At 38.6% G+C, this 72,089-nt stretch overlaps 2 protein-coding genes across 3 annotated transcripts; one reads left to right on the top strand and one right to left on the bottom strand.

Moving 5' to 3' along the window:
- Positions 1-25,116: 25,116 nt before the first annotated feature.
- Positions 25,117-28,171, bottom strand: LOC111914925 (ras-related protein RABE1a). Of its 2 annotated transcripts, XM_042901330.2 has the most exons (10): positions 28,097-28,171; positions 27,821-27,957; positions 27,221-27,293; positions 27,034-27,134; positions 26,751-26,816; positions 26,522-26,619; positions 26,350-26,412; positions 25,640-25,732; positions 25,452-25,559; positions 25,117-25,261 (listed from the first exon to the last, which is right to left on the bottom strand). In XM_042901330.2, exons 2-9 carry the CDS (start codon positions 27,891-27,893, stop codon positions 25,479-25,481), a joined length of 648 nt encoding a protein of 215 aa, XP_042757264.1. In that variant the 5' UTR covers positions 27,894-27,957; positions 28,097-28,171; the 3' UTR covers positions 25,117-25,261; positions 25,452-25,478. The 2 variants fall into 2 exon arrangements, with proteins under 2 accessions (XP_042757264.1, XP_023766403.1); XM_023910635.3 differs by having other exon boundaries at positions 25,117-25,559.
- A 25,144-nt stretch (positions 28,172-53,315) lies between these two features.
- On the top strand, positions 53,316-55,987 carry LOC111914924 (soluble inorganic pyrophosphatase 1). The gene is made up of 9 exons (XM_023910634.3): positions 53,316-53,474; positions 54,278-54,419; positions 54,500-54,528; positions 54,622-54,687; positions 54,769-54,876; positions 54,962-55,027; positions 55,109-55,229; positions 55,479-55,560; positions 55,716-55,987. The coding sequence occupies exons 2-9, from the start codon at positions 54,287-54,289 to the stop codon at positions 55,756-55,758; spliced, it is 648 nt and encodes a 215-aa protein (XP_023766402.1). The 5' UTR covers positions 53,316-53,474; positions 54,278-54,286; the 3' UTR covers positions 55,759-55,987.
- Positions 55,988-72,089: the final 16,102 nt, after the last annotated feature.

The following is a 72,089-nucleotide window of genomic DNA, read 5'->3' on the forward strand; positions in this document are numbered from 1 at the left end:
TTTACTCTGATAATAAGTTATGTTTAAAATTAATACTATGAAATTATGTTATGACTTATGATATGGTTTTAGTAATGTTTTAAAAGAAATTTTTAGTCGTGAAAATTGGGCCGTTATAGATATCCTGACCTAAGATCGATCTTCGAGAAATAACTCGAACCTTGCAACTGATCAAATGGATCATCAATCCTTGGCAACAGGTACTTGTTCTTTATTGTTGTCTTGTTCAGCTCTCTGTAATCAATGCACATTCTCATACTCCCATCTTTCTTCTTTACGAATAACACCGGAGCTCCCTAGGGCGATGAACTAGGTCTAATGAAACCATTGTCCAATAACTCCTGAAGTTGTGTCATAAGCTCATTCATCTCCGTTGGTGCTAATCGGTATGGTGCTTTTGCTATTGGTGTTGTTCCTGGTAACAAGTCTATTCTAAACTCTACTTGTCTATCAGGGGGTAATCTGGGAAGATCTTCGGGAAAGACTTCCGGAAAGTCACAAACCACTGGTATCTCCTGCACTTCCTTCTTTTCCTTCTTAGCATCGATCACAAATGCTAGATATGATGTACATCCCTTCGCCAAACACTTTCTGGCTTTCATTGTGGAGATGATTCCAGAACTCACTCTGCGTTTGTCCCTATACACCATAAATGAATCTTTTCCGGGTGGGTTCACCCTTACTATCTTCTTCGTGCAAAGAATATCAGCATCGTTGTAGCACCTGGTTCCTGGTACGTAAATCTCACTTAAGTATTATCTGTTTTTTATCCTTGGACTCGGCGAGTTATAGGTCCGACTCGCCGAGTAGGGACGGGACCCGGGACATGTTTAAGTTGACGACTCGGCGAGTCCAAATCCTGTACTCGGCGAGTCACCGCTGTTGGATGAAACCCTAAGTTTCAGGAGTTTGCACCCTATTTAAACCTCATGTCCACCCCAAACCAGCCCCCATTCACCTCAGAGCTCCCAACCCTCGTTCCAAAGCTTATTTCCTTGAGAGTTTGAAGCATTCTTGTGTATTCTTGAAGGATTTGAGAAGGAAGTGGAGTAGATCAAGAGGAAGGGAAGGAAGCCAAGCATCTTAGTGTCCTCTCAGTGATTTCTTTGAGGTATAACCCGTTTTCCCTCTGTTTTTATGCTTATTGCTCCATTAAGTCTTTCTTGAGCCCTTCCCCAAGCTTGTATGTGCAATATAAGTCGTAATAAGTTGTTTGGCCTTTAGATCTAGGCAAGATTGAGCTCCAGGAGCTTAGATCCGTTACCTTTATGGACCCATGTTGCTTGTTCACCCTAGATCTACCCTTTTGAGGCATTTTGAGCCCTAAATCCCTCATTGGTGAGTATCTACACGTAAAGTTGGAAACTTTACGTGTCATTCATGTTCTAGGAACCCAAATCTATGAATGGCATAGACTGGAATCGAGCAAAATCGCGTATATAGTGATTGCATGGCGACGACTCGGCGAGTCTGCTCACGAGTCTCCGAGTTGTCCCCTTTTCGTTGTGTCGAGTGCGAGTAGTGAGTCACGGGGTGTGACTCAGTGAGTTGGAAGCCAAACTCATCCATGGAGGAACTCGGCGAGTCCATGCCCTGACCCGGTGAGTTCAAGGCAATCTCCTTAGATCAAGAACAGACTTGGCGAGTTGTTCATACAACTCGGCGAGTCACAACATAAAGTGTTCTTCGGATGAAGATGAACTCGGCGAGTTGTTCATACAAATCGGCGAGTAGGATGAAGGACTTGAACCTCAGTTTAGAAGAAGAACTCGTCGAGTCAATGCCTAACTCGACGAGTAAGGACGGGATCCAGGACAATCGATTGGATAGGGACTCGGCGAGTTGGAGAGCCAACTCGGCGAGTCGGGTCAACTGAAAGTTGACTCTGACTTTGACTTATGACATGATCAGGGGTAAAATGGTCATTTTAACCAAAGGTCAGTTAGCAGTGATTGATTGAGTATGTTGTGGGAGTTGCAGCCGGAGGATTTCCGGAGCAGCAGCAGCAGCAGTAGACAGTCAGTTCCCGATCAGATCAGCAGCTACTTCGAGGTGAGTTACCTTCCAGTAGCGGTGGGTCTACGGCCACAATGCCGGCCCACCAGTAGGGTTCGTATGATAGATGATTGTCTTTGTGATATCATCTAGGATTGCTACTACCTGATATGTTATGTGCTAGCATGATATGTTGTATGTGAAAGTAGTAGAGTTCGGTTGTTAGGACCGAAGGGTAGTCAGACACCCCAGATACGTCTGACAGTATGTGATGATGTGTTGCATGCCGGCTTGTTATGTTTATGCGATAGAGGTAGTAGGAGGGGACCAGTCCCTGGGTTCGGTTGTTAGGACCGAAGGGTAGTCAGCACCCCAGAATGGCTCGACATGGGTAGGTCGGCGCCCCAGAATGTCTTGACACGGGTAGGGCGGCACCCCAGAATGGCTACACAGGTAGCCGGCACCCTAGAATGGCCGTACCGGGTAGACAGGCACCCCAGAATAGCCTGGCAGTATGTATGTTATGTGTTTGTATGGTATGTGGTACGATGGGGGAAATCACTAAGCTTTGTGCTTACGTTTTTCAGTTTTGGTTTCAGGTACCTCCTCAGCTAGGGGAAAGGATCTGGCGCGGTAGTAGCATGTCACACACACACTCTCTTGTTTCTGCAGTTATGAGCTTATTCTAGGATTGATACTCTAATGTTTTGATTGTTTACATGTTGTGGATTTCAAATTAGGTTTTCGATGTGAAATGGTTTAACTAAACAATGTTTTAATTGTTAATGTTTTCTATGTAATGTTTTATAAATGAAATATTTGGGCGTGAAATTTTGGGTCGTTACAAGTTGGTATCAGAGCCCTGGTTTGAGGGATTTGGACACACCTTCGGGGGGTGTCTGGACTCAAATCGAGGGATTAAAAGATTTTCTAAAAGAAAATGTTTTCTAAAATTGAGAAAAGAGTTCTGAGAAAGAACAAAGTGTGTGATGTGCGCGACCGGCCGAGCTCAAGTAAGTATTCCCCAAAGTACCCATACAAATTTATGTTATGTTTAACAGCTTTTGTATAACAGCATGCTAGACTAGGACTAAGGATCTAGGAGTGATGCCTTACGTGCCTGCTTTATGTGTTTCAGTTGTATGAGAGTTGCATGCTAGAATCGAGTAGACAACAGTAGGATAGCCTGTTAGGTTATGCCTGATGGTATGAGTATTAGCTCTGTATGCTAGATCAGTTTCTCTCCATAAGAGCCGATTTGCTTGGGATTCTTCCCTTAGTTCGAATGTTTCTTGCTTTGTGCTTTATGGGACTCTGAGTGGTGGGAGTTAGCCATTAGGTGAATACGTCACGTCACATGTGATCAGGGTTGAATAATCTTAGAGTGTTGGATTTGACCCTATTGCGCAACTCTCGTTTGAGTCTAACCGTTGTAGGGATGAGCCTGGTACTCGAAGGATTATCCGAGCCTCACCACATGTGATGGTATTCAGGTAATGGTTAATTGGCACTACTAAGAGGCCTACAATAGCTGAGGACCTGGTAGGGTGGAGCCTGAGATTTCCCTAGGGCAAGCCTAGGATGAGTATAGCAGTGATCAGCCGTAGTGGAAGGGATCTGGTGGAGTCGAGGCAGTCCTTGAAGAAGGTACGGATAGATGTGGAAGGTAGTATGGGCCCGTACTACTGAAAAGCAGAGGATCCGTACCCGAACCAAGGAAGGCCAAGATAAGACCAGGGAACTTGTAAGTAGTTGCGATCCCTCAGGAAGTATCAGTATCATTTGTTATGTATTGCATAATGGTGGTACTTTGATCGAGGCCGATAGATGGCGGTTCAGGAGAGGGGTCAGGTTCAGGATCAGGTTCCGAGCAGGTAGATGAGGGACTACGTGAGTTCATCGTGTCAGAGATCACCAGGGGTATCCTTGAGTCGACTCCCATTATCTTCGGGTCGATCAAGGAAGGGATCATCGAGTTGATGGAGGATCGCCTCAGGGCGTTCAGGAGCGACATGGCATCTGGCCAGTCGGGATCTCGCACATTGTCCTTTAAGGGCTTCAGGGGCAGTGGTGCGCCAGATTTCCACGGGGTGAAAGACCCCATTGCCGCCAGACGATGGATTGCAGACATCGAGTTTGCGCAGTTGACTAGCTTCTGCCCCGAGGGGTCGAAGGTGAGGTATGCAGCAGGGTGTTTGCGGGACCGAGCTCGAGATTGGTGGGAGTCAGTGGGAGACTCGTTGGGAGCCTCAGCTATCGAGGCCATGACTTGGTCAGATTTTGTGACCAGATTCAGGGCAGATTTTGCATCGGCTGTCGAGCTTCAGCGGCTGGCCAGGGAGTTTTTAGACATGAGGCAGATGACTGAGACTGTGGCGGAGATCATCGCCAAGTTCCGGGAGAGGGCTTTGTTGGTGCCCCAGTATGCTGGTGACGAGGATATGAGGAGGACCCGTTATCATGATATGCTACGAGCTAACATCCGGGAGCATGTTAGCTTTTCAGCTTGCCCTACCTTGGACTCTATGATTGCTAGGGCGAGGGAGAGGGAGATAGATTTGGAGCATATCCAGAAACGGAAGTCAGAGGAGGGACAGATAGGAGGGGCTTCGGGGAAGAAGCCCAAGGGATCAGATGGTAGGCCGAAAGGCCCGTCAGGACCGAGCCGCTGCAGGAAATGCGGCACGCCGCACGAGGGGGCGTGCAGGTTGGAATCATTAGGCTGCTACAAGTGCGGCATGTTTGGGCACTTTAGCAGGGATTGCACTGCTTCGACAGCAGTTATTCAGACATCGGAGTTGCTGTGTTTCCACTGCAACCAGAGGGGCCACAAGAAGGCCAATTGCCCCCAGTTGACAGTTTCAGCGCCAGTGAAGGCGCCAGCTCCAGCGACCCTGCAGATCACAGATGACCGGCAGGGCAAGGCAGAGGCTCCGGTGGTGAGGAGCCGGGCATTTCAGTTGACTACCGAGGAGGCACGCGTCGCACCCAATGTGGTGACGGGTATGATTCTTTCCCTCTATTTTTATTTTATGATGTTATAATATTGATATGTGCTCGGTATATATATATATATATATATATATATATATATATATATATATATATATATATATATATATGTTTTAGGATCGTTCCATGTGAACGGTATCCCAGTTCAGGTGTTATGCGACTCTGGTGCATCCCGATCATTTGTGTCCCTTGCGCTTAGCAAGAAGTTTCCTGAGTCTTCGGGTATGTTGGATTGCCCTTTGGAGGTAGAGATTGCTGATGATCGATCGGTGCGAGCATCGATGGTGTTTCGGGATTACGTATTGCGCCTGTTTGAGGATCGCTACTTAGTAGACCTGGTTCCCATTCCGCTGCGTGGGAACAAGGTGATTATAGGCATGGATTGGTTGAGCCCTAATGGGGTGGTGGTAGATTGCGCGCAGCAGCTAGTGCGGGTTAGGACCCCAGGCGGGGGAAAGTTAGTGATTCATGGTGAGAGGCCACAGTTTGGACCCGCAGTATGTTCAGCAGCGAGGGCGAGACGCTACCTTCAGCAGGGATGCGCAGGATATGTCGCGTACGTGATGGATACCCGGGAGGCGGGTAAGGCGACAGTGAGCGAGGTTCCGGTGGTGCGAGATTTCGCAGATGTCTTCCCAGAGGAGCTTCCTGGGATACCTCCGGAGCAACAGGTGGAGTTCAGGATCGACCTCGTTCCTGGTGCGGCTCCGATAGCCAAGGAACCGTATCGGTTGGCTCCTCCCGAGATGCAGGAGTTGTCTACGCAGATGCAGGAGCTGCTAGACAAGGGATTCATTCGTCCGAGTAGTTCACCCTGGGGAGCCCCGATCCTGTTTGTGAAGAAGAAGGATGGGTCGCACCGGATGTGCATAGACTATCTGGAGCTGAATAAGGTAACGGTGAAGAACCGTTACCCACTCCCGAGGATTGATGATCTCTTTGACCAACTTCAGGGAGCGTCTTGATTTTCCAAGATCGATTTGCGTTCGGGATACCATCAGATGAGGGTCAGGGAGGAGGATACGCAGAAGACCGCGTTTCGGACGCGTTATGGCCACTATGAGTTTGTGGTGATGTCGTTTGGGCTCTCCAATGCTCCTGCCGCGTTCATGGACCTCATGAACCGCGTATGCAGACCGATGCTGGATCGGTCTGTGATAGTCTTTATTGATGACATCTTGGTTTATTCCAAGACTCAGGAGGAGCATGAGGAGCATCTGATAGAGGTGTTGGAGACCCTGAGGAGGGAGAGCTTGTATGCCAAGTTCTCCAAGTGTGAGTTTTGGTTTCACGAGGTGCAATTTTTCGGACACCTTGTCAACCATAACGGGATTCTGGTCGATCCGGCCAAGGTCGAGGTCGTGATGAGATGGGAGGTTCCGAAGTCTCCATCTGAGATTCGGAGTTTCCTGGGATTAGCAGGCTAGTATCGGAGATTTATTTAGGATTTCTCCAAGATAGCCGTACCCCTAACGCGGCTGACGAAGAAAGTCGTGGTCTTTCGGTGGGGACCCGAGCAGCAGGCTGCATTTGAGACACTGAGACAGAGATTGTGCGAGGCGCCGATCTTAGCCCTGCCAGAGGGCGTAGAGGATTTTGTGGTTTATTGTGACGTGTCCATTTCAGGGTTGGGCGCGGTATTGATGCAGAGGGGGCATGTCATTGCCTACGCCTCGAGGCAGCTCAAGCCTCACGAGGCGAACTACCCGACACATGATTTGGAGTTAGGGGCGGTGGTTTTTGCCCTCAAGATTTGGCGACATTACCTCTACGGGGTTCGATGTACCATCTACACGGACCACAAGAGTTTGAGGTACCTCATGGATCAGCCGAATCTGAACATGAGGTAGCGTTGGTGGTTGGACGTGGTAAAGGATTATGATTGTGAGATTCTCTACCACCCGGGGAAGGCCAACGTGGTGGCTGATGCACTTAGCCGCAAGGCAGCGCTGATCAGGGATATTTGCATGAGGATGATCGTAGTGACTCCCCTGTTGGAGCGAATTCGGGAGGCTCAACAGGAGGCTATCAAGGAGGAGCATTGGAAGAGCGAGCGTGTGGTGGGTCAGGTTTCCTCCTTTGATTATGATAGCCGAGGACTATTGACACTACATCGTAGGGTGTGGGTGCCATATCACGGAGGCGTGCGCCAGATTTTGATGGAGGAGGCGCACAAGTCCCGGTTCTCTATTCATCTCGGGGCGACGAAGATGTATAGGGACCTTCATCTAGATTATTGGTGGCCCTGCATGAAACGGGATGTGGCATGGTACGTTGAGCGGTGCTTGACCTGCAGGAAGGTCAAGGCCGAACATCAAAGACCGCATGGCAAGATGCAGCCGTTGGACATTCCACTGTGGAAATGGGAAGATATCACGAGGGATTTTATCACGAAGCTTCCCAGGACCGCACGTGGAGTGGATTCGATTTGGGTCATCGTGGATCGATTGACCAAGAGTGCTCACTTTATCCCGATCCAGGAGAGAATATTGGTCGAGAAATTGGCCGACATCTATATCAGGGAGATCGTGGCGCGGCACGGGGTGCCAGTATCGGTTATCTCGGACAGGGATGTGCGTTTTACTTCCAGATTTTGGAAGAGATTTCATGACGAGTTGGGCACTCGTTTGCATTTTAGCACTGCCTTTCACCCGCAGACGGATGGTCAGAGCGAGCGGACCATCCAGACCTTGGAAGATATGTTGCGAGCGTGCGTGTTAGACTTCGGTGGTAGCTGGGATACCTATCTTCCCTTGGCTGAGTTCTCGTACAACAACAGCTACCACGCGAGTATCGACCGCCCTCCTTTCGAGATGTTGTACGGACGGAGGTGCATGACCCCGATATGCTGGGGTGAAGTTGGCCAGAGAGTCATGGGGAGCACCGAAGTGGTGCTCAAGACGACCGAGAGGATCCAGCAGGTTCGGAGCAGGCTTCAGACTGCTCAGAGTCGACAGAAGAGTTACGCCGACAAGCGTCGATCCGACTTGGAGTTCCAAGTCGGGGATATGGTTCTCCTGAAGGTGTCGCCTTGGAAAGGCGTCATTCGATTCAGGAAGCGGGGCAAGTTGGGCCCGAGATTCATCGGACCGTTCAGGGTTGTAGCCCGGGTGGGCAAGGTGGCGTATAGGCTGGATCTGCCAGCCGAGCTCAGCCAGATCCACAACACTTTCCATGTTTCTCAGCTGCGGAAGTGTCTAGTGGACGATTCAGCGGTAGTGTCATTAGAGGATATACAGGTTGATGACAGCCTGAATTACATTGAGCGCCCAGTCGCAATCCTCGACAGGAAGTCGAAGGATTTGAGGAACAAGAAGGTGGAGCTAGTGAAGGTGCAATGGCAGCACCGCAAGGGTTCGGAGTGGACTTCGGAGCCGATGGAGGAGATGATGGAGCATTATCCTGAGCTGTTCCAGGATCGAGCAGCAGACTTCGAGGACGAAGTCCAAAATAAGTGAGGGAGATTTCTAGCACCTGTTTCCTGGTACGTAAATCTCACTTGAATATTATCTATTTTTTAGCCTTGGACTCGGCGAGTCATAGGTCCGACTCGCCGAGTAGGGACGGGACCCGGGACATGTTTAAGTTGGAGACTCGGCGAGTCCATATCCTGTACTCGGCGAGTCACCGCTGTTGGATGAAACCCTAAGTTTCAGGAGTTTGCACCCTATTTAAACCTCATGTCCGCCCCAAACCAGCCCCCATTCACCTCAGAGCTCCCAACCCTCGTTCCAAAGCTTATTTCCTTGAGAGTTTGAAGCATTCTTGTGTATTCTTGAAGGATTTGAGAAGGAAGTGGAGTAGATCAAGAGGAAGGGAAGGAAGCCAAGCATCTTAGTGTCCTCTCAGTGATTTCTTTGAGGTATAACCCGTTTTCCCTCTGTTTTTATGCTTATTGCTCCATTAAGTCTTTCTTGAGCCCTTCCCCAAGCTTGTATGTGCAATATAAGTCGTAATAAGTTGTTTGGCCTTTAGATCTAGGCAAGATTGAGCTCCAGGAGCTTAGATCCGTTACCTTTATGGACCCATGTTGCTTGTTCACCCTAGATCTACCCTTTTGAGGCATTTTGAGCCCTAAATCCCTCATTGGTGAGTATCTACACGTAAAGTTGGAAACTTTACGTGTCATTCATGTTCTAGGAACCCAAATCTATGAATGGCATAGACTGGAATCGAGCAAAATCGCGTATATAGTGATTGCATGGCGACGACTCGGCGAGTCTGCTCACGAGTCTCCGAGTTGTCCCCTTTTCGTTGTGTCGAGTGCGAGTAGTGAGTCACGGGGTGTGACTCAGTGAGTTGGAAGCCAAACTCATCCATGGAAGAACTCGGCGAGTCCATGCCCTGACCCGGCGAGTTCAAGGCAATCTCCTTAGATCAAGAACAGACTCGGCGAGTTGTTCATACAACTCGGCGAGTCACAGCATAAAGTGTTCTTCGGATGAAGATGAACTCGGTGAGTTGTTCATACAACTCGGCGAGTAGGATGAAGGACTTGAACCTCAGTTTAGAAGAAGAACTCGTCGAGTCAACACCTAACTCGACGAGTAGGGACGGGATCCAGGACGATCGATTGGATAGGGACTCGGCGAGTCGGGTCAACTGAAAGTTGACTCTGACTTTGACTTATGACATGATCAGGGGTAAAATGGTCATTTTACCCAAAGGTCAGTTAGCAGTGATTGATTGAGTATGTTGTGGGAGTTGCAGCCGGAGGATTTCCGGAGCAGCAGCAGCAGCAGTAGACAGTCAGTTCCCGATCAGATCAGCAGCTACTTCGAGGTGAGTTACCTTCCAGTAGCGGTGGGTCTACGGCCACAATGCCGGCCCACCAGTAGGGTTCGTATGATAGATGATTGTCTTTGTGATATCATCTAGGATTGCTACTACCTGATATGTTATGTGCTAGCATGATATGTTGTATGTGAAAGTAGTAGAGTTCGGTTGTTAGGACCGAAGGGTAGTCAGACACCCCAGATACGTCTGACAGTATGTGATGATGTGTTGCATGCTGGCTTGTTATGTTTATGCGATAGAAGTAGTAGGAGGGGACCAGTCCCCGGGTTCGGTTGTTAGGACCGAAGGGTAGTCAGCACCTCAGAATGGCTCGACATGGGTAGGTCAGCGCCCCAGAATGGCTCGACACGGGTAGGACGGCACCCCAGAATGGCCGCACGGGTAGCCGACACCCCAGAATGGTCGTACCGGGTAGACAGGCACCCCAGAATAGCCTGGCAGTATGTATGTTATGTGTTTGTATGGTATGTGGTACGATGGGGGAACTCACTAAGCTTTGTGCTTACGTTTTTCAGTTTTGGTTTCAGGTACCTCCTCAGCTAGGGGAAAGGAGCCGGCGCGGTAGCAGCATGTTACACACACACTCTCTTGTTTCCGCAGTTATGAGCTTATTCTGGGATTGATACTCTGATGTTTTGATTGTTTACATGTTGTGGATTTCAAATTAGGTTTTCGATGTGAAATGGTTTAACTAAACAATGTTTTAATTGTTAATGTTTTCTATGTAATGTTTTATAAATGAAATTTTTGGATGTGAAATTTTGGGTCATTACAATCATTGGCGCTAAGCCAATCCATTCCCAAAACGATGTCAAAACCGTTTAACTCTATGGGTAATAGCTCCTACTGGAATTCGTTTCTGTTTAAGTCAATGACGATGTTCCTAATACGATCACTAAAAGGTACGAACTTGCCACTAGCAACCTCGACTATTAAAGCATTATCTTGTCTATTGATAGGCAAAGCTAGTTTTCTACCAAATTAATGCGAAATAAAGGAGTAGTTGGCTCCAGAATCAAACAGAATTTGGGCAGGCAATTTGTTTACGAGAAAAGTACCTGAAACGACATCCACTTCCTCCTTTGTAGCTTCAAGTGTCATTTGGAAGGCTCTGAATTTTGGCTTTGGTGGGAGACTGGGCCTTGCTTCCCTTTTCTTCTTTGGGCAGTCCATCGAGATGTGCCCCTCCTCACCACACCCATAACAGACTTTCTTATTGAGGGTGCATTCATTGGCATAGTGCCCATCCTTTCCACATTTAAAACATGTGACCTCTTCGCCACATTTCCCATGGTGCTTCTTCTTACATTTGTCACACCATTCAGATTCTCCTCCTCCTCCTCTCGAACCACACTTCGAGAATTTACTTTTCTTGTTGGACCTCGAAGATCCTTTGAACTTCCTTTTGTCACCGACATCTATCCTCTCCAGACCATTCTCCCTGATTTGTGCAAACTTATTGACCTTAGAGAGTTCAGTTGGAACTAAGTATGGAATAAGCTTCATCTTTTTTGTGAAACTAGCAGCATATTCAGTAACGCTCATTTTTCCTTTCTTCAAATTATGAAACTTGTTATTGATTTCTAGAAGATCCTGCTCAGAGCAATATTGCAATTTCAATTGTACCACAAAGTCTTCCCAGACATCTTGCTAGCTTCTCCCTTGGGCATCGAATCAGCTAGTAACTTCCACCAGATCAACACACCAGATTTTAACAGAGGAATTGCAAGTGCGGTCTTCTGTTTGTTGTTGCACTCACAACTTTCAAACATTGTCTCCATTTTGGAGATCCAATTTATAACTTCCACCAGTGTCAGACTTCCGGATAGACAAGGTGGTTTGGATGCCATGAAATCTTTGTATTTGCATCCACGTCCATCACCTCCTTCATCCTAGTTGTTTCGTCTAACTATCAGTGGGTTGGCTTGACCAACAGTCCCACTGTAGTTCCCTCCTTCTGATTGCTCTTCATTCAATTCGGGTTATTCAACAGGTGTCGTAGTTTCTTCCCTATTCTGATGTAGTAATCGCCTTGTCTCCTCCATTTGGCGATCCAACATCATCTGCATCATTGCTTGTACCCCAGCCATCGTCATTGGCTCAGGCGCAGCTCCTACAACTGGTACTTGGTCAAGTACTGAGGGTTGATTCATATTCCCATTTGCATTCCCAGCTCCACTGCGGGTTCTTACGATTCTTGATCTATACACCAAATAAGGTGAATTTAGATCTTTATTCACTATAGACTCCGAAATGTTTACATGTTAGTTCTAATATCGTATTCATACAGGGGGATGGAGTACACCAGTGAACATCAAGTCTACAACACCTACAAGTTGCGAGCCTGCTAGTGTTCCACATGAATGTCTAGAAAAGTCTGTGGTCGTCATCCATACTCCGCTAGATGACTGGAATAACAACAACATCGAGGCCTCTCATCATTTTAACACACATCAACTATTTCATATACCCATGTTTTACCCAACATATTTGCAGATAAAAATATATATACAATTTAAAACTTGTATAAAACATCCATTCAACATCCATCTCAAATAAACAAAAAATATATATACACACAGCACGTATTTTATAGAAAATACTTCATATTTATGTGTAAGATGAAAGTGACTATACACACACTTGCTTTAATGATAATCGGGCAGCACTTCGTTTCTTAAAATGATCGTTTCTGATAAAACCGGGGGCTTTTATGAAAAACCAGGCTCTGCGAGGTTGGAGCTTCAAAACCGAAAAGATAAATTTTTTTCCGGGTCTTCGGGCACTTCGGGGCGTGTTTCGGGTGATGGAAATGATACCGGGGCTTCGGGGGAAGTCAAAAAGATAAAAATATTGATAAAAGGGTGAAAAATGGCAAAAACCCAAAGTTACTCGGGAAGGCTCGCATCCTTCTATTTATAGGGGTAGGCTTCGGATCCAAGGGCTGAGAAGCGAACACACGGCAGCAGATGCGAAGGCCACGCGGCTGCTACGAGGCTCGGAGGTGGCTCGTGCGAGACTCGGACATGCGGAGGGGCACGCGTCGGACATCTATTGGACTGAAGCTCAGACTCAGAAGAAAGCGACACGCATCTCTCCTCAGACGCGCCACGACTCGGATGACGCAGCTGCTTCGAACACGCGGCCAGTAGCGAGGCGAGGGTGACGTGGCATATTCCAGACCATGCGAAATTTCTCGGATTTTGTGTCTCAAACTTCTAAAATCCATAACTTTCGCATACAAGCTCCATTTTTGACGTTCTTTATATGCATGCGTAGGTGAAATTATGCTCTACAACTTTCGTTTAGACTCGATTGGCTAATTTTGACTTTATTTTTAATATTATTATTTTTAACACACCGAGACAGGAAAATCCGTTAAAAATTCATAACTTCTTCATCTGACGTCCATTTTCATCTGTCTTTTTACCATTGTACTACTATTGACGAGACCTTTGATTTTCGTTTAGGTTGTGTCAGCTAAAAATCACTCGATCTAAAATTCGAGTTTTTAGCTGTTTACTACTAAGCTGAAACTTAGAAAAATCATAACTTCCTCATATGAAGTCAAATTTGGGTGTTCTTTTTATACACGCTCTCGGTTTAACGAACATTACAACTTTCGTTTAGATTGCTAAGGTTAAAATCACTTTATCGTAAATTCACTTTTTATACTTCCCGGTGTCGTGTCGGTTCCGTCGCGAAACTTCAATAGGTCATAACTTCTTTGTTATAACTCGGATTTCGGTATTCTTTATATCTCCCGAATCCTTGTTTCGGCCACTACAACTTTCTTAAAAGATATCGTCTTTATTTAGTATTTATTTTCAACGCTTATTTTTATTATTAATTAATTAAATCATAATAGTTAAGCAAATAAGCACATAATTCACATAATATTCACATAATTCCTCTTTATTACTTCAAAATGAGTTACAAAGGTTGACATAGACTATTACACCATTATTAATGTTTTTGCCCAGAACAATAGAGTATCTCCAAAATGGCATGATCCCTGAAAAGGAGAAAAGCAAAAGAGCATTCAAAACAAACAAGAATCTCAAGGTTCGTTCTAATCCAAGGTAAGTTGTATAAAAAATTTGTGGTGGGACCATACCTCAAGTGTTTAGAAGATCATAAAGCTGTAGAGGTCCTGAAGGACATCCACTAAGGGGATTGCGGCAACCACACTAGGGGTAGATCTTTATGTTCCAAAGCATTAAGAACATGATACTACTGGCCAATAATGAAGAAAGACTAGTTCCTCTATGCACAAAAATGAGATGCTTGTCAAAGAAATAGCAACATCCTGCACCAACCTGCGAAACCTCTACATCATATCATTTCCCCTTGGCCATTCATGAAATGGGGAATTGATATAGTAGGAAAATTGTCAGTGGCCCCTGGAGGAAAAGTCTTCATGCTAGTGATGACTGACAATTTCTCAAAGTGGATAGAAGCTGAAGCCTACGTATAAATAAGAGACAAAGATGTAGTCTTCTTCATCAAATGTAACATCTTGACCAAATTCGGGATCTCTGCTGAAAAATCATATACGACAATGGATTCCAATTCATAAGCAAAAGTACAAGGGATTTTTACACAAGTTGGAGAATCAAGATGGTGATGTCTACTCTTGTCCAACCTCAATCCAATGGCCAAACAGAGTCCAGTAACAAAATTATAGTAATCAACTTAAAGAAAGGTTGAATGAGAAGAAACGAAGATGGGAATAAGAGCTTCCTGTCCTATTATGGGCAGATAAAACCACTTCCAAGATAGATATGGGTCAAACTCCTTACTCATTGGTGTTTGGAACGGAAGCAATGATCCCCACAACAAGATATCTACTCCAAAACCAAGAGAACAACAACATGATCTTGGCCCAAGATCTCGACAGCATAGATGAACTTAGGGATCTCGCCAAGATCCATATTGATGCTCATCAACAAAGGATCACCAGAGCATACAATAAAAACATAAGGATCAGGAGATTCCGAGTAGGAGACTTGGTACTAAGAAAAACTTTCCAAAATACCAAGGATCCTAGTGCAGGTACACTGGCTCCCAAATGGGAAGGGCCATACCTTATAGACGCTGAAGGAGGTAAAGAAGCTTATTGGTTGGCCACCTTAGATGGAGATGTCTTACCAAGATCCTGGAATGCGATACATCTCAAAGCTTATTTTATGTAGGTAAGATTAGTCATTTCTTGATAGACTCAAGGTACACATGTTATTTATCCTTTATCCATCACTTTTCATTATTCATTTTCTTCAAATATCATTACTGGATTAAGCATCGGAGGGGCGTTAGCCATGCTAATGCCCGCCCCTAGCTAACGTTTGTTGTATGCAGAGAATTAGGATCTTACCACTCAAGGATCCTGATCTGTGAGGATCCTGACATTTAAGGATCCTGACATTCAAGTATCTGGATGCTTAAGGATCCTAATTTCCAAGGATCCTAACACGTAAGGTTCGCGACTTCCAAGAATCTTGAACAGGTGAACTTTCTATGATCTTGATGTCCAAGGGACCACTAAGAACCCCTTAACTAAAAGACATCCAGTATTTCACAATACGAATCTCCTAAGAACAGAGACTGATCATCTCTCATACGAATAAGGGTACTTAATCACCTCTAAGGTTTAAATAGTTAATTACCACTTTCACACGAGTTAAGGTTTATACACCTCGCTTGGACGCACGATGTCTAACTATGGGATGTGAATAAGGGGATCATTTCACGCTTCAGTGACTTAGCAACCCTCTTATTTCTGAACATGGGTTAAGATCCTAAAGTTTGAGCCCAAGGTTTATAACATTTACATGTTATCCTATGTTGGGATCTTCCCCAGAAAATTCCTAAGGTTTATAACATTTACATGTTATCCTAAGTTAGGATATTTCCAAGAAAATTCCTTAGGTTTATAACATTTACATGTTATCCTAAATTGAGATCTTCCCCATAATATTCTTAAGCTCTATAACATATGCATGTTATCTTAATTTGGGATCATCCCCAGAAAACTCCTATGGGTTATAACATTCACATGTTGGGATTTTCCCTAGAAATAACATAAAGTTTATAACATTTTCATATTATCATACGATTTGGAATTTTTCCCAATGAGTCATTAAGTAAACAAGATTCAGAGCGAAGACTTTCCTCAAGCTAAAGATAAGAATCCTTCCTGAAATTTGACAAAATAAATAAAGATACCTTCAAGCATCAAGCTCATATGAAGACAAGGAGTTCATCACTTCAAATTCGTCCTAACCTCACTAGGTTCCATCTATCCTTATTCTCAAAAAACTTCAAGAAAGAATTTAAGGATCCTGAACTTTTTTAGGATCCTAAGCAAAAATCTTTTGGTTATTAGAATTCAAGTGTACCAAAAATGATTTAATAAAGAATTTTTTCTCAAGATTGTTTGCAAGAACCAAATATTTCAGGATCCTAGTATCATAACAGCCATACGAAAGAATTAAGAGAGAAATATGAAAAGGAAACATAACCATTGCATTCAAAAGGGGTTGTAACCAACCTAACCAAAAGATTAATTGTTTTACATTACTGATGAAAATAAAAAACTACCTAAACTAACTTATTGCATGCCTAGACCTTAGCCTGGTCATCATCGGTCGCATCCTTCTCCTCCCCTCCTTCGGTCAGCCGCAGTACAGGATCCTGATTGGTCGTAGCAGGATTTCCAGTCAATTTAGCTAGTGCCTCGTGCCAACCGTCCACATCCCAGGAACCTAGTCACCTACATTCTCTGGATCCTCCGCAAGACGGATCTTGGCCTCCCAAACGGCCACCGCAACACTGACCTTAGCATCAGAGATCACTTCATCCATATCTATCAAGTGCTCATCCTCCTTTTCAGACTTCTCCTTGGTGAGTAGCTCCACTCTCCTCAACAAATCCTCATTAGTCGTTTTCCACATCCTCTCCTGTCCCTGGAGGGCTTGTTCATCCCTCTCTACTCGGATCCTTAGATCAACGAAAACATGATCAGAGACCTAAAACAGAGACATAATGGGTCAGCAAAAGGCAAAATAAAAGATAAGACGAAGAATAAAACCAACACTTACAGCTTGCAAGAAAGAGACCAATTTTAGGAGCGCTTCCTCAGCCCCAAGGCTCTCCAAAGATAGACCTGTAGACTCATCAGTTTTCCTTTTTCGGGATCCCGGAGTCTTCAGTGTCAAGTCAATGGTCGATCTTTTGGGAGGAAGAGAAGATGAGCTCTTTTCCATTTTCACCACCAGCTGATCCTTCGACATGGCAGTGTCAAGATCAGCAAATGTGAAGTGAGCACTAGAGCGAGTGACTTTGGGCCATATAACAGAAGACTATTAAAATTCGTTACCACAAGCGAAAGGAATCGTAGATCCTTACTTGTCGACATGACGTCAGTGGTAGAAGAGCTTTCTTGTAGAGTGGCTTGATCAAATCGAAAGGATCTCTCAGCTTCAGACAGGGATAAGAACTTCTTGATCTTCTCTTCAGATTCCTCGGTAACAGGGACAAGCTTTTCGAATTTGAAAGTTTCAAAAAAGCAAACAAAATAAGAAAATGTGAATTCCAGGATCCTTGTATTAATATAAAAGAATCCTACCCTTCTTGACCCAAGTATCCGGCAGGAGATCCCCACTAGGCACAGAGTCACGTCTCAGAAAAAGGTATTTTTCTTTCCAAGCTCCGTCATAATTTTTGGTTTTCAGGAAAAAAGGGGATCTGTAGGTTTTGAATTTGAGGAGAAAGTGAGAATTCCCGAAGGTTGTGAGATCATACACGCAGGCCAATTCAGGAAGACCTATATCAAGGCCCTTTGATTGATTTACTTGGTCGATCCAGTATAGGATCCTCCAAACAATCAGCATGGCCTGAATATATGAGACCCCACTCGCCTTGAAGAATTCAGAGACAATTCCAGGGAAAGGGTATTTCAAACCCAGGGAGAAGGGGTATTCGGGAAGCACACCCAGGTAGGAGAAATAAAATCAGGTTGGATGAGAGGATCAAAGGGCCTAAAAACGGCTTCAGGAGGGAAGGCTCCATTAAGTCTCAAAGACTCAATATCATTGTCACCGAAGGAACACGTCTCCTCATAGGAGAGAATCCCTTGGTCGATGAAGTTGTCTTCAGGGAGAACTAAGATATTTTTGCGAGAAATGGCCATTTTTCTAACCATGATAGAAGAAGTAAAAACATAGAAGAAAAAGAGATAATTACCTTCCAATAAATCGTCGGAAATCGAAAGATGGCAAGGGAGAGTAAAGAAAATCGAGAGACAAACCACCTCTATTTATATTGAACCAACAACTGATTTGACCGCTTGATAACGGCTAGTAATTCATCTGTTAGAATTTGAATTATTCTAGGAGTTAAGGGTTAAAATTTAAAAATTACTATTATCTCTTTCCGTTTATTTACTTTAAGCTATTCCTTTAATATTATCAAAACTAACTCGCTTATTTTCAAGAATAACTTAGGGGCAATTTTAGGGCTAGGATCTCCAAACTACATTGAGATCCTGAAATCCAAGGATCCTCGAAGGCTTAAAATCCTCGAAGCTCAGGATCCCGAATATACTCCAAGATCCTGACTAATATTTTTATTATTAATAACGGACATATATTCTTCTGTCTTCTCACATGTGCAAAAATAGCTAGTCAAAGTCCTACACATAACGAATAGTCCTCAAAACTATGCAAAAGATCCGGAGGACCAAGTCAAGCAAACAACTATAAGTAATCTCGGAGGATTCCAGAGTTCTCAAAGTTCTAGTTGTTAGGGTTTGACTATATCAAACACTTTTAATCATCACACTACACACGATTTTTTGGCAAGATACTATCACTTGTACTGACATTCATTTCATTCTCTCTGTAATTTTCATTTCAATCAATAAAAATATCAACGCAAGTGATCGTTATCACATCTCAAGGTTTTATATCGGAGATCTTAACAATGATAAAGGGTTTTCCTTATAAACGATTTGTGTTGCTTTGATTCATATTACTTATTTGCTCTATATTAAATATCATAGTCTCTCATACACTTTAGTCCATTTCAGCTAAATTATTTTTTGACCAAAACACCAAATCAGTATGTCATTCAAATAATTATATATTTAGAATAAAAAATGACTTTGGAGGTTTAATCCTTTAATATACTTTCAGCAATTTTCGACCCACGTATCCAATCCATTTGATTTAAATTTGTTTCTAGCCTTTTTTTTCAAACCATCGGAAATAAAATGATAATTTTGTGAATTATTTTTAGGCAAACACAATCAAACTCATAAAGTCAAGGTATTATTATACAATTCTTGAAATTTGCGTTGATACTATTTAGTACTCTCTATGTCTTGTTTTTACGATATCTAATTGTTATGAAAGTTTTTGCGACTCTTGGATCCTTACTTTCTAGTCTACATGTCCAACATAGTGCGGAACGAGTTAGATTTTTCTTGGTATATTTATCCATTTATCTTTTCATTTAGTCATTTTCTGTTCATTGTTTGTGCACACGTATACTAGCGATAAGAAGGGAAATTCATAAACATTTATATTTATACAAATTGTTATTGAATTTTTTGTAACATATAGTAAAAACAAAAGGGACATAATATCACTTTACAATGCTATCATTTAAAAATGAATATGGACCACAAGACATAGCCCTTGCAAATCAAATGTTTATAGCTATCACCATCAATACAATTAAAAACCGTTTTACTTGAGTCCCACTAATTTTACAATTATCCTCGATATCAATACATTTACACATCTTTAAAAAATGATCTTTATTGCCACATTTTACAACCTGACAATTTTCATTGCACCTAGAATACATCTATAATAAAATATTGATAAATATATATTATTTAAAACAATATATATTTAAATTAACTAAGTAATAATTTTTCACATTAAATCGATAAAAAACATTATAACTTTATAGACTATAATTTAAACATATATTAAAACTATATCATGTCAATAGCTTTTACATCTAAATTGTGCATTTAAAAAATTAATTTATTTAAATATCATATTATCTCAGTGGTTTTTACTCAGATTTACACGTTAATAAAATAAAATATTATTTTTATTTAATATTATTTTTAATATTATAATAATAACTTTTCAATTTTGACATGACTATTATTTCAAATATCAATCATTGTTTTTAAAGTAAATTTGTTTTTTAAGTTTATATTACTTTTAACTAATATTATTTATATACTTATTTATTTTGAGATTTTCATTCATATAAAAAATAGTTTTCTTTTTTTTTTTTTAGTTTTTAGTTAATTTGATTTTATGTTTTATATTTACACAATATTAATATTTTTTAACTATTAAAAAAAGTAGTATTTTGACATTTTTTTTCTATGTTAATATGATATTTTTAGGTTCTTATTTAACATCATAATTAAATTAATTAATTAAGTATATTAGTTGAATAGTTCAAAAGTTTTAGTATTACAAAGATAACGTTTTACATCCTTCGACATATATATTTAATTTAATAAAGGGGTATATTAGGTTTAAAGTTGAAATGTTACCATTAAAACTAGATTAACCAAAAAGTTGTTATATATAAGAAAAATATCATAAGTATCAATTAAAGTATTATAAGTTAAAAAAAAAAAAAAAAAAAAAAAAAAAACAACGTATAAATTGTATAAGTTGTAGTTGTTAATTATTTGAAAGTTTAAGAGTCTTATCATTTAAATAAGTCTGTATTTTTTTCAAATTAATGTGGTTAATATATTAGTTAAATAGCTTTTGAGGTGTTAACGTTAATTAGTTGAAAGTTGAAAAGTTTTGTAAGTTTTAAATGTAAATAAAATAAAATGACATCTATTATAATAAATATATAAATCCTCAAATCTAAGTCGCACATGATATAAATTTAATAAAAATATTATTAATGTATATTTTCAATACACACCATACTTAAATATATATATATATATATATATATATATATATATATATATATATATATATATATATATATATATATCCTACCTAATAAATGAAAATAATTTTGCCACATGTCATTCTCTCATTGATTTGGACACATGTCATTTTTTGGTATTTTTGATTAAATGTTTTTTTTCCATTTGTTATTTTCTTATTTTTTATCTTTTCTTAATTAACACATCATATTTACACCTCAATTAATAATTACCTTAATTGAAAATAACCAATAAATTACAATATTACTACTCATATAATATTTAATATGTTTCTTTTTAAATTCAAATTTTAAATTTTAAATTTCAAATCTAAAATTTTTAATTTAAATAAATTTTTGTTTAAACTTTTATATTTAATTTTTTGTTTTATCAAACCCGTACAACATACGGGTCTCACACCTAATATATATATATATATATATATATATATATATATATGTGTGTGTGTGTGTGTGTGTGTGTGTATAACATAATAACATAAATAGTGTAAGAATGTAATAAATAGATATTAAGTAAGAAAGAAATTGAACCTAATTATTTTAGTTTCAATCCATGGAAATCAAAAGAAAGACAATTTTCTTATGATTTTTCAGATAAAACTCGATTTAGTTATTGATAGAATAAATAAATCTCACATTCCGTAAAATATGACATGACATCTTTAAAATTTGAAAGTGCCTTTCCAAGGGTTGAAAGGGCGTTTTAAAACTTATGTTGATGGCTTGATGCTCAAATAATTCTCCTTTTTTGATATTTGACATTTCTTATCAACTACTCTTTCTAGTTCATGTAAACCATTTGTTACATGTGAGCCACAAAAAATCCAAGTCTTACCCTTCTGACGACGAACACAACTCCTACAAAGTTGATAATTTTAGAGGAATTAGGGTTTATGTTGGAGATCTGGATACCCCTTGGATCATGTGAGCATTTTTCGAACTAATATTTCTACCATATGTCTAGGTTGCAAGAAATTCAGTCTAGGATAATCCAAGATGATACTTACGAATCTATGCATAGAAATCGTAAGCCAAATTGCTAGAAGGATTCTATGTTCGTATGAAGAAAAGAGATTTAATGTTTTCATACCTCTTCTCAAGGAGAAGATTCGTTTATATAATAAACGCGATTTAGGGTTTGCCTCTTAGGGTTGGCCGTCATGGGTTGCTTTGAAAGCAAGTCAGGGAAATCCGAAATTTAATGAGAAAATCAAGGGTTTCCAAAGCGGGACCCCAACCAGGGGATCTGCCCCTTGGACCTCGCTAGGGGCGCTGCCCCTAGACCCTGCCAAAGGGGCTCTGCCCCTTTAGAAACCCTAGACCCACAGGTGCTGCCCCCGGACCCCATCTTGTCGTCGAACCAACTTCTAATTCAATCTTATACATACATGTGTGCACTCCACATATGTCCGTACATATATTAGAGTACAAATTATGAAACTCTTAGTTCACATGTTAGTTCCAATTACATAAAATGACATAGTGACTCTAAAATCATCAACAAATAACACACATAACACAATGCAGACCCTAAACCTGACATTTCATGAGGTACGAAGTCCCCACAAATTGCCCCTTTGGGTTACATAGTTTTTTTTTAATATAATTTTAAATTCGAATTTAAATTTACTTCTTTACACCTTAAGGTCAACATATGAGTTTATAAACACTCTCAGCTTCAAGTAGAGCTTCAAATAGTGATCTATATGTTCCCCTTTCAATGGAAGAGATCAAGCAAGCAATGTGGAGATATGGTGAAGAGAAATCTCGAGGTCCCAATGGTTTTATGTTTGCATCCATTACATATTTTTAGGATCTTGTGGAAGCGGATGTTGTCGCATATATGAAGGCGTTTCAGGTTATCTAGATTTATTCCAAGAAGGTGTAATACGTCATTTATTTAATTCCTAAAATTTCAGATATAATGTTTGCGAAATATTATCAATTGATTATCTTAATTGGTTGTTGATATGATATTATCGTCAAGTAATTGTCTAATTGGTTGAGTGGGGTATATGGAGAGGCGAGTAGGAACAACTGAATTTCATTAAAATGTCATTTGATTTTGGATAACATGTTGATAATTAATAAAGGTGATTAGGTAATATAAAGTGGTACAAGAAAAAAAAAACTTATGAGGGTGCTCTACAGAAAATGCTAGGAATATTTTTAGAATCCTTTGATGTTTCCATCTTCCTTCGAGATTAAAAATTAACTTTGTCTAGTGTAATCTGATGAAAGAGGTGATGTTTTAGGGATGCCTTATCTTTGGCATTTATTTTGGGTTTGCTAAGGAAAAAAAATCTCATATTTGTGCAATATTTCTAAAAATGGTGGGTGGAGTCAATAAGTGACTTCTTCACTTAGAAACTTTATGCTTGAAAAGCGAAAGCTTTGTCTTTTAGGGGCCATGTAAATCTTAGACAAAACTTCAAAAATGGTCCCTGTGGTTTCCAAAAATATCAAGTTTAGTCCCTAAGTTCAAAAAACCTCACAGATCGTCCCTGTGGTTTCAAAACTTTTAACAAATGGTCCTTCCGCCTAACTCTGTTAACATTTAGCCGTTAAGTCAGGGACATTTTTGTCATTTCACTCCTCAGGGACCATTTATGAGGTTTTGTATTCTTTTTTTTTAAATAAATAATAAATAAATAAAATTTAATATGCAAGGGTCCCATCTCTCTCTCTCTCTCTCTCTCTCTCTCTCTCTCTCTCTCTCTCTCTCTCTCTCTCTCTCTCTCAAGTCTGAAATCAGTTTCCCTTTGATCGTATTCTTCAATATCAAAAGCAAGAAAACTACATCCATCGCTAAAATCCCAAATCTTAAATCAAAGACGATGATGATGAATTTTTTGTTTTAGGGTAAATCGTGTGATGATGAAGAATTATCGTATTTTGCAGGGGTAATTTCTAGAGACTTGTGATGGAAAAAAGTCAATTTCCTGCAACAACAACAAAAAAACCATTGATCCTACTTCATAAACAACATTACATTCAAAGACGAGATTCATCGGTCTTTAAGAACAGATAAATGTTCAAGTTCTTTAACCAGAACCGGTCTCTAGTGTTTGATTCACAGCACCGAAGACCCAAATCGGCTAACCGTTTAACCACAAACCTAGGCTATTCTCCGGCCAATGCATCCAAAATCGAGATCAAATTAGAACCAGAAATTGCCTTTCTGACTTCATTAACTAACCCAGGTGGTTGATTACGTATGAGTAGCCTTTCTGACTCCACAAACCTACCGGCGAAATGATTGATTTCTATGGCATGGGCATCCTCAAGGTACTCTTCGTTTCTCCGACTGAAATAAATATAATTTCCGATGTATAAACTAAAATTCGATTTGGTTTTTGGATGAAATCGGAAGGTTGATGAATCGTTGAGAGCAGAAGATGTTGAGATCTATTACGATCCGACAGATCTTATCTCGAAGCTGCTTAAGGGGGAGTTGATATCTCAGGAGGAAAACGTCGCGGATGCTCCTCTGGCGAACACCGGTAACTGCCCATTCGAGAAGCAAGTATGATCCATTGAGATCTGTTCATTCAATCTCGATCTGTTAATGCCTGTGATCTTCTAGTGTGCGTCTTTAATTTTAGTATTGGAGAGAGAGAGAGAGAGTGGAGGAGAGAAAGAGAGAGAGTGGGATCCTTAATTAAATAATTATATATATTTTTTTTTTAAATAGAGAAAACTTCATAAATGGTCCCTGTGTATTGAAATGACGAAAATGCCCCTCACTTAACGGTAGAAAGCTGACGGAGTTAGGCGGAAGGACCATTTGTTAAAAGTTTTGAAACCACAAGGACTATCTGTGAGGTTTTTTGAACTTAGGGACTAAACTTGATATTTTTGGAAACCATAGGGACCATTTTTGAAGTTTTGTCTAAATCTTATAAAGACATTTTTTTGGAGCTTGAAGTTTTTTTTTCATCAATCTTTACAGCTTTGGAAATGGTCCATTAATTATTGGAATTGATGTGTTGAAAATTCTTTTAGAATTATGGGTGTAGGGATCGGAAGCTTATTTAGAGCAACTGACCCATGTTTATAAAATGGAGTTTAAAATGGAGATGGAGATTTCTAACTAAGCCGAATAGTTTATACCTCTTTTAAAAAAAATGAAACAAAAAGTGCAAGTGAATCACCCTCCATAGGGATTTCATAATAATTCAAAGAAACCATAAGTTCCAATCATAATTATATATCTTTAAATGAAAAGTTACTTTTTGAAGAAGAAAAAACAAATAACAAGAGTTGCCTCATCCAATGAGAGTCACAATGCATTAAACAAATTACCCATCAACCAAAAACTCAGCTTTCATCACTTTATAATTTCAATTATTATATGCAAAACCAACATTATTGATAACTTTATATCTTCATACCCTTCTCAAAGTTGCAACTAGTTTTGACCATCTTTTTATTGTTCCCTTTCTACCCTTTTCTAAAGATATAATCATCCAAGGTATGAAATGACATCAATACATGAAAGCGAGAGTTGCCCAAATGCAAAAAAAATAATAATTAAAAACGGCAAAAAGAAAAAAAAAGATAAAATGATGTATGAATCAAATTTCTGATCATGCGGAAAAAAAAAATTGAAGGGCGACTTGGTAAATTGAAAATGTGAATACCAAGAAGAGTCAATGGGTTGATAATTATTAGCCACAGCATGATGATTTCTGAGCCGATTCAGAAGTTCCTCCTGCCTGGTCTTGTTGGTTAATCTTAAGGGTTTGAGGCTGCAAAAAAGACGGGTAAGAGAGAATAGGTAGTTACTGACCAAAATTACCAAAATACCCTTTTGATTTTGTGGATTTACCTCAGTCTTCGTGTCAGTTTCGGAGAGTCTCTGTTTTATGTCTCTAGCTATAGAGAAGAAGACCTCTTCCACATTCATATTTGTTTTTGCACTCTGTTTGATGTGAAAGAAAATTTAGTATGTATACAAAAGGGTAAAAGGGTGTTGTTTCTTTTTGACTTAATGGACATACACAATGGGTAAAATGGTCATTTACTCACATTTTGATGGTTCATTCAGTCCAAAAAAGAAAGTCTTTACTTATACAAGGAGAGTAAGATGGTATTTACTCACATTCAGACAGTTGATTTGTCCAATAGAAAAACAGCCTTTATGCATACCAGGAGGGTATAATAGCCATTTACTCACATTCAGATTGTTGATTTGGTCCAATAAAAACAGCCTTTATGTATACAAGGAGGGTAAAATGGTCATTTACTCACATTCTAACAGTTGATTCAAGTCGGAAAAAAGAAACAGCCTATATGTATACGAGGAGGGTAAAATGGTCATTTACTCATTCAGACAGTTCACTCAGTCCAAAAAAAGAAACAGTCTTTACGAATCCATCACTTACTCATCCATTTAGCACTTTGCTCATACAACAGTTAAAGGGAGAAAAAAAAATGGTATTTCTTTTTAATACTTTTTACTTAAATCATAAAGAACGACTTTATATACGGTATATACCATACACTTAATGAGGAAAAAGAAAAGAAACAGAGCCTTACAGCCTCAAAGAATTTGATGCCATATTCATCAGCAAGTGCCTGACCCTTTGAGGTAGGAACAGCCTGCACAATATGGTTTTCACTCGGTCAATATGGAAAATGAGGAATCAGGATTTACACACACACAAACAAAGATATATAGATAGATAGATAGATAGATAGAGATCGAGACCCTTTTGCTTTCATCCATGTCAGCCTTGTTGCCAACCAGTATCTTGTTTACATTGTCAGATGCATGTTGTTCTATGTTCCGGATCCAATTCCTGATGTCTAGACATAAAAAAAATATATAAATTAATGAAAAAAGAAGCTAAGAAACGAAAAACATATATATATAGATTTTAACATGTTAAAAATGATTGCCAAGATATATTTCAGAAGAGAAAGATATAAGGAATTACTGTTGAAGGATGATTCATCGGTGACATCATATACTAGCAGAATACCCATGGCTCCACGGTAATAAGCTGCATAAAACCAAGATTAGATATAAAAACATGAATATAGAAAGATACATTCTCTTAATCCAAAGCAACTGTATCCACAACTAATGATGTTGAATTGTTGATAGCCAACATAAACATACTCTTGCTAGATTTATTAGTTATTACTTTTATTACATTAAAAACATATACTATAAAATTACCTTAATTAAGCAGAAAGATTCTTCTTCAACAGACTTACCAGTTGTGATTGTCCTGAATCGCTCTTGGCCAGCAGTGTCCCAGATTTGCAGTTTGATTCTTTTTCCATCAAGCTCAACTGTTCTTATCTTGAAATCGATACTATATAAGAAAAAGATCATACATTTGTAAGTCACCATTATAATTTGAACTCTATTTTTTGTAATAGGATTTAAATATATACGAACCCTATAGTTGTAATGAAACTAGTGGTGAAGGAACCATCTGAGAATCGTAAAAGGAGACAACTCTTACCAACACCTGCAACAATGATGAAAAAAAAAACACAAATAAATGTCTGAGTAACAAAATTTTACCATGTATATCAGTATATGTACATCAGAAGCAAAGGGATAGGAGAATTTAGAAGTTATGTACGTCAAAAAAATTTGTTGAATAGGCAAACTGAACAGCTGGGTGAGTGGAATTTTGAATAATTTATGTTTGCTATGTCGATCAAAATGAGAAAACCATTGCATTTGCAACCCTATGGGAACGATTTAACACAATTTAACAGGCAGATGACAATGTTTATGCATACAGATTCCAAACAGATGCAATCTAATCCTAATCACCAAATGGAGCATCACCGTCACCCCCTCTTTCCCTGAACCATCGCAAATGGAATCAAAGGCACAACCAAGAGATCTAACACCAAAAAATTACACAAATCTTTCCCACATTTCCAAATAGTCAAAAATATAATCATACGAAATGCACATTTAAATATACAGCACATGTCGGATTCAAATGGAAGATGAAAAACGAAACGAATGCGGAATGCGTACCGCTGTCGCCGATTAAGAGAAGTTTGATGAGGAAATCGTAATCCGCTCGAGCTCTAGCCGGTGGAGCGGCCATTTGATTGATTCAGAAGTGATCAAAAACCCTATAAAAACTGGTGATTTCTTCCAATCGTCTTCCTCTAATGATACAAAATTGGGGAAATGCAAAACAAGAAAAACAAACCTTGCGTCAGGGGAAACGAATATATATACGTATAGCCGTGTATAGATACAACAAATTTGATGTATAGATTACACAGATCACAAAAGAGATCTTACACATGTGAGATAGAGAGAGGACGAGGTGAGGATGAAAAGTGTCTGTAGACGTTGGTCGGCCGTTGCATATGATTTTATTTTGGTTTTTGTCTTTTTGGTAAAAAGAGAAAGTTGAGGGGAGCAATTTGTAAATATAAATATTTACATCCTCTTATTGAGGTTCTGCAACGTGGCGTTCATTAAGTGGATATTTGGTTAAAAAATTATATGTAAATGAAAGTTAAGTTAGAAAATCTTCTAAAAAGAAAAACAAAATGTTTTTTTGTTATAAACCAATTATTCCATTTCGATATATCCATTACATAACCTTATAATAAAAAATAAAAATATAATACATTAATAAAAATAAGAGTAATGTATAGTTATCAAGTTTTAACATTATTAGTCTTTTTATTGCAATTCCTACACTAGTAGTCCTTATTGAATGTTTGGGTAACAATGAAAGTCTCTATCTCAATTAGGTTATGTTAAACTTTTCTAACTAAGATGTAAAAAGTCAAATTTGACCTTGCTCTTGAAAGCCTTATACCTGATATGAACCTCAGAAAGGCAAAATCGCATCCTTGGATCTCGACTTGAATCTCTGGCGACTTCTACCTCCGCTACCACTGTCAGCTCCTATCAACTCCCCTCTTATCATCATCGATTCTAGGTTAGAAAATCTTTGTCTATTCTTTAGTTTTTCATATATGTCAACTAAAACAAGCCCTATTTGTGAGTTGAAATTGATTTATATTTACGGTCAATGAGATGGTTTTATGGTTATAGTTTACAAGGCATTATAAAGCTATATTTTTGCATGAACCGAAATCACCTTGAAGCATGTCTTTTGAGAGTAGAGATAGAGTTGAAATATCGAAAACTGAACTATGATTCAAGGAATCATACTACCTAGCAAATATCATTTCTTCTTTAGGTCCAGAAAACTATATCAATTAGTATCGACTATCGAACCCTTCTAAAAGATGGCGGTTTCAATCTACTCAAGGAGGCTGTCAATGAAGGGAAAATGAGGTTGGTTCCTCCTGAGATCCTTATTAATGGTTTTTTGTGGGAGATATCATGGATGCAAACTACATGTATAGGTAGTGGAGTGGAAAAGTGTAACATCCCAAATTTGCAATAATTCTAAACTTTTTAAATACCATAAACCATTCATTTAACATATCTTATTCAAAATAAATTTAAAACCAAAACCCAATATCAATTTAATTACCAGAACCATTATCAGTTATAATTCTAAAATTTATGAAAAACACATTTAATTCGATATTAAAAATCTAAGATCCTGCCTCGAGCCAGTATATACAACCATGCCCACCCATCTTGTGTACCTGAAACAGTGTTTTCAAGGGAAAAGGGGTAAGCATAAAGCTTAGTGAATTTCACACATACATAGTGTTATATCATATAATCATTACCCATATACACGAATAAAAACAGTATCACCACATAACCACACATACATGTCAAAGAACAAATTAATAACAAACATACTCCTACTGGAACACATTGGCTAGGCCCGATCCCCCTTGATCAGTACATTAAGCGTTTGGGACAAATTTGCTAAGCCCGATCCCTCGTACTCGAACCCATTGGGACACATTGACCATGCCTGATCCCCCTTATTCAGTTTATCGTACCTCTGGAACACATTGGCTATGCCTAATCTCCATTCGGATGTGTCGAGTCCTACCATTCATAATCCTTAATATGCGATGGAAAACCATACTATAACTATACTCTAACCCCGCCTAGTGCTACCCACATAAACAACACTTAGCACACACGAGCTAATGTAAAGAAAATTATAATACAACATAGTGTAGTGAGAAATTCACCTCGAATAGCAAGAGAAGCCTTCAAACGTAGCTCGGGACTCACTTACACCAGGTCACCCTTCAAACCTCCTAATAATAACAATCAAGGTTAGGATATAGCTACTCTTTTACCCTAAACAAGCAATTTGACTTATAGGTTTTGTTAGATTTCAACCCAAAACAACATCTTGTTCAAGGCCTGTTTTTCTCATCTTAAACCCCACCAAACTAGGTTAAGAAACCATGGCCATAAATTTCATGTCAATGCCCTTTTCAGGTACTGCTTACACGCATTCATATTATTTTTCTTCAATTTATGATGAATTTCACAAAACTGCATATCATTGCAGCTCATTTCATACTAGTCTGGAAAAACGGTCACTTTCACCCTTGTTAGGATCCATATCAGGTTTGGGAAAATCAGGGATAAAGTAGGCTCAATTTTTAAGCTTTGAGAGTTTATAGATCCTAACTCCACCTCTCGATTATTTTTCTAGAATTTTCTAAAACAGTAGCAAATTGGTCAATTTTATAACATTTCCAGCTTTGGCTATTAAGGTTTAAATGGCTTCTTAACCCATTAAGACCTAACTAAAGTGACTTATTTTCTAGAAACAAGTTTTTAATAGTGGGATGATGTAGCACCTGGTTCTTGGTATGTATGACCAATCTAAGTAATTTACATTTTTAGCCTTGGACTCGGCGAGTTCTAGGCCCGACTCGCCGAGTAGAGCCAGGATATTGAGCACGTTTAAGTTGGTGACTCGGCGAGTCCATATTCTGGACTCGGCGAGTCCCCGCTGTCTGGATGAAACCCTAATTTCAAGGGTTTGCACCCTATTTAAACCACCTTATGCGCCCCTAAGCTCGCCCCCTTCACTCTCAGAGCAACCTTAGCCAAACCCTAACCTTCCCCTTTGAGATTTGAGTGTTTGTGTGTGTTTCTTTGAAGTTTTGAAGAAGAGAAGGAGGGAAGATCAAGGAGAAGGAGGAGGACAGAAGTTGTGAGCTCATTTCAGAGAATAGTAAGGTAAAAACTCGACCCCTTCTTCTGTTTCTAAGGTTGAACCTTCATTAGAGCATCTTTAAGACTTTTTTAGAACCATTTATTGGCTTGGTTGTGGTTTAGAGGACTCCTTGGTTCGTTTAGCCTTCAGATATGACCACATCTGAGCTCTAGAGGCTCAGATCTACAACCTTTGTGGGCCATTTTCATGAACAAGCCTATATCTATACTTCTAACCCCATAAAAGTCCTTAAATTGCTTGTTTGAGCATGCATGCACGTAAAGTTGGAAGCTTTGCGTGGAAAATCAACCCTAGGAACCCAGATCTATAAAGGGCATGCACTGGATTCAAGCAGAATCGAGTATACAGTTTTTGCATACATGCGACTCGGCGAGTCGTTCTTCAGACTCGGCGAGTCGAGTCACGAGTCCCTAATTTTTCCCCCTTTTTGCATGTATGCTGAGTAGCAGTGAGTCATGGGTGGACTCAGTGAGTCGGAAGCCAGACTCATCCGAGGAGAGACTCGGCGAGTCAATGCCCTGACTCGGCGAGTCCAAGGCAATCTTCTTACCTCAAGAACAGACTCGGTGAGTTGTTCATATAACTCGGCAAGTCTCAGCATAGGGTGTTCATCGGATGAAGATAAACTCGACGAGTTGTTCATACAACTCGACGAGTAGGATGAAAGACTTTTGGTCATCAGTTTAGAAGGAGAACTCGTCGAGTTAATGCCTAACTTGACGAGTAGGGTCGGGATTAAGGACAATCGAATGGGATGGGACTCGATGAGTTGGCAAGCCAACTCGGCGAGTCGGGTCAACTGGAAGTTGACTCTGACTTGTACTTTGACCTGGTCAAGGGTAAAATGGTCATTTTACCCTAAGTTCAGCTAGCAGTGTTTGACTGAATGTTTTGTGGGAATTATAGCCGGAGGACTTCCGAAACAACAGCAGCAGTAGACAATCAGTTCCCGCTCAAATCAGCAGCTACTTTGAGGTGAGTTACCTTCCAGTAGCGATGGGTCTACGGCCACAATGTCGGCCCACTAGTAGGAATTGTATGTTAGATGATCGTCTTTGTGATATCATCTAGGTTTGCTACTACCTGATATGTTATATGCTGGCAGGATATGTTATATGTGATAGTAGTAGAGTTCGGTTGTTAGGACCGAAGGGTAGGTCAGACTCCCCAGATATGTCTGACAGTATGTGATGATATGTTTATATGCTAGCCCGATATGTTATATGTGATAGTGGTAGTAGGAGTGAAATAGTCCCCGAGGATCGGTTATTAGGACCGATGGGTAGTCAGCACCCCAGAATGGCTTGACACGGGTAGGACGGCACCCCAGAATGGCCGCACGGGTAGTCGGCACTTCAGAATGGCCGCACCGAGTAGTCAGGCACCCCAGAATAGCCTGGCGGTATGTATGTTATGTGATCGTATGGTATGTGGTACGATGGAGGGGAACTTACTAAGCTTCGTGCTTACAATTTACAGTTTTGGTTTCAGGTACCTCTTCGTCGAAGGGGAAGGAGCTGGCGCGGTAGCGGCACATCATACACACACACTGTTTTTCCACATTCATGGGCTTGTTCTGGGATTCATACTCTGATATTTTGATAGTTCGCATGTTTTGGTTTTCATACATAGTATATGTTTATGAAATGGTTTGATCGGACAATGTTTATTTGCAAATGATTTTACTAAATATTAATTGAAAAATGAAATTTTTGGACGTGAAAAATAGGTCGTTACAGATGACTTGATAAGACAAAAACCAATATCGTTCTCAAACCCTATCTTAAAGTACATTGTCTTTAAAGGGTAAAATGAAGTACACTTTAAGATAGTAAAACCATCAACTAGGGCTGGGTTTTTTCACACCAAAACAACCCCTAGCACCACCTAAACCCTAAACACACATAGAGCACCACCACTTACTGCCACCATGGCAGTGTTGGCCGACGGTGGTTGCCTGGTGGTTTCGAATGAAGAGAAAAAAGAAGAAGGGTTTTCAAGTGCCAACTTACTTGGGATGTGTAACATCCGTTTTATTGGAGGAATCGAATTAGGATTTTAGAGGTCCAAAGATTGGATTGTGGATAAAAGGGGTCCTGTAAGGCATGGACGCTCACGATGTGAGGAAGTTCGCATGAAGATCTCATCCGGGACTGAGCTCGTGACTTGAGCAATAAGAACTCACGACGTGAGGAGTGTTGCAGCCCAAACCCATGATGTTTTAGGGTTTTCCACATATTTAAGCCCCCTTAACTCAGTTTTAGGGTTCATTTCTCACCCTCCACCTTCCCCTAACTCAGAAAACCTTAACCCTAATCCATCTTGGTGATTTTGGATCCATTCCGGTGTTTTGGTGGCTAAAAGAAGGATAATTCCTAGAGTGTTGATTCATCAAGTGTCCAAGATCAAATATGTGACAACCTGAAACTTCTACCTGGTACATCTAGTCAGTTAATCCAAGTTAAACTCATTTCTGTTAATTTCTATCAGGGTTTAAGGGTCCATTTAAGTGTTCTAAGCTTGGGTTCAGCCAAAGTCGAGATTAGGAACGAGTCAGCAAGTCATATAGTGACGAAATCGGGCCATACACCCCTTTTGGAGGAGTGTGCGGCCGCACACATGGGTGTACGGCCGTACACACCCCTCATGGCCACACACCCACCCCTATATAAAGCGCAAACCCCTTTCCTTTCATTCCTTTAACACCTTGGCAGCACACAACATCATTTATCTTAAGCTTCTTCAACCACAAACCCTCCCAAGGCTTAAAAAGCGTGAGTAATCCATCCCTTAGCTTGTTGTGCTTGAAGAACCACTTAATCTAAGCCTAGAATCATTGAGTCCCGTCATGTTCTTCATCTCTTTGAAGGAGTGCGGATGCACACTCACACAAGGTGGCCTCACACTCCTAAAAGACCCTCCAAAGTGAGAGTTGGACTTCCATATTCTAGTTGGACGTGAACCTAGCCTTGCTACACCTTAGAATTAGAATTTTTGGACATCATCATGTAGGGTGTACGACTGCACACACCTATGTACGACCACACACACCCTTGTGCGGTAGCACACTCCTTGTGTGCGGCAGCACACTCCCTTGTGCGACCACACACACACCCTAGGACCTCAAACTCATTTCTAAGACCCTAAACTTGTACTACAACTTAGTATGGACCTATAATACTTCATGGATGCAAGTATGGACCTTGAAAACACCTCAAAAGCACCTTCCATCATGAGTGTACGACCGCACACCTATTTGGCCGCACACCCATGGTCGTACACACCTTTAAGGTGGTCATACACCTCTGTCATGCAATCCTTTAAGGTTCTAGCACTTAGTGTAGGTAGTCCCAAGTTCTTAGAGTGGTTCTCCATCAAATTTAGTAGATAAATACCTTCATTTGACTCCTTTATGGGTCATTACATGTTAAATTAGGATTCAATCGTGTTCAAGGCTTCACTTGAACATCCGGCATTCCGTATCGATCTTTCATTCAAATCGCCCGAGGTGAGTTCATACCCCTACGTTTTTCCGAGTTTTCATGTTTTTAGGGGGGAATACAAGCAAAAGTACAAGGAAACTTGTGTTCAAAATATATTATTTTGTTTAAGTTAATAATATTTTTAGTATCCTTTTAACATGGAAAACAATTTTTACCAAACGATTAAGAAATCAACTCGTAGAAACAGTTTTCAAAACTAGGGTAACGAACTTGTGAATCATGAAGTAAACTGTATTATTTTATAAAGGATTCATGCAAATCATAAACAAGATTTTCATTATTATTACTTGTAAATTTGTTAGTCTAAGTTGGAGACACGTCCTTGGTAACACTCCCACGGAATCAGAGTGTAGGACTAGCACTTGTAACCAAAATCTCTTGTGGGGAGAGCGTGATTGGTGTGTATAGATCTATACGGGACTGACAACCCTGCACCTTGCTGCTAGCTACAGCCGGACCGGTATGTCTAAGGGCGACAAATTCATAAAGGATATCAGCCGTTATGGGCCATATCCATTCAGTTATGGTTATAAAACTTGCAACCTAGATAACAGAGATTTACTTTTGTAATAATGAATCAAGTGAACTAACCTCAAAGTAATAACCGATTTGATTACTGTAGGGTATTAATAGTACCTTCAGGATTTAGTTTAACACGTTTTCTTTTATTAGTTTTATTTATAAAATATGGCTAATATACCTCACTGGGAGTAACCAGGGTTTTCAAAAAGAAAACTACGTTTACCGATATAAGTATGGTAGATACTTGTACACCTCAGTTTATACCGGATAACCAACCATCAACTTTTAGGGAAAATATAGGATCTTCCCGGGATAACTCGACTTCATAAAAGGATTGTTTTTTTTTCAAGTAAATAACGGATATTCATATTCATTCCATGACTCCTTGGATTGTACATACCTTGTATGAATCGGGAAGTCATAGAAGGAATGGGTTTTCAAACACGCATTTTATAAGAAAATATAGGATTTTCTTGAGGAACACTTTTCAAAAGGATCAAAGAAACATTTTCCACCAAAAACTAAATGCTTATGAACTCACCAGCTTTATGTTGATATTCCTTCAAAACTGCTTGTATTCTCAGGGAATTAGTAGACAGGTACTTCCAGGATATTTGGAGAAGTCGGCGCGTTAGAGTCATGTCTTTCTATTTTACTTTCGATAAGAACAAAACTTTGTATTAAGACAATGTAAACCTTTTTCATATATGTATTCAATGTTTGGTTGTGTTTACTATGCTTGCTTTGATATAACTGTGTTGATGCTACGCATGACGTCAACCACCCTCGAACATTTTCGCCGTTCCGGTTTAGGGGTGTGACAAAAATCTTTATGAACCCAATTTGCTAGATCTAAGTTCTAAGCTCCTTTTTGTATGTTTATGATGGATTTCATGTGTGGGATCCATAAAGTTGGCAACTTTAAGGATTCTAAGAGTCAATAGAGCATAATATTGTTCAGATCTGAAAGATGGTATGGATTTGAGGCCTGCATGGCCATACAAGAAACATTTTTATGGACCTTAGGGGTCCCCTTTAGCTTTTCATCCCTTTTTGTCATAAGGTTTGAGGCTCTTTTCATCCCTTTTTGTCATAAGAAGTGTATGATCATGTCATAAAACAGTTTGAGGCTCTTTTCATCCCTTTTTGTCATAAGAAGTGTATGATCATGTTTGGTGCATGCATGGCCATACAAGAAACATTTTTATGGACCTTAGGGGTCCCCTTTAGCTTCTAGAAGAAGTAGACTCGAGGAATTAATGGAACAAGGACTTAAAATGGTGATCTATAGTCACAAACAACGCTCACGACGTGAGTTGTAAAATCTCACAACGTGAGATTCGGAACATCCCCGTCTTCTGTTTGAACCCTTAATGCTTACGACGTGAGAATGGGTGCTCACGTCGTGATGACAGTTCAGGTGATTTCTATGACTGGTTCGACTAGTTGGGTCTAATTGAGTGGGAATCAAATCGGGTTCGTTGTCACGTCGTGACCAATGCTTGGCCACAACGTGAGGTGGGTTGAATTTGACCAAGTTTGATCTTAAGGGTATTTTTGGTATTTTGGGATTTTGACTGTGGTGAGTCAATTGGTTGGAACATGTGTTGATTAGAGCTGAGATTCATAGTCGATACCTCATCAAATATTCTCCAGTTTGCGAGGTGAGTTTTCCTCACTATACTCATGGGTCGAAGCCACCAAGGTCGGCCCATTGGATTAGATATCTTGTTATGTGATAGTATGTTATTGTGTTGTAGTTATCTGTTAGATCGGTGTCCTGGAATATAGGATGTTGTTATGCTTAGTGATCTGTAGATCTGTCTGTTGGTTAATTGTATGTTTGTCTGTTATGTATATGTGCACATATTTGGTTAGTGGCTGAGACTGTATTGCTTTGTGTGTTAGTCAACATAACGGGGGTAATCCAACCTCAATGGCTTGTGGACCCAGTAGGTATGGGCATTCCAAACTCGATAGGTTATGGGCCAAGGATAATCCATCCTCGATAGGTTGTGGACCCAGTATGTATGGCAATTCCAACCACGATAGGTTGTCGGCCAAGGGTAATCCAACCTCAATAGGTTGTGGACCCAATATGTATGGGCATTCCAACCTCGATAAGTTATTGTTCGGGGGTAATCCAACCTCGATAGGTTATGGACCCATTGTATATTAGCATTTTGCCTGGGGTATTCCATCCCGAGGATGATCGGACCTGACATGTTGTTGTATATGTTATTTTAATGCGGTGGTATTTTGGGGGAACTCACTAAGCTTCGTGCTTACAATTTTGGTTTATGGTTTCAGGTACTTCGGAGGACCGTGGCAAGGCGAAGGAGTGACCATACACATCCTTAGTTTTATGACTGATTGAATCTTGGGAGACTCTGATTTTAAATAATGTTTTAGAAACAATGATTTTGTAAACATTTTTATTAGTAAATGGGTTGTTTTGAAAAGTTTAAATTTGTTGAAATTTATGGGATGTTACAAGTTGGTATCAGAGCCTTGGTTTGAGTGAATTAGAGGAACACTCGTGTGAATCCAGTCTCAAACTAAGGAAAAAGATTTCAAAAATGATTTTCAAATTGTTTTCAAAATAATCAAATGAGGATGTGATGTGTACGATCAGTCGGAGCCAGTAAGTAGACCCCAAATTATCACACTGTTATTTGATATTGTGATATGTTAGAACAACATGCTAGTGATAGGCTAGGGATGTTCAGGTATCACATGATAAAATTGCTTGATTATATGATGCTTGATAGCCTGAGATTCTTTCTTTTATGAAATTGACATAATTACTATAGTTGTTTTGTGTATGCATCAAAATTTTATAGCCTGAGAATGTTTGATTTGGCCTTATTTCTTGTTCCTTGTTTGGTTGTGGGCTTAGGGTAGAATCGAGTATTCGTCTGTTTATAGGATCTAATGTTATGTATGATTAGCATACACGAGTGCCACATGGTTAGTGGATGTTTCATGAGTGGGTGCAGTTCATAGTGGGTCAGTGTGAGGAATGATTAGCTACTCTTGAGAGAGTAAGGGCAGGGCGACGGTGTTGGATTAGTGTCTAAGTCCATAACTATTTTGGTATGTACTTGACCCAATTATGAGCATGGTCCTTTTGGGTTGCCTTCACCATAGCAATATGTAGGATGAATTAAGGAGAGAGAGGTTTAAATATGATTTATTAATATATTATGAGAATAATATATTAAAGGAGAAATCATATTGTTTAATTAATATTAGTCAAGAATTAATTGATAATTAATTTTGTGGCTAAAAGAGATTAATTAAACTTAGGGGACTGAAGTTGTAATTATAAGATAATTATAATTGGGCTATGGATCACCTAATAATATATAGGTTGGAAGAATTCTGTGGGAAGCCCATTAGAAATCGTCCAAGGGATATGTTTAAGGAGTCCATGGGCTGCTTAGGGCCTAAGCAGTCAGATTAGGGTTTCCTGCTTGTAAACCCTAATAGCCTACATGTATATAAAGGGCCCCTATGCCCCAAAAACGTGGACAAGTCTTCCTCTAGGGTTTCTAGTCGTTTTTGGGCAGCCTCTCTTCTTCTCCTCTTCATCCAAGTTGCATATGGTGTTTGTGATTCCATTAGAGGTGCAGCACTTGAGGCACTAAGCTTTTGAAGCCAATTCAAACAAGGAATTGATTGCTATTGCTATATAACAATCAAAGGTAATTCTATAAACCCTAATTCAGTTTATAATATGTTAGATCTAAGTTTATTAGTCTTGGATTCAAAGCATGTACAATAGAGAAACCTAGATCCAAGCATTAGGGTTTGTATGAGCACATAGGATTGTTCTTATGCCCAAAACCTATAAGTGGTATCAGAGCCAGGTTTGGTTTAAGTTGTATGTGATGCTTAACTGTTTTGTTTACTGAAAAACGAATTATTTGCCTCTGCCCGACTCAACTCGGTGAGTCAGTATCTGGACTCGGCGAGTTGGCCCTACTCGGCGAGTCCAGGTCTGACTCGGCGAGTCTGTGCGTCAGGCAGAGGGTATTTCGGGATTTAGCTGCTGTTTTGACTTGGATTTGATGCCTAATTCGTTTTTTGAAGTTAACATCCGATTTTTATCTTAAATTAGTGATTATCCTTGCCAAAAACAATAGATAATTTCAAATCTTTTAAATATTGGTTGTTTATATGATAAATATGGATTATTTAAACTATTTGGTAATTATCTTATGTCTAAAATAAGATTAGGTCAAATATAGATAATCATCAAATTAATTGTTTAATTTATGTTATTTGTTATTTGATCCCTTATGTTTTGAAAAGTTTCAAAACTTGCCCTCAAGTTTTGGAATTTAAATTTTGATTAAAAAGTTTAATTTTGAAATATTTAAATTCTAAACCCTAATGTTTTGAAATGTTTCAAAACTTGCCCTCAAGTTTTTGGAATTTAAAAGTTAATTAAAAGTTTAATTTGGAAATGTTAAATTCTAAAACCCTAGTATTTTTGAAAAGTTCAAATCACACCCTTATGGTTTTATTAATTAATTAAAGTGTATAATTAAAAGTGATTTAATAAACCCATAAAGTTTTGGTTTACATTTAATTAAATTAAAAGTATAATTTACTAAATTGAACCACCTAGTATTTTAAAAGTGTAAAATACACCCTATACTATATATAACATTAAAAGTCTAGTATTATATATGTATGAGTAAACAGTCAGTCTTACCGTTAGTAGGCCTCATTCACGAAGCTGGTCTATAAGGGGTGTTTAAGGAAATTGCCTATAAAATGGCGATTGAATGGGTATCCACTCTTACCCACCGCACTCTTGACTAGTGGAGGGTCGTTAGCCGAACGGGTAGGATAGGACAGAAACCTTCCATTATAAGTATAATGAAGTACAAAGTAACTAAATGCTTATACAAATTCCCAAATCATAGTTACTTTAGGTAAAATGTGAAATTGTATGCTAACCCATGGAATTACACTTCGTACCCTTGTCAAACGTTAGTGGAGCGTGTGTGGTTAACCGGCACACTAATTTGGGGATGACATTGGTGGCGAAGGGTGGCTCGACGCTTATCATAGATCAATGGAGCGTGTGTAACTAACCGACACATTGATTAGGTGATAGTAGCATTGGGCGCACCACGTGATTCGTATGGTTATTCACACCTTGTTTGTGATCCTCGGCATCCCAGTCACAAATAGTAGGGCATAATCGAGATTAAACATGCCATTGAAAAGTTCAATGACTCAAAAGATCTAGGAGTTTCAATTCATTTAAAACTTAAACTTCCTTTTCGTTTTTCATGGTGGAAATTGGTAAATCGTCATTTACCTACCTTCAAATATTCTGCAACTAGATTACGGCATCCCTCTTCTAGGTTGTAGAGTATTGTGTTGGATCCTAGCTTGATGTTTCATTTGGGTGTTGCATCAAGAATTCTAATCAACTTAACTTGAATTTTCTCCCGTTTTGTAGATGTCTACATCTTACAATGGTCTTCCCAAATCCTTTGGAACAAGCTTTCCAAATGAAGATGACGTTCCGAGATATGATCAAGGAAATGAGAGTCATGCTTCACTTCCTCCACCTCCTCCAATTGTTCTCCCTGACCCACAAGTTCAAAGGCTTGAAAAGTTCAAGCTCACTCAAGCCCTTTTGGCGAGTAAACACAAAGATGGGAAACCTGTGTGTGCACACGTCTTAGAGATGAAGTCACACATTGATAGGTTAAGCATGTTGGGTGTCGAGATTTCAAGCGAGTTGGCTGTTGACTGGGTTCTTCAATCACTTCCTGAATCATATAGTGAGTTCGTTAGAGAGTACTATATGATGGACCACGAAGTGACCCTAATTGATCTCACATGTTTGCTTATAGCTGCTGAATCAGTAATGATTTGGCGTGCTGGTCAAGCAAATTTGTCTAGTGAATCAAACTCCCAAACTTCAATGGACACTAGCAACATTGGAAGTCTAGAAAGAACTAAGTCTGTGATAGTCCGATGTGCTGTGCCAAAGGAGTCCATTTGCTTTTATTGCCAAGAGAAGGGGCATTGGAGACGAAGCTGCCCTAACTACCTGAAAGATCTAAGAGATGGGAGAGTCAAGACGTATGGCTCTACTTCAGGTAAAATCCATTATCTAACTCTTTTGAGTTCCTATTCTAGATTCTTAATACATGATGTGATAAGATTAGCTTTTGATGTTTTGTAGGATCAAAGAAAAGAGAGGAAGCTTGAGAAAAGAAGTGAGCTGAATCTAATCATGAAGAAATGGATTTCGATCGCATTACTTGAAGGATGGATTCTTGAGCTACTACTTGGAATTAGAATAGATTGTTAAGAAATATGTGATAACATAGTTTTTTTCAATTGAATTGCATTGTAAGGACAAAAATTTTTCCGCAATAAAATGAATTTTGATTTTATCTTATTTATTTATCCTTGCGATGGCATGTATGAAAAATTGATGTTTGAATGTTTTTGTTATTAGCAATAATGGATTTGATTCTTAATTGTATTATTTGTGGAAATATCAAAAGTTTACCAAATAGGGAGAGTTTCTCATCGCCCAAGTTTCAATTGGACAGAAACTTGGAATCATGCAATGTGTATTGTATGATGAATGAAAAACTTTCACATTTGGGAAACTTAGGCTAATTCTTTGACAAAGTGTCAATTAAAGGACAAGGAGATCAAGCACAATAGGTTGTGCGTTGATCAAGTCCACCACAAGAGTGACAAAGATATTCGTCATGATTTACTAAAGTTTAGTAAATATGATAATACTTATAAGATTAAGTGTAATTCTAAGTTGATTGAAAGAGTTTCAATGAATAATAGAACGAATAAAGAAGAATCAAGTAGGCAAAAAAAATAAAAGTTTCTTCTTTCTAAGAAGAAGGGAGAGTACCTTTTATTGTGTTTTATGATAAGTCTTAAAGATTAAGAACCATGTCTCAATAGATCCTCTAAGTGAGTCTTAGTGCAATTGCATGCCTAAGAACAGGAATCAAGTATTGTAGAAATGGTTAAATCAATAAGTCAACCATACTTCGTTCCAATATCAAGTCTTAGAGTCAAGATTGTGACATTGAGTGAAAAGTTTTAAGTAGGTTTATAACACTCATCAAATGTGGAACTTGGAAAAGTTTTCTTATTCTTACACATTTGAAATTGGTAAGTTGTGCTGTCTTGGGTAAGAAAAAGACCAACTAGGACCAATTATGTGAAGTGTTTTGTCTTGATAAGAACTACACTAACTCTAGAGTATTTGCTTTGTCAAGAAATGTTTCTTGACAAGAGAATCTTATATGTCAAGGAGTCAGTGGGAGTCTAAATGGTCTTGAAAGGTTTCAAGAACAAATTAAAAATAAACCTTATCGATCATCACTAGCACACGACTTGAGGTTTACAACCTATCGTACTGACATTATTTTGTTTCTGTGCCATTCCAATTGAGTTAATTGTGTATATGAGTTCTATGAGTTCTCATTTGAATGCATACTAAAGCCTTAGTCGATGGAAAGTACATTGATATGTAAGGACAAGTTACTAAACTACTTGGAAGACATGGTGGGCACTCGTGTTACCATAGGGCAAGAAATCAAGATTAAGAAAGTTCAGTCCATATGAGTTTGGCAAATTCACATGGATAGGAACTCATACACCATAAAATCTAAGTGTCATAAGATTCCCTCCTTCATGAAAATGATTGTGAGGAAATGCTTTCACTAAGAGAGATCTTAAGAAGATAGCAATTGTGAAAATTATATTCTCAAATTCGATTATGGTTACGGCATCCCTTTCCATAGTTCGAATTGTGAGATTTGGCAATTAGTTTGAACATTTGGAACTTAGTAACATAAGTTCTAAATTGTTTAAGCACACATATGAGCTATCTAAGCCAAATGTGTATAAGTTTAAAAAGCTTAGATAAAGGCTTATCGAAGCATTTGGTATTAGAAATATGAATTTCAGAAATTCATAGGCATTGTTTTGTGGAAGTTCATTTGTTTTCTGAATACATGTCAAAGCTAGTGGGAGCATAAATGTTATGCTTATATGATAATCATCATGATAGTGGGAGCATAAGTGTTATGCTTGTATGATTATTATGGCGAATATTGCAAGTTAGCAATATTAATTATAGAAAAACAAAGATTCCATTTGCAAAGTTGCATGGGTTGAAAAGTTGTTTTGCTATAATTAAGGGAGAGAATATTATATTTCGTTTCAAAATCTAAAGTTTAGATTGAGAAATTTTAATATTTTCAGTCAAAGGATACATTGTGTGTTCTTAAATTTCGATTGTGATTACGGCATCCCTCTTCATAGTTCGAATTGTGAGAACATGACACATAAAATATTATGGCAAAAGATTGGTAAAGTATCATATCTTTATGTAAGAGATTATGCATCGTGTCCCATACGCTTCGGGTATAGGATCGATTGCAAATGCTATAATATTTACCATTCTAAATTTTTTCCAAATGTCTAGCGCATTAACAGGGAAAAAAGGACTAGAATTAGTTTTGACTAAAAATAATTAAACAGCTACCAAAGGACGATCCAAAGTTCGCTGAGGATTGGTTGCTTATGAGTAGTTGGGAGTATGGTATTGGATGGACCATATCGACATTATTATGAATAGATAAGATTCTATTAAGAATGAGTTGTCATATGGCAAATGTGGAAATGTTTCCATATTGGGAGTTGGATATTGAGAATCTATGTCTAGATTAGAAATTTTTATGCAAGAAGGATGTTCAAAGGAATGTACTTTTAATGTGAGACTTCACATCTATGGAATTGTCTTGTAACAATTTCTAAGAAAGTACTTTGTAATTTCATTAGCTAAGTCTTGGTGACTTTTGTGCTATGATTTTGCGAAGGGATCGTTGCATAAAATGTTAGAATCTAGCATATTCTAGTAGTGGCAAGAACCTTGTGTTCTTACACTAATAATTAGGATTAAGGAATTGTGAAATGAGCATCATTGGAAAAGTTTTCAGGTGATCTATTTCACAAAGCATGGACCATAGGAAACAAAGTGTGCATGTTTAGAGCATGGGACAATTGTTGTAATTCAAGTAATAAGTTGATTATCCGAAACATTAAATGATAAATAATGAGTAATCAATATGGTGGATAAATAGAAGTGTTTTATTTACTCTCACGAGTTTGGGGCTATATAGGATTATGTGACATCCCCAAAATCTCGGCCAGAAAAGACCGATTTTTATTTATGCTTTTAAATAATTTTAGAGTAAATCCTTTTGATTTGAAAGAGTTGCGGAATTTGTTCCCAAAACAAAACATGATAAAATAATATTTATCAAAGCATTTCATCAAGAGATGCATTTCATTATATAATCAAAACTCGGGATGTCATGTTCCGATACAGACCATGAAGCATAAACGATAAACATTACAAATCATTCAACAAATATATACATATACAGACTTGTAAACAAAACAACAAGATGATCCATCCATCTTACGCCCTTGTGCCACTTCCTGTAATACAAATAAAACTGAGTGGGTCAGGCTTGGGAGCCTGGTGAGCATATAGGGTTTTCAACCCACAATAAATAAGTTATATTTAATTTCACCAACCAATCACTATCCCGATTACCCATTACCGTTATCCTCACTTTACGTCCCTAAAACAACAACTATCTCAAGGGACCTAATCTAGGATTTTCATCGGGACGGACATCACTGCTAAGGGGTTTCCTCAACAATAGATATCCTAAAGGCAACCATGAGGGGGATAGAGTACACCGGTGAACACATCGTTCACAACACCTACAGGTTATGAACCTGCTAGCGTTCCACTGGACTGTCTAGAAGGAGTCCGTGGTCATTATCCATACTCCGCTGAATAACTAGATCAACAACAACAACAACATTGAGGCCTCTCATCTGTTTATTACACACCAACTATCTACCCATGTTCTACCCAACATATTAGTAGATAAGAAAATATATTTTCCTACATAGTTAATAACCTGTATATCATTTTCAGTCAATATATATATTCCACATAACAGATGAGGCATACCACATAACACGTATTCCATAGAAAACAATTCAGATCTATGAGATAGAATAAAGTGAATATCCATTCACGCATACAATCACAAAATATACACATAACAAGTATATCATATAAAATACTTCATAGTTACTCGTTAGAAGAAAGTAACCATACCCTCACACATATAAACCACAATTTACTTAATACACTCAAACCGCACTTGTATTATTATCGTGTTTATGAAAGGTAGTATACACTCACTTGATCAGAAGATGATCGAACAACACTACGACTTGCAGAAGTAGTAATCCACAGCAGAGCTGGAAGATCTCCACAAAAATCAAACTTCTCATGGGCAGAGCTTCGGCTCGGGAACCGCACTTCTCGGGATCTTCGGGATCTCGGGACTTGCCTCGGGGCTAGAGTATAATACCGGGGCTTCGGGGTATTTCTGGCACGTAAAACGATGCAAAACGGGAGAGAAAAGAGAAGAAATTGGCAAAATAGCCGGCTGCCTTCGGATCCCTTTTATAGAGGCTGGAACCTCGGAGTACGCGGGGCGTACTGCAGTACGCAACGCGTACTGCTTCCGAAATCGTCACTGCATGCGTCATCCGAAGTGTCGACACTCTCGGAGTACGCGGGGCGTACGTCGGATCGGACTGGTGACTCGGCTTCGGATAATGCCGGATTTTTGATTTAAAAATAAATACAATTTATTTATCAAACTTCGGAAATTCATATCTTCTTCATACGAACTCCGTTTTCGACGTTCTTTATATCCACGGAAAGGTGAGACTACGCTCTACAACTTTCGTTTACACTCCGTCGGCTAATTTTGACTTTATTTTTATTATTTATTTTTAATAGGCCGCGACAGAAAAACTTCGTTATAAATTCATAACTTCTTCGTTTGACGTCCGTTCTTGCCTAACTTTTTATCGCTTCGATACCAACAATGAGATCTTCGATTCTCATTTAGATTGCTTCGGCTAAAAACCGCTCGATCTCAAATCGAGTATTTCAGGCTGCACATCGCTAAGTCGAAACTTCGATAAATCATAACTTCCTCATACGAAGTCAGATTTGGGCGTTCTATATATATTCGGAAACCTCGTTTCAACTACTACAACATTAACCAAAGATATTAAGTTTATTTTACACTTAAATTTTGACGCTTATTTTTATTCTTAATTAATCAGACCACATAATTAAGCAATTAAGCACAAAACACATAATACTCAAATAATACATTCTTATTATTTCAAAATGGGTTACAAAGGTTAACCTAGACTATTATATTGCTAAAAATGGCAAGCCCGGAAACACAGGCGTTACAGATTAAGTATTATTGTTATGTTTCAGTTTGCATGTTTTGACTTCCAAAATAACTAGGTTATTCAAACATCCACAGTCGGTCATACGTTGGGAGTAGGTATGAATAAAGACTGTCATGAATCTGTCTGTAGATTGTCTGAAGTGTTTAGACATGACACAAGTTTGCTGCAGAGTTCATGAGTGCTTTGATAAGATTAGAGTATTGGAATAAACCCACGCTCACTTGGATCACTTCATGGGTTTATCACGAGTGATTAGTGAGACGATAATATTGTATATTCTTGAAACCGAGACATGTGAGTTGTTATTTGTTGGTCGGTTGCACATTGATAATAAGTAAACGCACCAGTAACTTGGTGTTATAAAACTTATTGTTGTGTGTGATTCGATCAATAAATGCAAGCGAGCATTTGAGTCGAAGTTTATCCATTCCTTTTACCCAAAGTGGGATAAAAGCGATATCTGTGGGCCTCTCGATGATTTAGTGATGACACCTAAGTGCTTGGCCAAGCCGGGACTAAGTTGATGTGTTCAATTATAGTCTGTTGTCAGTCATCATAAATCGGAAGTCGGGAAACAGTATGGAGAGAATGATTGAAATTCATGTCTTTTGTCTATACGATATCTTGAGAATGGAGGAATATATAATCCCTTATCTAGAGGACACGTTTTTTGATAAGATCAGAGTTGACAGCGGCTTTTGAAAGCTACGATTGCTGATCAGGTTCTGAATTCATACGGAAAATAGTTATTAGACTTATCCAAGTGGGAGACTGTTGGATTAGTATCTAAGTCCATAACTATTTTGGTATGTACTTGACCCGATTATGAGCATGGTCCTTTTGGGTTGCCTTCACCATAACAATATGTAGGATGAATTAAGGAGAGAGAGGTTTAAATATGATTTATTAATATATTATGAGAATAATATATTAAAGGAGAAATCATATTGTTTAATTAATATTAGTCAAGAATTAATTGATAATTAATTTTGTGGCTAAAAGAGATTAATTAAACTTAGGGGACTGAAGTTGTAATTATAAGATAATTATAATTGGGCTATGGATCACCTAATAATATATAGGTTGGACGAATTCTATGGGAAGCCCATTAGAAATCGTCCAAGGGATATGTTTAAGGAGTCCATGGGCTGCTTAGGGCCTAAGCAGTCAGATTAGGGTTTCCTGGTTGTAAACCCTAATAGCCTACATGTATATAAAGGGCCCCTATGCCCCCAAAACGTGGACAAGTCTTCCTCTAGGGTTTCTAGTCGTTTTTGGGCAGCCGCTCTTCTTCTCCTCTTCATCCAAGTTGCATATGGTGTTTGTGACTCCATTAGAGGTGCAGCACTTGAGGCACTAAGCTTTTGAAGCCAATTTAAGCAAGGCATTGATTGCTATTGCTATATAACAATCAAAGGTAATTCTATAAACCCTAATTCAGTTTATAATATGTTAGATCTAAGTTTATTAGTCTTGGATTCAAAGCATGTACAATAGAGAAACCTAGATCCAAGCATTAGGGTTTGTATGAGCACATAGGATTGTTCTTATGCCTAAAACCTATCAGAAGGTGCACCCGATATGCTGGGAGATGGCGATCGAGAATTTTGTATGATGATCTGCCTGATTTTATTGTGTCTTAGTGCCAATCGTCTCCATTGCTTGAATGTTGCTTGCTTTGTGCTTCGTGGGACTTACATTGATGTGGGCTAACTATCAAATGAATACGTTAAGTTACATGACATGGAGGTTAGATAGTCTTAGAATGAAGGATTTTGCCCTATTGCACAACTCTTGTTTGAGTCTAACCGTTATAGGTTTGGGTCCTTTAGTCGAAAGATTATTTAAGTTTTGTTGCATGTAATCATATTCATGAAGTGGTTGGCTGACATTGATTAGAGTCCTTCAGTAGTTGATGGCGGGGAGGTGGGAAATCCTAGGAGAGCCTAGGAAGTATTATATTATGGTTGCTTCGCTATTAAGCAGGTTTCAGGAGTATTATTATGAGTAGGTCTTATATGACTCAAGATGATTCTTGAGGAAAGTATGGATATGTGTGTTGGATTAGTGTCTAAGCCCGTAACTATATTTGGTATGTACTTGACCTGGTTATGCATGCATGGTCCTTTTGGGTAGCCTTCACCAAAGCAACTTGACAAGGTAATTTAGGAGAGAGAGAAGATATTATGATTTATTAATATATTATAAGAATGATATATTAAAGGATAAATCATAATATTTAATTAATATTAGTCATAAATTAATTAGGAATTAATTTGGTGACTAAAAGAGATTAATTGAATAAAGGGGGTTAAACTGTCAAATGTATGATAGTTGAATTTTTTGGGCTTGGAAACCTAATGGATAATAGGGTGAACGAAATTATGATGGGGATCCATCATATTTTCGTCCATAGGCCCTATTCCAGAAGGTTCCATGGGCTGCTTGGTGATTAAGTTGTCCATTAGGGTTTTACCCGAAACCCTAGCAGCCTACAATATAAATAGAGACCCTTGCTTGCAATTTTCAGCCACTTGATTCCAAGAGAAACCCTAGGGCCGATTTTAGCATCCTTCCCTCCTCTCTCATAATTGCCTTCTTGCTTGTGTGGAGTTTGAAAGCCATTAGAGGAGTTACACTTGTGACTCTAAGCTTAAGAACAAGAAGATTCAAAGGATTTCAAGCCAATTGAAAGAGGTAATCACTTAGATTTGTTCTTATAGTGTTAATTTTGAATTATGCATGCTAGATCTAGGGTTGCAAGTCTTGGATTAATTACATGTTCAATAGAGAAGCCTAGATCCAAGCTTTAGGGGTTTTGCATGAGCATATAGGATGTTCTTTTGGATAAAACTCATCAGTTGTATCAGAGCAATAATTGGTTTCTGTTGTATGTGATGTAATTGTTGAGTTTTTGCTGAAAATCGTTTTTCTGGCCTATGCCCGACTCAACTCGGCGAGTTAGTATCTGGACTCGGCGAGTCTGCCCAACTCGACGAGTCCAGGTAGTGACTCGGTGTATATTTTAGCCATCATTCTCTCCCCTTTGTGTCTGACCATTGTTCTCCTCGAACGCCATAAATAACTCATCATGAATATCGCATTTCCTTAGGAAATTGTGGACTGCAAAACAAGTGACGACTATATCTCTTTGCACTGAAAAAGGAAAAGAAGCCATTCTGTTTAGGATTGGGAATCTTGCCTTCAAAACACTGTATCCACGTTCAATAACATTTCTGAGTTGCACATGTGCATGATTGAATTTTTCTTCCTTAGTTAACGCACGTCACCGTCGATAATCGGATAACCAATATCTTGTGTTGTGGTAAGGAGCCATAAATCCACGAGTGTTGGTGTATGTAACATCGCAAATGTAATATTTATCTATAAACATGAGTGAAGGAAGTATTATATATAGAAATTTAAAATCGTATTTTATAATAAATTTAAAAAGAATTACAAACCTGGAGGAGGGAATGGAAAGTCTGAAGTCGGGTTAAATGCAACTACTTTTAAAACTCACGAATCATGTGTTATGCCCTCCCAACCGGACCATACGAATGTGAATATCATATCAAAATCACAAATTCCTAAAACATTTTGAAAGCATTCACCTTTTCCTCTTCCCCTGTAGCGAGTTTGTTGATCAACAGGCACGACTGCATGTACAAGAGTTCCATCCAACGCACCTATAGCCATATTTTCTTCAACGCTTATATGTCTACTACTTTGCAACCAATTATTTCGTCTAAAATGATTGCATAAAAGTACATACGCTTCACGTGAAAGACGCATTAGGTCATGACATTGTGTAGAAGTTCCATGTAACAATTCTTGTGTATGTTGATGACCGCTCATTTCCGAATCGTTATCAATTGCCCTTCAAATTCTATTGAATGCTAGATTCAACCAATAGCAACATGGTAAAATGAAAAATGCATTTTCTTCATCTGAATCCATAAGCAATCTGTTATTTTGAAAATACATAACAATTATATTAACAACATATAACATAAAAATTCATCCAAAACATCAAGTCATTCGTGTCATATAAAAATCTAGTTCAAACCAAAGATCAAGTAATACAAAACATCAAGTCAAAACATCTAGTTATCCGAAAAAACCAACAAATCATTCAAAACATGTAGTTATTCAAAACATCTAGTTATAAAAAAAACAAAAAACCATCAACTCATTCAAAACTTAACGAAACATTCCATAATGTGCTCCAACAGTCTTGACCCAATTCTCACAAATAGTTGGAACAATCGTTAACCACACGTGCCTCTTATCCGCACCTTCACCAAAAAGAGCAACAACAGTAGTGTATCTTAGATCAAATATTCCCCATCCTAACTTCCCCAACTTTTCCATACGCGCTCCCAAATTTGAAGAAGCTTGTTTTTCCACAAGTATCTTAGCAACTGTTGCAATATCTTCCCCGATTTCAAGCAATCTTGAATTCGATGCATCTTTACCCTTATCTTTACCCTCATCTTTACTTTTATTTTGATTATTTTCCGAATCTGTAGTCTTTTGTTTTTTTGATTGAGCGGATGACTCTTCATTGAGACCTACGGTTTCTTGTTGAGTGCAATCAATGTCGTCAAAGTCATGCAAACTATACTTACTTGAATCTTGAGTAGGACGAGGAAGGGTAGAAGTTGACCCCCAACTATGAATGTCTGTCGCAGTCGCGCCTTCAAACAACTATGTGCAAAGGTCGGGGTACGGTAGTGGCGTGCGTCTCAAAGAATCCACATGTTTGTTTGACCGTTTGGAAAAAAAATATTTTATTGTTTAAACATGATAATATATTTTTTATAACTAAACAACTTACCTTCGATTCTAGTTCTCATTCTTCTTTGGAAAGATTGAAGGTGTTGGTTGTTGGATTGTACACGTTACCGATTTTGTTTTTTAACTTCAAAAAAACACCAAACTTTGACTTTAGGTAGTCATAGCGGTTCTTCATTTGTTTTTGGTCAGTAATAAAATTATGTTCAATTTTTTAATGTTTCAGCTACATTCCTCCAAGATAGTGCTTTCAAACTACTCTCTTCCCGTCCATTGACTGTAACTTCACGTAAACAAGCTTCTAGAAACGTTTTCTCTACACCTTCAACCTTCCAAGTAATCCTATCCTTCTTTTCTCCCATTTCTTTGATCAATTCAACAAAAAAAAATGCATGTTTTAGCAACAAGTTAAACATTACAAATACACATTTTCAACAACAATTTACGCAAACAAAGACACATTTTCAACGACTACTTCAACAAAACAAATGCACATTTTCAATAACAGGCAAGATTGAACATAAAAAATCGAGTATAAAAAATCAACCATAACATCAAAAATTCAAAATCAACATTTTATCATATCCATTGAACACATTCAAATTCAATCGTATATCAACAAAAACACGCGCTCTTTTTTATTTTTTATTTTCAGACTGTGTTCCCTATCTGATAAATTAAGAGGTAAAAAGTAAGACGCAAACAACGATCTGAATCTAAATTTTCTAGATATTGCCTCTTAATTTTACAATTAAGAGGGAAACAAATACGGCCTAAGTTTCATATATATATATATATATATATATATATATATATATATATATATATATATATATATATATATATATATATATATATATATATCCTTGGCATAATAATTGAATTAGTATCATTGATAGATTATAATAATCAATAATAGCCAAATGCATGAATGTTTATTAATTATTAGACCCTTAATCAAAGTGACAGTGTGATAAGTTGCAATTTCTAAAAAAAGCCAACACAACCGTAAGCACCTAACAAACCATGTGTCGTGACCAATGCCCAATAGAACCATATTCATAAATCCTACCTACTTTCTGCTCAAGTTTGGCCCAACTCAGATGACAATTATACTTATGACTTTTGAGGCTATGAGCCCAATATCCGCTTAATGGTTACAACTTACAAATGAAATCATGGTCCAAAACTTAAAAATTATTAATATGTTAAACTTGTATAGAAAATGGCATGTAACAATAATTTATATTATTAAAACATCCTTAAAACATGCATGGGTAGTAGTGAAACCCGTTTTCTAAAATCCATGGGTTTAGTCATGAATAACGTATGTTTATCAATTTATTTAAAGTTTCCATGATCTTAAATAAAGTTGTTTCAAGAAAAACTTTAGAAACAACTTAAAAAACCCGTTTTCTAAAACCCATGGGTTTAATCATGAATAACATATGTTTATCAATTTATTTAAAGTTTCCATGATCTTAAATAAAGTTGTTTCCAGAAAAACTTTAGAAACAACTTAAAAAAGGGAGGTCGACATGCACTATTAAAATTTTCATCCGTTCAATGAACATCCCTTTGGGTTTGCATTGTGTGGACAAAGTTCACCTCAATAAAATACAAATAAGAGTGATTTGTATACATTTTTGTCCAACATGCCATAAATACAAATATTACATAAGGGTCCTTATACATACAAGTCATATTTACGTCCTTTAGATTTTTGTAAACATGATAATTTACATTTCAAATACTTTGACACCAAAGATCTATATCAAAAGTAACCAATGAATGTATCAATGGAAGATATGTTAGAGACATTAGACATATGGGTGACTATATAACCGAATCAGAGACTTCTAATTGTGGTGTCAAACAGTTTGAATCTGTTCGAGTCGAATCCAACCTCTTACCAGACCTAATAAGAAACATATCAAAGTACCAAACACATCCTTAGAAAATTAATACTCAAAGACCTAATATCTATCCTATTTTTGGTAATATTTAAATTAGTATTTAAAATGTTAATTTTGATTTTAATCCATAAATTCTACAAAATAGATACCGAAAAACACGGGGGTGTAAATAAAATTTAAACATAGTATAGGGTGGTTGGTGTAAATACTTGTGAATCCCGGTGGACAGAGACAGTTTTCCCCTGCAAAAATGCAAAATCGGTGGGAAACATATAGATACACAATACTTGTATCCATATATGCTCATCACGCACAACCCCCAATATCCTCGCCTTAATTCGTACGCACATTTTTCGTTAAATCTCTAGATCTGCTCCTCATTTTCTCTTCTCCACGGATTATTTCAGGTTTGTTGATTTTTATTTTATCTAATGCACTCGAAGTTCGATTTCAGTTCATTATATGCTGTTTCAGTTGTGACTTGTGAATTATGAGTTGTAGGAATAGTTATGTGCTTTTTTCGATCGGTTTTATGGAGTTCGAGATTTGATATAGAGTATTCTTTCTGTTCGATTTCTTATTTTTGTTCTAGTATTGTTTATCGTGTTAGATTTACGTCTTCAGCTCGACGTTTCACTACAAAATAGCAGAAAGAGTTAAGTTTATCTTTGTATCTGATTTATGTTTCTCTCCTACATATGTGGTTATATTAACAGAAAAAAGTTTGTAGTAATACTCGACCTGGGCAAAGATCATATAATATGTTTTGATACTTGTGTATGTCGATCTTCATTCTCGTTCTCTTGCCCTCCTTTTAGTATTCAAAAGTTTCTCATTCGATAAGTTGTACACTCAGATTCTAGATAGCCATTTCGTGAATGCTTTTTTGATCAAGTTTTCTATAATCATCTTTAGACTCTGTATTTATGGTACTGATTTAATTGGAGTTATTTTGATTTTGGGGATCTTGACTGATTTCGATCGGGATCCCTAGTTGCTTTCGACAGAATATTGTGAGAAAGTAACCAATCCCAAAAAAGTACTCAAATGAAAACAATGGATTATGTAGATGCAATCAGATCACTATCATTCTGAATGTATGTTGTAAATTATTGAAAAATGTGATCTTACAACTGTTCTTGTTTTACACGCTTCTGTTTTGTGATTTTTTTTTCCTGTAATCTCATTCTTGGTTTTCCTGAATGTGTAGCTTGCAAGTATGACTACACCTACTGAGGCTCCAAAGAAACGTGAATCTTATCAGTCTTCACGTCCTCCTCTTAATGAAAGAATAATTTCATCCATGAGCAGAAGATCAGTTGCTGCACATCCATGGCATGATCTTGAAATAGGTACTTCTTTTCATTTCATTTCATTACTTCTTGATTTCTTACAACATTCAAGAACTGACTTCCTCAATCTTCCAATTCAGGACCTGATGCCCCAACCATCTTCAACTGTGTAAGGATATAAATTATAATTCAGTTTAGATCAAACCCCAGATTACTGAAATCAATGGGGTAAACCATTTACTGAAACGTGTTTATTCTTTAGGTGATTGAAATTAGCAAGGGGAGCAAGGTGAAGTATGAGCTTGACAAAACTACAGGACTTATCAAGGTAATGAAAGATTTCAGCTGTTATAACTTATAACAATTAAAGAATTAATGTTCACCCTAGTTACAAATTTGTTTTTATCAGGTTGATCGTGTTCTATACTCATCAGTTGTGTACCCTCACAATTACGGTTTTGTCCCTCGTACTTTGTGTGAGGACAACGACCCACTTGATGTCTTGGTCATCATGCAGGTATTTCAACATTTCAAAGTTTTCTAATTTTTAATAAATTTATATATTTGCTACAATTTTAAGGAGGTTTTGCACACACATACAGGAACCCATCCTGCCAGGTTGTTTCCTACGTGCCAAAGCAATAGGTGTCATGCCCATGATTGATCAGGTATTCATATGGTCTAACAAATTTACACTTTTGCCCTTATGTCGATCAAACATGTTTACAAACATTTTTGGGTTTCATCAGGGAGAAAAAGATGACAAGATAATTGCAGTTTGTGCTGATGATCCTGAGTATAGGCATTACACTGACATCAAAGAGCTCCCACCACATCGTTTAGCTGAGATCCGTCGTTTCTTTGAAGACTGTATCCTTTCAGAACTAAATTGTATATAATATTAACTATCATATATATATATATATATATATATATATATATATATATATATATATATATATATATATATATATATATATATATATATATATATATATGTGCAAAAAAAGACATGAATGCCCTCATCCTATCATTGAAATAGCTCTAGAAAGCTTGTCCATTTGTTGTACAAAAATGTTGTTGAAGATGCAAATATTGTTTAACTTAACAAATGATAAGATAAAAAGAACGAGAATAAGGAGGTCGCTGTTGATGATTTCTTGCCAGCTGATAAGGCAATCGAGGCAGTCAGTCATTCGATGTACGTAAAAATCAATTTTTCATGTGTGATATTTGATAAAAAAAATAGATAAATGAGTTGTTAATATTTACTACTAGAAAACATATTGGATATGTATTCTAATTAATTAAATCATAATTCAACAAAATTTATATGTATATTCTTGTTTTATGAAGGGATCTGTATGCGGATTACATTGTGGAGGGCTTGAGGCGGTAGATTTACAATATGACTAAGGGGGCTTATGAGAGAGACTTTATTTTTTTGCTTAATCAAATCATATTGGTAGATAATCTTGTCCTATTATGCATATGCTATTATATGATATGATGGTAAACAAACCAAACTTGATGTGATCATTATATTTGTCTTTTGTCGTGTCTTTTTGCATACCAAATTACATGTAAAGGTACACCTTATTAAACAAGAAATTTGGTGCTTATTTTCATTTGGTTTCATCACACCTCAATAATGCACTCTAATCTCCTATTCCTGGGAAATTACGTGTTCTCTGTTTTCATTTTTCATGATATTGGCTTTTGTGTTTCGTGTTCTCAGCTGTTATATTCATATTCTTGTTACAATGTGTTTTCCAAGTTTGTAAAAGTCACTAAGCCGTAGACCGTAGTATGCCATTAGGGACTAGGTGGCCTAGTTGGGTGACACTACCTTCCTTGTAAAGCAATTAATTTCGAAAATTTAAATACGACTGATATCTTAACAAAATAGGAAAATGATAATAAAAATAGTTTTAAAAATCAAAAGTTCATAAACCTTTGATTTGTATTCAAGAACAAAATCTCAAAACAGTTTGTAAAAGACACACTTCGTAAATTAGAGGATGCTTGACTTTCCTTTTTAGATGTCTTTTGAGACTTTTGGTTTTTTTTTAAAAAGTCAAAAGTTTAAAAAAAAGTTGTTTGGTAATTTCAAAAGTTTTTTTAAATTAGTTTTTTTGAGAAGAAGAAGAAGAAAGTGAGTTAAGAAGTGACCAATATGTGATTTTTAGCAACCTTTTTTTTTTTTTTTTTTTTTTTTTTTTTTTTTTTTTTGTTTTTGTCCCTTCAAAAGTTTATATAAACATATTTTAAAACCAATCTTTTGGAAAAACACATGAATCAAAAAGTTTTTTTTTTTTGGAAAAAGACTTTTTAGTTTAAAAAGTTATCCCAAACACCCCTAGAATTCAAATCTTTTCATTCACAATCAAAATATACAAAAAAGAAAACAAGGATTACAAAACAAACAACTTTACACTCTTACATGAATGAATGAAAAATGGCGGATTCAACACGCACAGACGCACTAAAGCACTTCCAGTTTGCTTGCAATTTAGCCATCTAACTTCATAAGCTTTCAACTTTAGCCAACAGCTGCAAAATTGTCCCTTTCAGCCCCTCAACTTTCATCAATTATCCAAAGCAACCCTAGACTCTGCACTAGCCATAGATATTTAATCTTTTAATACTCTCCCTCAATCTTAACAGTTAAAGAGACCTATTAAATTCAATTTTTCAGCATGAAAATTATGTTCATAGGAGTTCAAAAATTTAGTAAAGCTATTAAGTGTTTGAAGTAGAGTATCTATTTTAACAATTTTAATAACTCAATAAGCAATATTCTCTTACAAATATGCATATGCACCTCTATATGCTTATTTCTTCATGAAGAAATGGATTAGAGGCTAGTAAAATATATGACATGTTATCAAAGAACACCTTTCCAGTTCTTTAAATTTAACTCCTAAATCAATTTCAAAACCTAAATAATTTTACAAGTTACAATAGCAAGATCTCTATATTCCGATTCAATCAACAAGATCTCTATATTCCCAATTCAATCAATGATCTAGAAACAATGGAGTGGATTTTAGTTTTTCCAAGTGATTAAGGAATGTTCCAAGAAAAAGACAAAATCCACCTTCTAGACAGGGGCGTAGCTACGTACACTCAAAGGTAGGTCCTAGAACCTATCTTTTTTCTTTTTTAATACAATAATTCTATATAAAAAAATATTAGGAACTACCTTATTTTTGCCAAAAGACCTACATTTTCATACTTTTTTTTTCCATTTCATTTATATAAGGAACCACGTTTCTAGATTCGCAACTGCTTCTAGAAAGTCTATATTTACCCCAATATGCATCCACAATAGCACAATTAAAGTTTGGTGGTGTCTTGATAGGTTTGCAACCTAGCATGCCAAACTCATGTAGCAGATCATGATAATATTTACGTTACGACAAGCAACAACAACACTAGTTTTCACACATTCAATATCCCAAAAGATATTTCAATAAACCCATATCTATTAAGAATGTTGGTCTTAGAAACCCATATTCAACTAATGATTTGGTATTTTGGTAAGCTTCTCATTTAATTTCATAGAAATTTATTTAATCAACAAGACATCTTCAACATAGACAAGTACAAAAAGGTAATAATGTTTTTAGACACCGACATTAGTTTTTCGTCTACCTCTCACTTTCAACCCTAAACACAAGGAATGAAACCCTCTCATCCCTCCCATCCCATATATTTTTTCATTTTAAAAATATTATAAGAAAATTTTAACTAATTATAAATATATTTTACACATCCGTCTTTCAATATTTTTTAAAAATAGTCGTTGGGCTCTTTACTCATATAAATACTCCTTGATACCTTCATATTTTACATATCTCTCTTCCAATTTTCTTATATATTTTTAACATACATATTTTGTTTACTACAATGGAGCCATCACTAAGAAATTCAATACCACAGAACCAATCGGAAGAAACAGTGTTCCCAAAAGCTTGAATCGACATTTCGGAGGACTCTGGGAGTGGAAAGACTTGAAGACAACTCAAAATTAGGGGGAAGATTATGGGAAAATAAAATAAGTCTGGTCTTTAGTTGACCAAGTTTGGAGGAAATAAACGTGGTTTAGTAGCCACCTGCTTAGTAGCACATTGTCAACAGAAGGGTCATCAACAAAATTCAAATAAGATATAGATAACTAGGTTATAGTATTTGTAATTATCTTCAAGTGTTGTAACTAAAGATTCGCTGATTTACGATCTGTTTTGTAAAGTTATCTATATAATGAATATACTCCTATGGGAGATTGCATCCCCAAATATTATTGTCTTCTTCTTGGTATCAGAGCCTCTCACCCTAGGGTTTCTGAATTTCTTTTCTTTCGACCCTTCCTTCATCTTCTCCTAAATCAAACATCGACATGGCTTCCTCTCCTACATCCAATTTCATTAATTCTTCTAAAATTGCCACGACTGTAACCTGCAAACTCACCAGAACCAATTTCCTGCTCTGGAAAGCACAAGTTGTCCGATTCTGAAGGGTGTGAAATTATTTGGTTACCTTGATGGAACCATGAAGACTCCAGCAACCAAAATCACCGTCGGCACAGGAGAGGCAACGAAAACTAAAGATAACCCAACACATGATTCATGGATCTCTCAAGATCAAGCCATCATAGGAGGTTTATTATCTTCCATGACTGAAGACGTTTTGTCCCGACTCACCAGGTGCACAGACACTTCGGAGCAATTGTGGACCTCACTTCATACTATGTTTTCAGCGCAATATAGAGGTAACTCTATTCAGATTCGAACCCAACTGGCTAACACAAAAAAGGGTGATATGAGCACTGCGGAATATTATCAGAAAATGACAGGATTGGCGGATACCATGGCCAATATTGGCCATCCCATGACTGATGAGGAAGTTATCGGTTATATTTTAGCCGGTTTAGGGCCAGGTCATGGAGACCTTTTCACCGCCATCACAGTCCTAAGCAACAATTAGGAGGTAAAACTATCAGAATTCTACTCATATCTTATTGCATATGAAGCCCTTTCAGCTGCAATGAATGGACCTGTTGATTTTTCGTCCTCTGCTAACTCTGCTAGAAAACAAGAAGCTACCAACAGTTCCCTCAACAACAATAATTCTCATAAAAACCAGAACAACAATGGATCCAGTAGCAACAATTATTGAAACAACTATCGAAATGGTGGATATAGAGGGCGAGGACGAGGATGTGGCAGATTCGGTGATGGAGGCCCACGCTGCCAGGTATGTGGGATACCTGGACATACAACTTTGAGCTATAGAAACCGGTTCAATCATGCATATCAATCGGAGGAATATCGAGGTGGAAATAGTGCCACGTTTGGATCCTACAACACCAACCCAAAATGGTACCTTGAGACGGGAGCAACTGATCACCTTACAAGTGACCTTGATTGCGTATCCATACCCGAACGTTACCATGGAAAAGACCAAATTCAAGTAGCCAATGGAGTAGGTTTGCATATTTCTCATATTGGTCATTCTAAAATTCACAGTCTAGGTAGACCTCTTGTTCTTAAAAACATCCTGCATTTCCACGTATCAATAAACATCTCCTTTCAGCTAATAGACTCGTTACTGATAATCATGTGTTTATTGAACTTTATCCTAATATTTTCTTTGTTAAGGACATACGCACGAAGAAAACACTTCTAATCGGTAAAAGCAAACGAGGTCTCTTCCCGGTGCCAATCTGTCACACTCCGCATTATGTTGGGTCAAGTACCAAAGTTTCATCATCTCAGTGGCATCAACGTCTTGGTCATCCTACTTCAGCAGTCGTCAAGTCCATTTTGCAGTCAAATAACTTAGATTTTTCATATAATCGTGAGTCAGTATGTGATGCGTGTCAACGTGCAAAGAGTCATCAACTTTCTTTTAATATTTTTTTTTCATGTCACTTCATTCCCACTTGAGTTGGTTCACACGGATGTTTGGGGACCAACTCAAGTTTCTAGTGGTGGTTTTCGTTATTATGTCAGTTTTCTGGATGATTTTAGTCGATATACATGGATTTATTGCATTAAACAAAAATCTGATGTTGAACAGGTCTTTTATAATTTCCAAAATCATGTTGAACGCCTCCTAAATACAAAAATTCGTGCTATCCAATCCGATTGGGGAGGCGAATACCACAAACTTCTTAAATATTTTCAGCAATGTGATATATCTCACCGCGTGTCATGTCCGCATACATCACAACAAAATGGCATGGCAGAACGAAAACATCGCCATATTGTTGAAACAGGATTGTCGCTTTTAGCTCACTCCTCTCTTCCCTTAAGATATTGGGATGAAGCATTTTTAACCGCTAGCTATCTAATTAATCGTATGCCCAGTCGTACCATTCAAAACTCCACTCCTATCAAACGCCTTCTGAACATCACACCAGATTACACGTTTCTTCGAACGTTTGGGTGTGCATGTTTGTCACACCCCAAAACCGGAACGGCGAAAACGTTATGGGGTGGATGACGTCATGTCAAGTATCACAACATATGCAGTATAGTAATCAAAGTACAACAACCATTGCATTAATAGTAATAGTTTTACATAGTTACATTTCATAGAGACATTAAAGTAATACAAGTAATAACATAGGTGCAGCTTGGTACTAAACTGTCTTCAACAAAAGCTCCTGAGATGTACCAGTCTATTGTTGACCTGAGAATACAAGTTATTTTGAAAGCGAGGATCAGCATTTTTATAAATGCTGGTGAGTTCATAAGTATTTAGTGTCATTTATGTAAGTAAACATTTTATTCAAAATAACTTTAAGATAAGTAGTAGTTTAGAATCTACAGTGTATTAGTGACTTTTCCAGAAAATCCTATATTTTCTAAATAAAAGCAGTCTTCTACTAAGACTCGACGGAGTTATGTTTTAAAGAGTAATTTTCCCTGAAATACTATCATTACCAAAATACGGTATTTGATTTTAAAGAAAGTAGGAGAATATCACGAGTAAAAACATTAGGGAAAATAACATATGCCTCAGCAGAGAATTGTAACATCCCGGAATATCAGGAGTAGAGTTGAAGGGCTAAAAGTGTAAGTGTGAGAGGGCAACTCGGCGAGTCCATGAGGGGAATCGACGAGTAGGGTTGCGACTCTGGTCGCGTGTTAAGTGGCCAACTCGGCGAGTTGTCGGCTGGACTCGGCGAGTTGGTGCTGAGTGGAGAAAACCCTAATTTCGGAGGATGAGCCCTATTTAAAGGACATTAAACCCTCTCCTCAGCCTCTTTACCCTCTCTTGAAGTCCAGAAAACCCTAAGACGCGTTTGTGAGTGGATTAAGAGCTTTTGAACCTTGGAGAAGAGATTTTGGAAGAGATCTTGGAGAATTAAGAGGCTTGGAGCAAGGGGCTTTGCAAGGATTCAAATTCTCTTCTGTTGGAGCTTTCTTTTGAGGTATTATTTCGTTTCTTGGGCTGTTATTCTTCTAGATTCATCATTTTTGGAGCATTTGGAAAGAATAGCTTGTGGTTTTGTGAGTTGGAAGTTAGATATGAGGTTGCTACCCCAGATCTAGAATGGAGGAGGTCTAGAGAGCATTAAAGTCCCTGTTCTTGAATGGTTGATGAAGCCCTTTTGTCCCAAACCCAAACCCTAGAGTGTAAAATGCTTAGATCTACTTGGATTCACGTAAAGTTTGCCACTTTACGTGATGGATGGCTTGTAGAAGGGTAGATCTATGGTTTAGAGCATCTGCATGGCTTGAAAAGCCTCTATATGGTTTCAGATCTAGAGGCACTCGGCGAGTCACAAAGGTGTACTCGGAGAGTTGCTTGAAGATGGACTGGAACTCGGCGAGTTGGAACAACTCGGCGAGTAGGTTGAAGATAGCCTTGGACTCGGCGAGTCTGTTCTTGGACTCGGCGAGTCTGGTCGTGAGGTTCAAATTTCTTCTGGTTGAGCTGTGAATCGGTGAGTCAAGGGATGACTCGGTGAGTCGAGTGTGAAAGGACTCAGAGTTGTTGGACTCGGCGAGTCTCGGGGTGACTCGGTGAGTTGAGTCGCGGATTGGAGAAGTTCTGTGCATGGGGACTCGGCAAGTCATTGGGTTGACTCGGCGAGTAGAGTCAGTCAGGGGTTTACTTTGACTTTGTCTTTGATCAAGGGTTGGCCAGTTGATTTCCAGGGGCATCTTGGTAATTGTTGGCATTTGTTTTGAGTACAGAGTTTTGGTGTTGGCCAGTGTTGGAGATCATATCAGTGGTCGGAGCAGCTTGGGTTTATCTGTTCAGTCGACAGTTGCGAGGTGAGTTATCCTCACTATATCAACAGGGTCTACGGCACCAAGGCCGGCCCTTTATCGGATTGTGATCCGGGTATCGTTGTTATGTTATTGCTTTGCTATGTTGCATCCTGGTAGTTAGGATGGTATATGTTAGAGACCTGGTTAGGGTTGGAATCCTGGTATGTAGGATAATGCTATGCTAGTGACCGGTTAGGTTGGTATCCTGGTTAGGATAATGTTATGCTATGTGATCTGTTAGATCAGTTTGATTGGATGTGATATACTATATGATTGAATGTTTATGTGCACACGGTTGTTGGACTGGGGTTGGGTTGAGGCGGGACTTGCTTTGTGCTGTAGGCCAACATACCCAGGGCGGACCGGTTATCCCGAAGGCCCAACGAGCGGTCCGGATAGGCTGTAGTCCCCAAGAGGGCGGACCAGACGTGCCGAGGCTCGGAGAGTGGACCAGGCCGACTGAAGGCCCAATGCAGGTGGACCAATCATACTGTAGACTCAGAGAGTGGACCAGGTGGATTGAAGGCCCGATGCGGGCGGACCAATCACACTGTAGACTCGATGTATGTGGTTAGACTCAGAGGGTGGACCAGGTGGACTGAAGGCCGGTGCGACGGACCAGTCACACAGTAGACCCGAAGTGCATGGCTGTTCTGTGTTCTGTTATGATATGGCATGTTATGCGTGTATGGTATATGTGGTTGGTATTTTGGGGGTATCTCACTAAGCTTTCGGGCTTACAGTTGTGGTTTAATGTTTTTCAGGTTCTTCCGGAGACCATGGCAAGGCAAAGGCGTGATCGTACCGCTCCTCATGATTATGTTTCATGATATGTTTCTGGGAAGACTTTGATAATAATTGTATTGAAAACCTTTTTGTAATAACCTTGTGAAACCGGATTGTTTTTGAAAAGTTTAAATTGAATTAAATTTTTAGAGTGCTACAAGAATACTGCTGACTAAGGCAAAAGAAATCATAGACTCCAGGAGAGTATCAAATGAATGATACGCCTGGCTCAGTCTAACAAAAGGGAGCACAGGTCCCAGACGGTATCAAATGTACGATACGACTAGCAAGTCTAAAACAAAGAAGCATAGACCCCAGACAATATCAAATGAAAGATACAACTAGCAAGGTCTAAAACAGTGAAACACAGACCCCAGACAGTATCAAATGAAAGATACAGCTAGCAAGGTCTAAAACAAAGAGTAATCCTAAGAGTGTTGTTTCCAAAATACATTGTTAATTCTCGTTACCTTAAGGCCATGAATTATAAGGTAAACATGGAGATACTCGTAACCATACTGAATGACACTAGAGTACTTGACGCCCTGCAAGCGTCGGAATAAATATGACATTTGTCACCCCTTGGCTTGGTAGGCCGTGGACTGTAGCTAGCAGTCAGGGTGCAGGAGTGTCAGTCCCGTATAGATCTATACACACAATGCCCGCTCTCCCTACAGGAGACTCTGGTTACCAACTCGACAACGGGGAGATCCATGTCTTGAAGATGCATCTCGGATTATGAATTCTATTAAAGGTGCTGGAGAAATGATATAGACTCGCGTGTGAACTGACTCCTGTGGAATTATCGTACTAGAAAGAGTGAATAGAGCTTCCTAACAATTCCTATAATAGTTACTAGTGTCCTTGATCTATGAGTGACGAGTGGGAGGATGCCCTTGCTACCCAAGGCGATGTAATGGTCGAGAGCGAGCGAGAGAGAGAGAGAGAGCTTTTATGTCCATATATGTATACATGATATATAATTAATGTTTAAACGACCTTCGGACGGATATCCGATACCCACCAGACCACATCCCAACGAGGAAAAGGAAATAGGGCGAATAAGCCTTCCTAAGTCCTTTAAACCTTATTTATATAACTATACAAGTACATGCATGCATGTAACGACGTAGAAGCATTTAACGAAGTAGTAGCATTTAAAGAAGTAGAAACATCTAACGAAGTAGAAGCACAACGAAGCAGAAGTATAGAAGCATAGAAGAAAACTTGAATGAAAACTTTGGAAAACCTTTACACTTAAGAAAATTGTGACTTGTTATCCTTTTGTAAAATAAGCTTGAAGATCTTTGGAAATCCTTTGAGAACCTTTCATAAACAAGTTTGAATGAAATTTTGATAAAACAATATAAGTAAAGAAAACCTTTGTTTAAAATACTGCTGTATCTGGTTTTGAAGTAAAACATACAGTGCGAGAGACAATTTGAGAAAAGGTGTACACAAGTAAAAACGTTTTGGAAAACCCTTTATAGTGTCATACTTGGTAAAACAACTGACTGTGTAATAAATCCTTGTGCATGCGGGTTATCAATCACATATGATTGATATGATAACTGACATGTTTTAACTTGTATTCCCCCCCCCCCATAAAAGCATGTAAAAACATTTAGAAGGTTAATTCAGGGGTATGAACTCACCTGTTGTAAGTGGACCGGATGAAGGTGCTGGTTGGGTGCTCGGTGTCAAATAAAGACTTGAACACACTTAGTGACCTATTAACTTATGATGACATATGTTTACATACAATTAGTAAATATAATACTAATTAAACACGTATACGCATCCTAAAGTGCGGAAAACACTTTGGTCAAGTGTTAGGAGTGTCCCGCGTAACATCTAAGGGAGTGTATGGCTTAGATAGGGAGTTTACTCTTCAAGAGTAAACTCTTTATAGAGTTCACGGCCCTAAGACCAACTCCCCATGAGTTTACAGCTGTAAACTCATGGGTGGTGTGTTCTTGGATGCTAAAAGGTCTTATATCACTTGTGGAATTATGCTAGGCTTAAATCTAGGGCTTATAAAGGGTTTAAGGCCTCAAATGCACCATTTTAGGGAGTTTATGGCCCTAAACAAGGAGTTTACGGCCGTAAGCTCCTATATGCTCATTCCTTTTGTGTTTTGAGGTCTTAAATGGTAGGAAATAAAGTTCTATGCATTTTCCAAGTTAAATGAAGAAGTTAGGGCATCATTTGGGCATTCTTTGGGAGTTTACGGCCCATGGACAAATCCTAGGGGGGTTTATGGCCGTAAAATCCTATGTCCAATGTTTCCTTAATGTTTAAAGCCCCTACTTTAATTATGGTTAATTCTAGACATTTTTCCAGGCCATAAGGGGGTGTTTGAGGGCATTTCTAACACCTTTATAGGTGTTCACGGCCTATGAAGAGGGGTTTATGGTCCGAGAGTGTTCTTGGGCCGTAAACTCATTTTTAATCTCCAAAATGCAAGGTCTTAGTGTTCTAAGCTCGAAGGTGTAAGTCCACAAGTCATATCTAAGCCCTAGGGGTAATTTAGAGGGGTTTTGGGGCTTAAAAACCCCACTTAAGGGTGTTCACGGTCCAAGAGTGTTCTTGGGCCGTAAACACATAATCTTGCCCCTATTTGATGTCTTAAACACGAATTTGCATGTTAACTAAGCTATACAACAAGTTAGGATAGATTACTTAGTAGTTTGGGGCTCGAAACGGGTGTTTTTGGCTCGAAAACAAGTTGTAGAGAGAAAGAGAGAGTGTAGAGAGAGGGTGGAAAGAGTGTGAATGGAGTCCAATCCCCCTTTTATAGGGGTTGAGCTTGTGGCTCAGTGGAAATCTACCTGATACTGATGTTAAACGGGGCTTTTGGTCGCACCCGATTAAATGGTCGTATTTTGACTTGGTTGAAACTAAAACTTTTCAAGGGATTAATGAGGGTGTTTCTAATTTGTTTCAACCCTTACTAAGTCATTTAAAAAGTCCCAAATTAATTAACTAGTCCAAAAAGTTAATGGACAGTTTAATAAAGCGAGGCTTATTAATGGAACGAGGGGTTAAAAATGACGGAATAAATTTCAGGTTGTCACATCATCCCCCCGTTAGAGGGAATTTCGTCCCAAAATTCTGGTTTAGGCAAGGAAGTAATCATGAACAATCGGGTAGAGGTATGAGGGCACTTCCTATTCGGTTGGTCCTCGCACTCCTAAGTGAACTCTGGCCTTTACTTGTCATTCTAACACACCTTCACTTACGGGATGCGGATTCTGTCTCGTGTAGTTAGCGATTCCTATAGGTTCGTCTACGAAGTTAGGGTTCCCAATGGTTTCTATCAATACGAGTGGGATACAAAGAGTGACGTCGGGCACACACTTATCAAGTCTAAGAAGTGGATCGATTCGGGGTGAAACTTATGGAGTTTCCGAAAGTAGTAGTGGTCTGACGAGGGTTGGACTAATCTTTGTAAAGAATCTCGGATGGTCCTAAGCTCTCGGAAGGGTAGAGCTCTTCAATACTTAGAACATAGTGTACTTCTATGGCGAGATCATCACTGGCGTGATTGCCATTCCGAAGTTCCAAACGTTCTCTCTCATACTGGAAGTGTAGTCCTTCAGGTTGGTTCTTAGAAAGCTCGGGTTGTCCTTGGATTCGTGTTTCCAGTCAATTGGCTTTCAGAGGTCTTCTAGATCATCGGATGGATTGCATGTCTACGGGTATCTGTTTGCTGTAGGGTGGCTATCTCAATCTTGTGCAAAATGAACCTGCACTACTGGTTCTTGAGACGTTTCTATCGGAAACTCTCAGGGTCGGGGAGATAGGGTTTCACCAGACGAGTGCTTAGAAGTTTTTAAACTTCCCATCATCGTCTAGTTGGTGCTTTCATGACATGATTCTTATCGGGAAAGGATCATGCTCTTACTTGCCTTGCTGTTTCATGAATAACAGGCTCTGCTCGGGGCTAACACAATCCTTAGAGATTTTCTGAAGTGTTGGACTATCTCGGGAGGTGGTTCTACTATTTCCGTGTGAGATAGTATTCGTGAAACACCTAGTAGTCCAATGAATCTCTAAGACATGTCCTATTCTCTAAGGCGTTGGTTTATTTTAGTTGCAGAAAGCGCGTGCTCTTGTATAACCCATCAACCAACACCTAGACTGGTGTCAAGTCTATAATCTCTTCGGGATCTGGGTTATAAGGCTTAACGCAACTTACTTTCGCACTTTGATCAAGTATTCTTGGCTGCGGAGGTTATCCTGTGGTTCTTGGCATCCTAGTGTTCACTTCGGAGAATGCAGTCTATCGTCTACAGGGCGACGGTGACTTCCTCCACGTAAGGGGGCGGAGTGTCCTAAGCACTATTTGTCAATAACAAGGAGGACGAAGTGCCTGAGTAGTGCGAACATCTTCTGCAACTACTCTTCCGAAGGTTCTGAGTTTTCTCGGTCTAGGTCAAATCTAGTGAGTATAGGGTTCCGTCACTCAGAAATTTAAATCTCCTCATCCACTCTTCTCAGAGTTTAACTCATCCCAGCTTTCGGACTATCGGGATATCCGCTGAGATGCTTAATTCGGGGAATTAAGCATGAATGGATGGTCGTAGTCAATGTCCTTGACTCTCACGACTCAAATTTCTTTACCATTTAAGGGTGTTAGCTACTATGTTGGCTTAACCGGGATGACAACAAATTTCGGATTTGTGGTCATTATAGTAGCTCAACCCGCAGGGGTTCTCTTGACTCTAGCTCCCATTCCATGGGATAGGATGAAGGGTCTTACTACGAGGTTCGTGGTAGAGCTCATACTGGGCTTAACCACTAATACTTGGTGTATGCAAGCCGTATATAATTGAGGTCGACAGGATGTTCAGTTGTGCGACTCCACCCAGACCCACAACCCAACGAGGAACAGGGAGTAGGGAGGAAACACACATCTTAAATCTTTTTGATCTCAATTATATACCACCCTTATGCATATACTCAATTATAGTGGTCAGTCCCATGAGTTCTATCCTCTTGATTCACGAACCTGATTGCGAGGTGCGAAGGGTCTTTCTGGGGGATCTACGAAGTGTGCTTCGGGTGGTTATCGTCTTCTGGAATACCTGCAGTGTCTTTCGCTTCGGTTTCTATCTGTCTAAGAAGGGTTGGTTAACAGCGCGCGATACCCTTCTCCTGGGTACTTCGGAAGGTTTGAAATAAGAGTGACGACTGACGGATCGCATTAGTCTTTATTATATTTTATTATGTTTAGGTTCGGAAGAACCTTTATTTGCCGAAATGGCTATGGTGAAAGTTCTTTTTACACAGCACTAATGATTTACACATGGTTGCACGAAATCGAACCATGATTGATAGAGTCGTCGAAGTTGGCATACATCGACATGACATAGAATGAGGGTCGATAGGGTCATGTGTTGAACGGGCACACAAGTTCTAGGCGTCTTGGGTTTCGTCCCGTGTATCACTGTCGCGGATACTTGGACCTATAGAGTCGACGCGGAACTATAGAGGATCCTGAGTGTTTCTGAATAGGGTACCTTTCATGAATGGATTCTCACGAGGCCTTTCTATAATCACCTAACGTATACTAGTCATGCATAATTAAGGTGGGGAGGACTGTTGACTGAGCGAATCCGCCCTAAATCCACAACCAAACGAGGAACAGGAAATGAGGCGGCATTCACTCACTCTAGGTCTATCCATCTCAATTATACATGGTCGTAACATATATATCTAGCCATTATAGTTTTACCTGATGAAATTTTAAATTTTATAACAGTGCTGCGACTTTCGCCTTTATGGGGAAGTATTTACATTTAGAGTTAGCCTTTTAATGTTTTCGGTTAGTTATCTGAGATTGAGAGACGTACCAAAATCTACCTGGTTCCTTGATGCTTCTCCCTAAGCATTAGAGTTAGACTCCTCCTGTGTCCTTGTCTTTTCTTTCAGCTGGACAGTCCTTCTTTAAGTGTCCAATCTCACCACATAGGTGGCATACTGGATTGGTCGTCACATTGGTGGTTGATGTAATAATCTCAACCGGGGTTCTGCAGACGCGAGCAATATGCCCCTTCATGTTGCACCTAGTACAACAGAGTTCCCGACATACACCATGATGATGGTAGCTACACTTGGTGCAATGGGGGAGGTTTCCTAGGTAGGGTCTCCTTGAAGTCGGGATGGAAGGGTTGACAGGGGTATTGCCTGTCTCGACTCGTTGCCCTTCGGAAGGTCCTTGAGCCGAGGTACTTCCCTCCTCAATCTTGAACTTTCTCTTCAGTGGAGTTAGTTGCGGTTCTTGGGTGGCTGGGCATGCAGGTGTTGGTTGCTGCTGTCCATTACTAGGATCGGAATCCCCGATAGGGCTCTTGCTAACATTGGTGTTGTTAGCATTCAGATGAGCCATGACAGCTGCTACGGCTGCCGAGACTGCAGCTTGGAACGTAGCTTCATCGAATAGGAGAGTAGGTTTCTTGCCAGTGGATTGGTTATGCTTCTTCGGAGGCATGGTTTTTCCTATACAAAAAGGAACACAAGCTGACGAAAGACGATGGTTAACCCTTATACGTATCTATCCTTACTACATTAGGCATAAATTTTTCCCGTGCCTCGAATATTGGTTGTATGAGTGTCGACCTACATCCCTATGATGTAGTCTGGGTATTCAAGGTAGGAGTATGAGTATCGGAAAAAGCCATTCCTACTAAGCTACCTTTATATTGGGAAAGGTTCACTCTCCGGCTTGGAAAGATCTGAGAATCGTTTGGAACGAAGACCGCGGGAAGAAAGGCTCATGAAGACTTATCGCTAAACACCCTCAATAGAGGTGTGGGTATCCGCTCTAGTCGTATTACTTGCAACGGGAAAAGGCGATTTACCTAACACATAGCATGAGTAATGTAATCACTAACTCACTGAATTGTATTATTTTATTGGTGTATTAGCGTGACGAACACGAGGAAAAGATACTTCTCGAGTTCCATGTACTGGCTCCCTCTGTCTACCTCATATCCTTGACCGGGACCGGCGTTGGTTTTCCTTCAGGTAGTTACCTAGGGTTCTCTTCTCCTATAGACATATTGAATTTCTACTCCATCTTACTTCCGATTCTGACTCTGTGTGTCATCACTTCATGATGGATGACTGGAAATCTCAGAAGTTTAGGCGAATTTCCCACCATGTCCCTAAAAAGGTATAGGCACTTGGTGATTTCAATAGTCTCGACCTAGTTCATTTATTTCCGAACTGGAAGTCTTCTCAATGAACCTCTTCTGGGTCTGAACCAACTCTTCCGTCAAATACTGAAGTGGATAGGGTTTTCTACAGGGTTCGTGCGAGAATGGAAATGTCTAAAGAATCCTAAGAGATTATTAACATTTCACTGGGTGATCCATATCGAGTCCTGCTAAAATTACATAGGGTACACAAATCATAAATAACTTAGATCCGATAGGCCTTCGAATATGTGATACTACTCTATTGTTGGAATAGTGTCTAAGGCTGCAACTATATTAGGCAGGTATTTGACCTGGTTGTGCATGGTCCTTTTGGGTTGCCTTCACCATAGCAACTTGAGAGGATGATTTATAATGAGAGAAGAAATATTATTAATATATTATGAGAATAATAAAAGGAATAATAATATTATTAATTGATTAATATGAGTCATAAATTAATTAGGAATTAATTTGGTGACTTAAAGAGATTAATTGAATAAAGGGGCATAAACTGTCAATTGTATGATAGTTGTACTTTGGGCTATAATCCCTTATGGATAAGGGGGGGCGGTTTTGGGGCTTAGGATAGACCTTGAAATCATCCAAGGCTTATCATTAGGGTATTGGATTGCTTAGGGCTTAAGTTATCCAATTAGGGTTTAAGGATGAAACCCTAGGAGCCTTACTAGTATAAATAGACCCTAGGGGTTAAGGGAAATCGGCACTCTTGTCTCTAAAGAAACCCTGGCCGATTTCTTCCTCCTCTCTCCTCTCTCTAATCATCCTCTTGCTAGTTGGTGTTTGTAAGCCATTAGAGGAGTGACATTTGTGACTCTAAAGCTCCAAGGACAAGAAGATTCAAGCAAGTGATTCAAGGTAATCTTCTAAATCTGATTTCTTATGTTATTATACTAGAATTGTTATTAGAAGTCTTGGATTCAATGCATGCTCAATTAGAGAAACCTAGATCCAAGCATTAGGGTTTGTATGTGCACATAGGAATGTTCTTATGGCCAAAACCCATCAGTGGTATCAGAGCCTAGATTGGTTTCTATTGAATTGATGCATTGGTTGCTTGTTTGTTGCTTTCAAAATTCGAATTTTGACATTCTACCTGATGAACTCGGCGAGTCCCATAGTGGACTCGGCGAGTAGGCTCAACTCGGCGAGTCCATTGTGGTACTCGGCGAGTTCGAGCGTCAGAAAGAGCTAATTTCGGGATTTCTTGCTGTTTATCTTTTGGGAACTTACCTTAATTTTAATAGGTCAATATAAATCCGATTTTGAGATATATTTGAGTATATTCTTGACCTAATTGAAGATATTTATCAATTAATTGAATATTAATTTCCTTATGTGATAATTGATTAATTAGTTTAATTAAATTGGTAAATTGTTTTGCAAGAAATAATTAAATAAATCAAATATGGATAATTATGTGATTAAAT

Source organism: Lactuca sativa, chromosome 1 (genome assembly GCF_002870075.4).
Source record: "Lactuca sativa cultivar Salinas chromosome 1, Lsat_Salinas_v11, whole genome shotgun sequence".
Lineage (NCBI taxonomy): Eukaryota > Viridiplantae > Streptophyta > Magnoliopsida > Asterales > Asteraceae > Lactuca > Lactuca sativa.

What these genes read in the sequence shown, in the direction of transcription:
- LOC111914924 (XM_023910634.3), top strand. Translation starts at nt 54,287, where the DNA reads ATGACTACACCTACTGAGGCTCCAAAGAAACGTGAATCTTATCAGTCT. An exon ending in ATGTCTTGGTCATCATGCAG is followed by an intron (nt 54,877 to 54,961) that starts GTATTTCAACAT and finishes ACACACATACAG; the next exon opens with GAACCCATCCTGCCAGGTTG. An exon ending in GAGGCAGTCAGTCATTCGAT is followed by an intron (nt 55,561 to 55,715) that starts GTACGTAAAAAT and finishes TGTTTTATGAAG; the next exon opens with GGATCTGTATGCGGATTACA.
- LOC111914925 (XM_042901330.2), bottom strand. Translation starts at nt 27,893, where the DNA reads ATGGCCGCTCCACCGGCTAGAGCTCGAGCGGATTACGATTTCCTCATC. An exon ending in TCTCTTAATCGGCGACAGCG is followed by an intron (nt 27,294 to 27,820) that starts GTACGCATTCCG and finishes TCATTGTTGCAG; the next exon opens with GTGTTGGTAAGAGTTGTCTC. An exon ending in AAACTGACACGAAGACTGAG is followed by an intron (nt 25,560 to 25,639) that starts GTAAATCCACAA and finishes TCTTTTTTGCAG; the next exon opens with CCTCAAACCCTTAAGATTAA.